This window comes from Lolium rigidum, chromosome 1, assembly GCF_022539505.1.
Source record: "Lolium rigidum isolate FL_2022 chromosome 1, APGP_CSIRO_Lrig_0.1, whole genome shotgun sequence".
In the NCBI taxonomy this organism is placed as follows: domain Eukaryota; kingdom Viridiplantae; phylum Streptophyta; class Magnoliopsida; order Poales; family Poaceae; genus Lolium; species Lolium rigidum.
The window spans coordinates 93,652,748-93,721,317 of NC_061508.1; the positions used below are offsets into that span (position 1 = coordinate 93,652,748).

The following is a 68,570-nucleotide window of genomic DNA, read 5'->3' on the forward strand; positions in this document are numbered from 1 at the left end:
GTTCCTCAACGTTTCAAACGTGGCATGAGATCGAAAGAAAAAGGCAAGTGAAAAAATATCAGGAGCCAAAAATAATTCAAGAAAAGAAAGTTTTATAGTACATAGAGGATGACATGCGGGTCCCATTTAGCAAGCAGCGGTATCACCGTTTGAGAGGCGGCAGGGATCGAAAGAAAAAGGCAAGTGAAAAAATATGAGGAGCCAAAAATAATTCAAGAAAAGAAAGTTTTATAGTACATAGAGGATGACATGCGGGTCCCATTTAGCAAGCAGCGGTATCACCGTTTGAGAGGCGGCAGGGATCAAAAGAAAAAGAAATTGCCAAAAATCGAGGGTGAAAAAAACCAAGAAAATGAACTTTTATAGTACATAGAGGATGACATGCGGGTCCCATGAGCCCGCAGGTTCCTCAACGTTTCAAACGTGGCATGAGATCGAAAGAAAAAGGTAAGTGACCAAATATGAGGTGCCAAAAATAATTCAAGAAAAGAAAGTTTTATAGTACATAGAGGATGACATGCGGGTCCCAGATAGCAAGCAGCGGTATCACCGTTTGAGAGGCGGCAGGGGATCGAAAGAAAAAGGCAAGTGACCAAATTTGAGGTGCCAAAAAAACTCCAAGAAAAGAAAGTTTTATAGTACATAGAGGATGACATGCGGGTCCCATTTAGCAAGCAGCGGTATCACCGTTTGAGAGGCGGCAGGGGATCGAAAGAAAAAGGTAAGTGACCAAATATGAGGTGCCAAAAATAATTCAAGAAAAGAAAGTTTTATAGTGCATAGAGGATGACATGCGGGTCCCGAGTAGCAAGCAGCGGTATCACCGTTTGAGAGGCGGCAGGGGATCGAAAGAAAAAGGCAAGTGACCAAATTTGAGGTGCCAAAAAAACTCCAAGAAAAGAAAGTTGATTGCACATAGAGGATGACATGCGGGTCCCATTTAGCAAGCAGCGGTCTCAACGTTTCCAAGGCGGCAAGGGATCAAAAGAAAAAGGAAGTAGCCGTAAATCGTGGGGTCAAAAAAATCCAAGAATAGAAAGAATTTTGGTTCATAGAGGATGACATGCGGGACCCATGATCCCGCATCGTAAACGGCTCGATCGGAGAACGTTGAACGAGATGGCGCGATCGAGAAAAAAACAATGCCGCAGAGGCTGCCATCCGGGCCCTACATCCCTCGGCGGTGCGGATTTGCGTTGACTCGGCCGGCGAACCCGAGATTTCGAGATGCACCACGTCCCGGCCACCATACGCGACGTTTTGGCCGCTTTCGTCGGGCTAGGTGGCCTCAAAAACGAGAAAAAAAAGTTTTGACATGCACCACGGAGGGACCAAAAATCGTCGGCCATGGTACACCAGCAACCACGGCGCGACTTCAACTTCGTCGGCCATGGCAACTTTTCTTGTAGTGTTAGCAATGATGCATCCAGCCACAAACTTGTCAGGTAAGACACACTTAAGACACGCTTAAGGAGTTCAAGCTCTTTCGCAATGCACTGTATCTCATGAGCTTGTTCGACTACAGAACGGTTGTTCACCATCCTGATGTCATGAAAACTCTCCATGATGTACAGTTCACTGCCTGCATCGGTTGCACCGAATTTAGCATTCAGTGCATCCCATAGCTCTTTACCATCTATTATGTGCACGTACATATCACACAGACGATCGGCAAGAATACTCAGAACGCATCCGACGAAGAGAGTATTGTCTTCCTTGAACTTGTTCAGATATAGTTCCTTCAGGTAAGCCATTACCACTACAAGAAATGGGACATTTGTTGACGAAAACCCTGGTGACAAAATGCATACCGTCATGGATGTGTCCTTATAGGTGACGAATTCATCTTTCGTCATGCATTTAAGGTAATGCTTGACGGTATGATTTTTCGTCAACAAAAAATCGTCACCCATTACCCAACCGGGAAGGGCTTCCATCGTGTCTGTTAATAGGTGACAAAATCAAAGATCGTGGTGTATGTAAACCGTGATTTTCATATACAATGGACCCACATAGCAGGTAAATAATACTAAGTTACTTTATTAAATGTTATTAGTTTTATATATCATGCGTGACCCACTTGTCAGGAACATATTTAATTAAGTAAAAATTGTGGTTTGGAAGAATCGAACCAGGGCTTTGACGTGACCGACACGGAGTGTTACCGCTAAGGTAGATATGGAGTTTTGATCTGGATCCGTAACTAGTCTATTCTACATATTTATTTCAATGGCGTGATGTAGATGTTACGACATAATAATTTCCTTATTAATATTTATGTCGGCCGCGGGTGCCTCGTTTAAGTCGTGCCGCTAGCAGACACGGCCTATCTAGGTGATCTTGCTAACAGTCGAATCGACTAGGGTTCTCGTCGAGGTGAGAAGAAATCCGTGAAGGCTCCATTATGGAGGCGGCGAGACGCATCATCGGTGAGTTCTCCTGATTGTTCGCTAGGTCTAGATTTTTAATCGGTTGTCAAGATCCGTTCGAAGAACGTTGGCATATTCTTAACCGAATTGTAGGCAATGGATCGAAGTTGGATAACCGATGGCACCTGTAAGTTCACAACAAAGTACATGGCAGGTGTTAGGGATTTCATCAAGTTTGCGCGAGAACACTTGGACAATACGAATGAACCAATCTTGTGCCCTTGCAAGGACCGCCTAAATCCGATACGTCGGGATATAAAAACGATCGAGGATCACCGCAATTGTTCGGGTATGTCCATGACGTATACAAGATGGACTAGACATGGGGAAGGTTTTAGTGATGACGAAGGGCGGGATAGAAACGATGATGGTGCGTATGATAGTGACAATGATGAAGAGGAAGACAATGGTGATTGTTATGATGATGATTCGTCTAGTATGATCGATGAAGCTACGAAGTCCGGAAATAAAGGTCCTAACCTTGCCAAATATGTATGCTAATCTAATTGAGTCAGCCAAAAAGAACTTCATGAGGGATGCACCACTTTCACTAGGTTGTCGTTCATTATTAAGCTCCTTCATGTCAAATCATACGGCCGGATAACAAACAGAGGATTTGATCTCTTACTTCGAGCTTTTACGTACAGCTTTGCCACGTGTGGACTTTCCCAAATCATATGCTGATGCTAAGAGTGTTCTTTTCCGATGTTGGGCTTGGTTATGAGACAATTCATGTATGCAAGTTTGATTGTTCTTTATTTTGGGGAGATCACAAGGACGATACGCACTGCCATGTTTGTGGATTATCAAGATATAGAGGCCCTACCGCAAAAAGAAAATCCCTCACAAGGTGTTAAGGTACTTTCCTATAATTAAAAGGTTGCGAGACTATTTGTTAAAAAGGAAATGTCGACACATACTAGATGGCACAAAGAGAAGAGGGTTGTTGAGCCCAATGTACCGAGGCACCTCGTCGATGGTGAGGCATGGAAGCACTTTGATGACAGGTTTCATTGGTTTGCTAAAGATCCTCGTAACATAAGACTAGGTTTTGCCACAGACGGCTTCAGTCCCTTTGGAAGTATGAGTAATCCTTACAGTATGTGGCCTGTTTTTGTCATTCCTTACAACTTCCCACCATGGATGTGCATGGATCAATCGAATTACATGATGGCATTGCTAATCCCCGGAAAGTATTCCCCGAGGAAAGATTTTCATGTATTTATGCAGCCACCGATAAAATATATGATGCAACTATGGAGTGGTGTGCGAGACATTTGATGCATGCACGAGAGGAATATTTCCCATTGCATGCTGCGTTTCTTTGGTCTATTCATGATTATCCTGGATATGCCACTATGTCGAGCCGAAGCACAAGAGGATTTCATGCGTGTGTGCATTGCGATGAGAATCCTTGCTATGAATCTTTGAAAAATAAAATTGGATATATTGGGCATCGGCGATTTCTTCATAAAGCTCACCCATACAGGAGAAGCAGACTTTTCAATGGTAAAACTGAGACTAGAGATCCACCAAGGAAGTACACACCCAAAGAGGTAGCTGAGAAGGTAGAAAGGGTTAAGGATTTTGAACATGGGAAAATCCAATAAGTAGAAAGCGGAAGCGTGCAAGCATGACCGGTGAACCAACATGGCACCCGAAAGTCAGCTTACATCATCTACCGTACTGGCGAACTTAAGTTAGCTCACAACTTAGATGTGATGCATATTGAGAAGAACATATGTGACAATATTGTTGGTACACTACTTGAACTTGAGGGCAGGAATAAGGACACCGTTAGTGCTAGAATTGATTTGATGAAATTCAAAATCCGGGAGAAGTATTGGTTGAAGAAAATTGTGAAGGATGATGATGATGCAACGATGAACTTATGCGAAGCCCCTACACCGTGGACGCTTTCGAAGGAACAGAAGAGACATTTGTGTAGGTATTTGGCAAACACTAGGTTCCCAGATGGTTATTGCGCAAACTGGGGAAGATGTGTGAATATTGATGGTTGTAAGGTTACCGGTATGAAGACGCATAATTGTCACATACTTCTGCAGGGAGTGTTGCCGGCTGGGCTCAAGGGAATTGCATCTAAGGAAATGTATGTGGCTATTGCAGAGCTAGGAAGATTTTTAGGGAGCCGTGTGCCAAAACCACGAAAGTTGATGTGCTGAATCGATTGAAGGTTGAAATTGTTGTGATCCTATGCAAACTTGAGAAGCTCTCCCCCCAGCTTTGTTTGATGTAATGGTGCACTTAGCTATTCATCTTCCTGACGAAGCTCTTTTGAGGGGTCCTGTTCATTATGGTTGGATGTATCCAGTTGAGAGAAGATTAGGTTATCTAAAGTCTACGGTCCGTAACAAAGCAAGGCCGAGAAGGTTACGTCATGAGAGGGCTACATTGTTGATGAGTGTTTGATTTTTTGCTCTAGATTTTTCAAGGATGGCACATAAACAAGATTTAACAAAGATGATAGGAACCAAGACATACGGAGAAAACCTGATCGTGACGAGATGGAAGTATTTTCAGTTGGAGCTAAAGGTCTTGGGAAATCCATTTTGAAACATTTTGACAAGGAATTTGACAAAATGGTTTGGTATGTGCTGAACAAGCGTGACGATGTAGAACGTTATATCAAGTAAGTAGTTAGCTTCACTTTAATAACTACTTCTCAATGTTGCGGAACATAATTGTCCCGTATTTCATATGTGTTTTTTCTATGTTTCGGTGAATTCCGACAAGAATTGGGAGGTAGGGGTGTGCGTGACATCGAGGAGACGGTTCGAGAGAGAGTTTGCGGAGTTGGTTTGCAAACCATGTGAGACAGATTGGACAATGCATCGGAAGATTTGAAGTCTCCGGCTCGCTGGGCCGGACCGGCGTGTAGTAGTATACGCTGGTTGCAACGTAAAGGGTGCGAGGTTTCGCACGCTTACTCGGGATAAAGACACCGAAGACTCAAAATTCGGGCGTAGCGACTAAGGGATCTTTTGGTGATGCGAGATGAGGCCGAGTTCTATGGTGTTCCGCAAGAAGTTCTTGAACTGCAAGTACGGGACTAACAAGCACGGTGTCGGGTCCGTGTACTTGTTTCGTTGCGACTCGGTTCGACCTTGCGGGCGGGGTTCCAAGATAAAAGATGATGGTTATTTTAAAAGCGTTAACACTTCTGTCCTATGGTTCAAGAATTCACCATTCATATTGGCCAATCAAGCTGAAACATGCTTCTATTTGGAGGATACAAAGTTTGGTGATCCGTGGAAAGTGGTGCAGAAGTTCAGCCATAGACACGTGTACGACGTTCCGGAATTAGAAGATGGTAACGATGATGCATTTGTACGGAATGAAGACGCATACCAGGAGGATGAAGGTTCGATCGACCATACATTTCATGATGTTGTCGACCTAGACGAGGAAGCAGAGGTGGAAGCAGAGGAGGATGATCATCATGCTGATGAAGTTGTACATATTCATGATGCTCGTACAATTCGTGAACTAGAGAATGGGGAAGATAGTCCCAATGTTGACATGGATATGAGCGAAGATGAACTAGAGAATGAGGAAGATAGTCTCATATTGGAAGAGAACATACATGATGACGAGGGAAAAACTTCAGAAGAAGATAGTGATGTAGATTGATAGAAACATGTAATGCATACAACTATTTGTTTTGTTCCAAACATTTGAAATGTTCTTATTTAGATGTTTACGATCTCGAACTTGTCATTGAATTATCTAGAAGGGTTTAAGAGCAAATTAATATAAGCTAAAATATGGACAGATATAAGAAAAGCCAACATGTCGGTAACATAACTTTGACAATGGTTTTAATTAATCGACACTTGACACGATTACAACCAGACAGCACGATATGACTAAATATTGTTTTAACACAAGCAAAATCGACAATCGCATAAAGAGTCTTACAACTTAATTTAAACCTAAAGGGGCTGCATAGTTGGACACACGGGCACCATGAATCACTGACTAGCTACTCCAGATCGATTTCGGGCACATGGGTAGCAAACAAGTAAACCCCGCATTTCCCGGGTAAAGCAAGAACAACATCTTGTCACCCATCCGAAGGTGCTTTTCCTTGTCCATGAACTCCTTCCACGCACCGACGCGAGACGACCATCGTCGAAGAAATTGCGTAGGACGCACGCACCAAAGTACTCGGGATGGCACACAATACTAATTGCACCATATTGTTCCATATCTTTAGGAACCAAACGGCTAGGGATTTTACTGTTCCAACAAGTAGAGACATAGTTTAGTTAACACTTGTACGTAATGTAGGTCGCAAAGTTAATGAAATGATATGATCTATCGCTTACCACGTGTTTGTTGTAATTTTCGTTGTTTGTCCAATTCGAGTATGCAACATTGGGACAACTAGTGCTCCTTGATCATAATCTCCAGCATTGTGGTACTGAACAAGGTAGTCCAAGTTGTCCACCTGAAGAATGACGGTATGCATCATCCTCCAATTTATCATTGTTCCATCAGTAGTACTGAGCGATTCAACAATGTCATGCTTCGTACGGGACAATGATGTCTACTGGTGCTTCTATTCTTGTAGACAGTGTTGGGCCTCCAAGAGCAGAGGTTTGTAGAACAGCAGCAAGTTTCCCTTAAGTGGATCACCCAAGGTTTATCGAACTTAGGGAGGAAGAGGTCAAAGATATCCCTCTCAAGCAACCTCCGCAATCACGATACAAGAAGTCTCTTGTGTCCCCAACACACCTAATACACTTGTCAGATGTATAGGTGCACGAGTTCGGCGAAGAGATGGTGAAATACAAGTAGTATGGATGTATATGAGTGGTAATAGCAATCTGAATAAAATATGGCAGCGAGTAAACATGCAAATGAACGATAAATAAACTGAGATTCGATGTTTGGAAACAAGGCCTAGGGATCATACTTTCACTAGTGGACACTCTCAACATTGATCACATAATAAAACCACTCTACACTCTTTTGTTGGATGATGAACACCACTAATTGCGTAGGGCTACAAGAGCACCTCAATGCCGGAGTTAACAAGCTCCACAACATTCAATGTTCATATTTAAATAACCTTAGAGTGCATGATAGATCATTGCAATTACACCAAGTACTAACATAGCATGCACACTGTCACCATCACACTATGAAGGAGGAATAGATCCCATCAATACTATCATAGCAATAATTAACTTCATAATCTACAAGAGATTACAATCATAACCTACGCCAAGTACTACACGATGCACACACTATCACCATTAAACCGTGGAGGAGGAATAGACTACTTTAATAACATCACCAGAGTAACACATAGATGAATAGTGATACAAAACTCATATGAATCTCAATCATGTAAGGCAGCTCATGAGATCATTGTATTGAAGTACATAGGAGAGAGATTAACCACATAGCTACCGGCACAGCCCCGAGCCTCGATGGAGAACTACTCCCTCCTCATAGGAGACAAGCAGCGGTGATGAAGATGGCGGTGGTGTCGATGGAGGAGCCTTCCGGGGCACTTCCCCGTCCCGGCGGCGTGCCGGAACGGAGACTCCTCGTCCCCCGCATCTTGGCTTCGCGATGGCGGCGGCTCCGGGAAGGTTTCTCGTACCGTGGCTTTTCCGTATCGAGGTTTTAGGTCGTGGACCTTTAAATAGGCGAAGAGGCGGAGTCGGAGGGCTGACGAGGCGATGACACAGTAGGGGGCGCGGCCCACCCCTCGGCCGCCCGGCCTCTATCATCCGGGGCCCATAGGGCCCTCCTCCGGTGGCTCTCGGGTGTTCTGGAAGCTTCGTGTGATTCTAAGATGCCGAGCGTTGATTTCGTCCAATTCGAGAATATTTCCTTACTCGGGATTTCGAAACCAAAAACAGCGAGAAAACAAAGAACCGGCCCTTCGGCATCTCATCAATAGGTTAGTTCCGGAAAATGCATCAAAACGATGTAAAGTGTGTATAAAACATGTAAGTATCATCATAAAAGTAGCATGGAACATAAGAAATTATAGATATGTTTGAGACGTATCAAGCATCCCCAAGCTTAGTTCCTACTCGCCCTCGAGTAGGTAAACGATAACAAGGATAATATCTGAAGTGACATGCTATCATAATCTTGATCAATACAATTGTAAAGCATATGAGATGAATGCAGCGATTCAAAGCAATGGTAAAGACAATGAGTAAACAATTGAACCATATAACAAAGACTTTTCATGAATAGTACTTTCAAGACAAGCATCAATAAGACTTGCATAAGAGTTAACTCATAAAGCAATAGATTCAAAGTAAAGGCATTGAAGCAACACAAAGGAAGATTAAGTTTCAGCAATTGCTTTCAACTTGTAACATGTATATCTCATGGATAGTTGTCAACACAAAGCAATATAACAAGTGCAATAAGTAAACATGTAAGAATCAATGCACACAGTTCACACAAGTGTTTGCTTCTAAGATAGAAAGAAGTAGGTAAACTGACTCAACATAAAAGTAGAAGATAGGCCCTTCGCAGAGGGAAGCAGGGATTAAATCATGTGCTAGAGCTTTTTAAGTTTTGCAATCATATAGAGAGCATAAAAGTAAAGTTTTGAGAGGTGTTTGTTGTTGTCAACGAATGGTAGTGGGCACTCTAACTACCTCATCAACCGGACTTTCAAGAGCGGCTCCCATGAAGGACGTTATCTCTACCAAAGCAAGGTAGATCATCCCTCTTCTCTTTTGTTTACACATGCATTTTAGTTTTATTTATGGTTGACACTCCTCCCAACCTTTTGCTTACACAAGCCATGGCTAACCGAATCGTCGGGTGCCTTCCAACAATCACATACCATGAAGGGGTGTCTATTTGCAAAATTAAGTTGCTTACTGATGAATCAGAGCAAAACATGTGAAGAGAATTATTAATGAAAGTTAATTAATTGGGGGCTGGGAACCCCGCGCCAGCTCTTTTTGCAAAATTATTGGATAAGCGGATGAAGCCACTAGTCCATTGGTGAAAGTCTGTCGGAAGTAAATGACAAGGTTGAAAGATAAACACCACATACTTCCTCATGAGCTATAAAACATTGACACAAATAAGAGATAATAGAGTTTTGAATTGTTTAAAGGTAGCACACGAAGTAATTTACTTTGGAATGGCAGAGAAATACCATGTGGTAGGTAGGTATGGTGGACACAAATGGCATGGTTATTGGCTCAAGGATTTGGATGCACGAGAAGAATTCCTCTCAATACAAGGCTAGGCTAGCAAGGTTGTTTGAAGCAAACTCAAGTATAAAACGGTGCAGCAAGACTCACATATGAACATATTGAAACATTATAAGACTTCACATCGTCTTCCTTGTTGTTCAAACACCTTAACCAGAAAATATCTAGACTCTAGAGATCAATCATGCAAACCAAATTTTAACAAGCTCTATGTAGTTCTTCATTAATGGGTACAAGGTACATGATGCAAGAGCTTAAACATGATCTATATGAGCACAACAATTGCCAAGTATCAATTATTCAAGACATTATACCAATTACCACATGCAGCATTTTCTGTTTCCAACCATATAACAATGAACGAAGCAGTTTCAACCTTCGCCATGAACATTAAGAGTAAAGCTAAGAACACATGTGTTCATATGCAACAGTGGAGCGTGTCTCTCTCCCACACAAGCATGGATTTATTCAGAGAATGAAAATAACAAAACGAAAATAAAAGCACACAGACGCTCCAAGTAAAGTACATAAGATGTGACCGAATAAAAATATAGTTTCAAGAGAAGAAACCTGATAATTTGTGGATGAAGAAGGGGATGCCTTGGGCATCCCCAAGCTTAGATGCTTGCGTCTTCTTGAAATATGCAGGGATGAACCACGAGGGCATCCCCAAGCTTAGACTTTTCACTCTTCTTGATCATATTGTATCATCCTCCTCTCTTGACCCTTGAAAACTTCCTCCACACCAAACTCGAAACAAACTCATTAGAGGGTTAGTGCATAATCAAAAATTCACATGTTCAGAGGTGACACAATCATTCTTAACACTTCTGGATATTGCACAAAGCTACTGGACGTTAATGGAACAAAGAAATCCATCCAACGCAGCAAAAGAGGCAATGCGAAATAAAAGGCAGAATCTGTCAAAACAGAATGATCCAGTAAAGATGAATTTTAAAGAGGCACCGGACTTCCTCGGATGAAAATGCCCAAATTGAATGAAAGTTGCGTACATATCTGAGGATCACTCACGTAAATTGGCAGATTTTTCTGAGTTACCTACAGAGAATCATACCCAAATTCGTGACAAAGAAGAAATCTGTTTCTGCGCAGTAATCCAAATCTAGTACTCCCTCCGATTCATATTAATTGACTTCAATATGGATGTATCTAGAACTAAAATGTGTCTAGTTACATCCATATTAAAGTCAATTAATATGAACCGGAGGGAGTATTGACTTTACTATCAAAGACTTTACTTGGCACAACAATGCAATAAAATAAAGATAAGGAGAGGTTGCTACAGTAGTAACAACTTCCAAGACTCAAATATAAAACAAAATTGTTGTAGTAAAATAAAAACATGGGTTATCTCCCAAGAAGTGCTTTCTTTATAGCCATTAAGATGGGCTCAGCAGTTTTAATGATGCATTCCCAACAAATAAGAGTTGAAGCAAAAGAGAGCATCAAGAAGCAAGTATGAAACAAATTTAAGTCTAACCCACTTCCTATGAAAAGGAATCTTGTAAATAAACAAATTCATGAAGCATAATGCAACAAGCATAGAAAGATAAAACAAGTGTAACTTCAAAAATTTCAGCATATAGAGAGGTGTTTTAGTAACATGAAAATTTCTATAACCATATTTTCCTCTCTCATAATAATATCCAGTAGCATCATGAGCAAACTCAACAATATAACTATCAAATGAAACATTCTTATCATGAGTCTCATGCATAAAATTATTACTACTCCCAACATAAGCATAATCAGTTTTATTAGTTGTAGTGGGAGCAAATTCAACAAAGTAGCTATCATTATTATTCTCATCAAGTGTAGGAGGCATAGTATAATCACAATAAAATTTACTCTCCATAGTAGGTGGCACCAAAAGACCACTATCATTATAATCATCATATATGGGAGGCATATCATAATCAACATAAACTTTCTCCTCAATACCCGAAGGGCTAAAGAGATCATTTTCATCAAAACCGACCTCCCCAAGCTTAGAATTTTCTATATCATTATCAACAATGGTGTTCAAAGCGTTCATAGTAATATTACTACTAGCATGCAAATAAGGTTCCATAGGTTTTTTAATTTTTGCATTAAACCATTCATGTCTTGACTCAGGAAATAGTACAAAAAGCTCACAGATGTTTTCCATTATGCCTTACTAGTGTTTAACAAGAAACAAAAAGATGCAATTGCAGGATCTAAAGGAAATAGCTTCGAGCACACACACCACGGCAACAGAAAAGTACTTAGTTACCTGGGACCGGAGTATGAGTGCCTTTTACCTTTCCTCCCCGGCAACGGCGCCGTAAAAGTGCTTGATGTCTACCGGTGCTTCTATTCTTGTAGACAAGTGTTGGGCCTCCAAGAGCGAGAGGTTTGTAGAACGGCAACAAGTTTCCCTTAAGTGGATCACCCAAGGTTTATCGAACTCAGTGGAGGAAGAGGTCAAAGATATCCCTCTCAAGCAACCCTGCAATCACGATACAAGAAGTCTCTTGTGTCCCCAACACACCTAATACACTTGTCAAATGTATAGGTGCACTAGTTCGGCGAAGAGATGGTGAAATACAAGTAGTATGGATGTATATGAGTGGTAATAACAATCTGAATAAAATATGGCAGCGAGTAAACATGCAACAGAACAGTAAATAAACAGAGATTCGATGTTTGGAAACAAGGCCTAGGGATCATACTTTCACTAGTGGACACTCTCAACATTGATCACACAATAAAACCACTCTACACTCTTTTGTTGGATGATGAATACCACTAATTGCGTAGGGATACAAGAGCACCTCAATGCCGGAGTTAACAAGCTCCACAACATTCAATGTTCATATTTAAATAACCTTAGAGTGCATGATAGATCATTGCAATTACACCAAGTACTAACATAGCATGCACACTGTCACCATCACACTATGAAGGAGGAATAGATCACATCAATACTATCATAGCAATAATTAACTTCATAATCTACAAGAGATTACAATCATAACCTACGCCAAGTACTACACGATGCACACACTGTCACCATTACACCGTGGAGGAGGAATAGACTACTTTAATAACATCACCAGAGTAACACATAGATGAATAGTGATACAAAACTCATATGAATCTCAATCATGTAAGGCAGCTCATGAGATCATTGTATTGAAGTACATAGGAGAGAGATTAACCACATAGCTACCGGTACAGCCCCGAGCCTCGATGAGGAACTACTCCCTCCTCATGGGAGACAGCAGCGGGTGATGAAGATGGCGGTGGTGTCGATGGAGGAGCCTTCGAGGGGCACTTCCCCGTCCCGGCGGCGTGCCGGAACGGAGACTCCTGTCCCCCGGATCTTGGCTTCGCGATGGCGGCGGCTCCGGAAGGTTTCTCGTACCGTGGCTTTTCCGTATCGAGGTTTTAGGTCGTGGACCTTTAAATAGGCGAAGAGGCGGAGTCGGAGGGCCGACGAGGCGACGACACAGCAGGGGCGCGGCCCACCCCGGCCGCGCCAGCCTATCATCTGGGGCCCATAGGGCCCTCCTCTGGTGGCTCTCGGGTGTTCTGGAAGCTTCGTGTGATTCTAAGATGCTGGGCGTTGATTTCGTCCAATTCCGAGAATATTTCCTTACTAGGATTTCTAAAACCAAAAACAGCAACTGGCCCTTCGGCATCTCGTCAATAGGTTAGTTCCGGAAAATGCATCAAAACGATGTAAAGTGTGTATAAAACATGTAAGTATCATCATAAAAGTAGCATGGAACATAAGAAATTATAGATACGTTTGAGACGTATCAGACAACTGGTAGTAAGCTGCATAATTAAAATAACTGACATAAGATGGAATAATTAATATGATCCAGATCCAACCATAGATAATTAGTTCACTAATATAAATAAGCACCAATTTAAACTGTTGTCACAAATTGTTCATGGGTAGTCCAATCATTATTTCAGTAATATAACTAAGCACCAATTTAAGAGAAAATGGTGATTATATATTTCATGGATCAGGGGATCAATCATTTGTTCCCCGAAGATGTACCGATTCATAAAACAATATGGATTCATGACGTCAATAAGCGGGAATTCAAGAAAAATTGTGGTCATAAATTACATGCATCCGATCATTCATTTGTTCCCTAAATAAAAATGATGTACACACTATGGTTTCATCGTATAAATAAGCACCGCGTTTAAGACAAATGGTGATTATAAAATCCATGGATCAGATCAATTAATAGTACCTACAATATAATTCTTGTAATCATAATCACTCTGGTATGATTCATATTCGGATGAATTTAAGTTTGAAATGCAGTGAGCATTACACTAAGCGCAGGTATGATTCATCACACACAAGGAATCATGACCTAATTAAGATAAGTGTCATCTACTAATTTGAAACATGCATGAATATTCATGGTACCATAAATCATTTGGTTGATACTTTGGTACAGTTGAATCAAGATGTGCATCAAATATTACAAATCTAGTAACTACAAACCATAAATTAGATGAGTAAGAACCCCGTAATCATCAATTTGTACAAGAAGTAGCAGTACGAAGTCAAATCAATCTACCCTATGAGCAAACCCTATGGTGAACAGTAAGATCAAGAAAAACAGGGGATCGATCGGAATAGTAGAGTACCTCACTGCAGTTGTCGGAGGCCTCCTCTTCGAACTCATCGCACTCTCTAGGGCCATATAGCTTGCGGTACTGCTTGGAGTCGCGATAGTACGGGTACTTCGGATCGAAGCCCTGGTCATCTGCTTGTGCCGCGGGAGCGAGGACGTCTCCCTTGGCCTCATCAGCGACGGCGACCGCGGCCGGTTGGGCGGAGCCCTCCACGGTCACGGCGCGGCGAAGAGCGGCTCTAGTTCCGGAAGAAGATCCCGCCTCCGCGGCATCGACTAGTACCGGAGCATCGCCTTCGCCTCTGTCGACGTTGACGACCGCACTCGCCTCCGGCTCGTCTCCGCGAACACGCTTCATCTTCGGGATCTTCGGTGGAAGGGGAAGTCGATGGTGCGCTGGTGGAGGTGCAAGCAGGGTTTTTCGCCAGAGATTGGGGAATATAAGTTGCGGGTGGGAGAGACGATGAGGCCGATGGATATACAGTAGGTGCTGCCGTTTGGGTTCCTCTGTGTGACGCGTGCGTGTGAAAACGTGGATTCGTGCATGTAGTCCACTTTCCCATTACTTTGATATGGGTCCCACGCATGACGGATGGGCAGGCACAAAATTTTCAGTATGGGTAGGCACATACGAAGAAAGTAAGAAAGAAATAAATAAAAAATGAATCGAGTTTGTAAATTCTTTCAAATTTCTAAGAATTTCATACCATGATTAGGGCTGGAATTTTGAGTGTTTGGTCAAACCTAGGTTGACCTCATTGTACTAAGAGGTTGTCAATCTTTTTTCAAAGTAAAACTTCTGTTCTAGGGTAATGTGGTGATGCCAAATCAGACCAACACGTGCTCCCAGTTTTTCCAATACCCTAAGATGTACATGGATCGACCCAACCAACATGAGGTTTCACAATTGTTTTTAGACAAAATCTCACATGTGTGAACAATAACATGTATATGTGGGATGTGTTCTCACATATACCTCACATGCAAAAGGTTTTACAACTTCCGGGGTCGACGATTCGACCGTTATGCCGAAAATGCCCTCACTTGTGTAAATTCACATCAAACTACACCAAACCTCATGAAAAATTTAAATTTGAATTTTCCACATGAATGTGACAACATTTACTCAGTCCCACTAGTTAATGATGATTTTACATTGAATTTAGCATTTATTATGAGTTTTACTCATTTTCTGTCATTTTTTAATTAAAAAAATAAACAAACACCTAAAATTATCAGAAAAATCTGAAACTCCTCAGGCACACATACCTACCCTTCATGACCACTCACAAATATTTGCAGCTCAATCTGAGTCTTTGAAGTGCAGCTTGCTTGAAAAAGAGCCCTTCACCGACATGATCGATGTGGGTCCACACATGGATCGACCCACAACCAACATGAGGTTTCACAAGTGTTTTCAGACAAAATCTCACATGTGTGAACAATAACATGTATATGTGGGATGTGTTCTCACATATACCTCACATGCAAAAGGTTTTACAACTTCCAGGGTCGACGATTCGACCGTTATGCCGAAAATGCCCTCACTTGTGTAAATTCACATCAAACTACACCAAACCTCATGAAAATTTTAAATTTGAATTTTCCACATGAATGTGACAACATTTACTCAGTCCCACTAGTTAATGATGATTTTACATTGAATTTAGCATTTATTATGAGTTTTACTCGTTTTCTGTCATTTTTTAATTAAAAAAATAAACAAACACCTAAAATTTTCAGAAAAATCTGAAACTCCTAAGGCACACATACCTACCCTTCATGACCACTCACAAAAATTTGCAGCTCAATCTGAGTCTTTGAAGTGCAGCTTGCTTGAAAAAGAGCCCTTCACCGACATGATCGATGTGGGTCCACACATGGATCGACCCACAACCAACATGAGGTTTCACAAGTGTTTTCAGACAAAATCTCACATGTGTGAACAATAACATGTATATGTGGGATGTGTTATCACATATACCTCACATGCAAAAGGTTTTACAACTTCCGGGGTCGATGATTCGACCGTTATGCCGAAAATGCCCTCACTTGTGTAAATTCACATCAAACTACACCAAACCTCATTAAAAATTTAAATTTCAATTTTCCACATGAATTGACAACATTTACTCAGTTCCACTAGTTAATGATGATTTTACATTGAATTTAGCATTTATTATGAGTTTTACTCATTTTCTGTCATTTTTTAATTAAAAAATAAACAAACACCTAAAATTGTCAGAAAAATCTGAAACTCCTCAGGCACACATACCTACCCTTCATGACCACTCACAAAAATTTGCAGTTCAATCTGAGTCTTTGAAGTGCAGCTTGTTTGAAAAAGAGACCTTCACCGACATGATCGATGTGGGTCCACACATGGATCGACCCACAACCAACATGAGGTTTCACAAGTGTTTTCAGACAAAATCTCACATGTGTGAACAATAACATGTATATGTGGGATGTGTTCTCACATATACCTCACATGCAAAAGGTTTTACAACTTCCGGGTCGACGATTCGACCGTTATGCCGAAAATGCCCTCACTTGTGTAAATTCACATCAAACTACACCAAACCTCATGAAAAATTTAAATTTGAATTTTCCACATGAATGTGACAACATTTACTCAGTCCCACTAGTTAATGATGATTTTACATTGAATTTAGCATTTATTATGAGTTTTACTCGTTTTCGGTCATTTTTTAATTAAAAAAATAAACAAACACCTAAAATTTTCAGAAAAATCTGAAACTCCTAAGGCACACATACCTACCCTTCATGACCACTCACAAAAATTTGCAGCTCAATCTGAATCTTTGAAGTGCAGCTTGCTTGAAAAAGAGCCCTTCACCAACATGATCGATGTGGGTCCACACATGGATCGACCCACAACCAACATGAGGTTTCACAAGTGTTTTCAGACAAAATCTCACATGTGTGAACAATAACATGTATATGTGGGATGTGTTATCACATATACCTCACATGCAAAAGGTTTTACAACTTCCGGGGTCGACGATTCGACCGTTATGCCGAAAATGCCCTCACTTGTGTAAATTCACATCAAACAACACCAAACCTCATGAAAAATTTAAATTTCAATTTTCCACATGAATGTGACAACATTTACTCAGTTCCACTAGTTAATGATGATTTTACATTGAATTTAGCATTTATTATGAGTTTTACTCATTTTCTGTCATTTTTTAATTAAAAAAATAAACAAACACCTAAAATTGTCAGAAAAATCTGAAACTCCTCAGGCACACATACCTACCCTTCATGACCACTCACAAAAATTTGCAGCTCAATCTGAGTCTTTGAAGTGCAGCTTGTTTGAAAAAGAGCCCTTCACCGACATGATCGATGTGGGTCCACACATGGATCGACCCACAACCAACATGAGGTTTCACAAGTGTTTTCAGACAAAATCTCACATGTGTGAACAATAACATGTATATGTGGGATGTGTTCTCACATATACCTCACATGCAAAACGTTTTACAACTTCCGGGGTCGACGATTCGACCGTTATGCCGAAAATGCCCTCACTTGTGTAAATTCACATCAAACTACACCAAACCTCATAAAAAATTTAAATTTGAATTTTCCACATGAATGTGACAACATTTACTCAGTCCCACTAGTTAATGATGATTTTACATTGAATTTAGCATTTATTATGAGTTTTACTCGTTTTTTCGTCATTTTTTAATTAAAAAAATAAACAAACACCTAAATTTGTCAGAAAAATCTGAAACTCGTCAGGCACACATACCTACCCTTCATGACCACTCACAAAAATTTGCAGCTCAATCTGAGTCTTTGAAGTGCAGCTTGCTTGAAAAAGAGCCCTTCACCGACATGATCGATGTGGGTCCACACATGGATCGACCCACAACCAACATGAGGTTTCACAAATGTTTTCAGACAAAATCTCACATGTGTGAACAATAACATGTATATGTGGGATGTGTTCTCACATATACCTCACATGCAAAAGGTTTTACAACTTCCGGGTCGACGATTCGACCAGTTATGCCGAAAATGCCCTCACTTGTGTAAATTCACATCAAACTACACCAAACCTCATGAAAAATTTAAATTTGAATTTTCCACATGAATGTCACAACATTTACTCAGTCCCACTAGTTAATGATGATTTTACATTAAATTTAGCATTTATTATGAGTTTTACTCGTTTTCTGTCATTTTTTAGTTAAAAAATATACAAACACCTAAAATTGTCAGAAAAATCTGAAACTCCTCACGCACACATACCTACCCTTCATGAACACTCACAAAAATTTGCAGCTCAATCTGAGTCTTTGAAGTGCAGCTTGCTTGAAAAAGAGCCCTTCACCGACATGATCGATGTGGGTCCACACATGGATCGACCCAACCAACATGAGGTTTCACAAGTGTTTTCAGACAAAATCTCACATGTGTGAATAATAACATGTATATGTGGGATGTGTTCTCAAATATACCTCACATGCAAAAGGTTTTACAACTTCCGGGGTCAACGATTCGACCGTTATGCCGAAAATGCCCTCACTTGTGTAAATTCACATCAAACTACACCAAACCTCATGAAAAATTTAAATTTGAATTTTCCACATGAATGTCACAACATTTACTCAGTCCCACTAGTTACCGATGATTTTACATTGAATTTAGCATTTATTATGAGTTTTACTCGTTTTCTGTCATTTTTTAATTAAAATATACATGTACAGTTCCATTTTCAGAGTAATATTTTTTCTTTCACGACAAAAACTTGTTCCCTCCAAATTGTAGTACGCCGGCTGCCAAAACGCCCAAATTTTTTGTTCTCTCCACTCCTCCCGCGCACCCCACCTATCAAATATTTCGCCCTCCCTTATATACTTCGTGCCTCTCCCCCATGATTTACGAGCATCTTAACTCCCCACCCCCCGACCTCATCCTCTCGTGCTCACCCCAATCCGGTGTCTTTGCCGGACGTTCTTCCATCTCGCATCTATCTCCCCGGCCGGTGGTCGCCATGGCTGGCAGTCGTCGAAACGTCGGGGGGAAGGAAAATCGCGCACACACGCCGAAGAAGGCGCCCAGCTCGAAGAAACCCCAAGGTAAATCTATCGGTGATCGGCTTGTTGTTGTGTTTTTCGGATGGTTCGATCGAGAGATCGGTTTTACATGTCTACCACGCCCGTTTGACCTATATCTAGATCTTGCATATTTGATAGATCCAATCCCGACATCATACGTATAGGGTTTATCGTTTTTATTCCAGAGACAATCATGCCGTGCTATACAATCTTTGCCATCCCGTCTTTGTACAATCTTTTGCATAGACAATTGTTTGCCGAAACACTTAACCGAACTAATTCCAGCCGTTGCCGAAAACAGTCCGACGAGCTACGATGAACAACGACATTGCTTCGGACTTTTATTCCTCGGCTTCGGAGGGAAGCGAGTTTGATCTAGACCAATTGTTTGCTCGTTTTCTATGGAACTAGTTAGTTTGCACGTGCAATGCACGTCTTAACAATATAATGAAGTTTTTTGAATCATGTACTTTGTTTCATCAGTCTATTTCTTTCCACAATTTTTGTTTATCTATGTCTTTCAAAAGTCAAAAATCAAATTTCAGCCTAAAAATGCCCATGTTTCCCAAATCAATTTCATTTCTTGTGAAATTTGTCTCATGTGTCAATTTTTTTTTGCGGGTAAAAAAGGAACTTTATTAGACAGGATGGGTTACATTGAGATCAGATTCCAACAACCTGTTCCAACACCAACAAATTCACCGTAACTATAAGACCCATCAATCGACGACTTAATCCATCCAGATCGGTGGCTTAGTCCAAGGCTTTAAAGATGGAGTCACACGTTGCGTCGGCACTCGGTGCCATACCCACTAGTGAAGTTGGCTGTTTTCCTTTAACTAGGTTCTCCGTAGGAATGGACTTCACATCCCCGATCAGCTTGATATATCCACTCGGAAATCGGTGAGACCCAATAATAGGGGGTAGAGGCTTATCATGAGTAACCTCATTACGTGCATACCAAGCCCGCCAAGCAACCGGAAGGGTAGTATCCACCATGTGAGGTGGTAGTTGTCCAATAACGGATTGAAACCAGCTATCAACAGACATGCATAATTCAGTGTCCGAGGGGAGTCTCATGTGTCAATTAACTCTACATCTAGGAGGTTGATCAGGTCCAAAGGCTATCAACCAAACTACCAAACAATTGAGCCATATCTAGGTGATCACAAAACATACTTCCTTTAAGTTCTTTTCTGATTCTAATTTTGTAACCTCAATGATGCTTTTGGTGCGCATGTGCGTAAGTAACTGAGATAAGAGATTAATCAGGTAGAAATGGTGCATCATGATTACGACTTCAAACAAAAGTAGAGGGACTTGGCTGCATCCCATTGAAAATTATTTGTTACGAGTAGATATCTAAAAGCACATGATGTCCCTTAGCCTGGCATATGCCCCCTCTTATGTTTTGTTCGCCGACATCATACGTAGACTCTTATGTTTTCAATCATTTGCTACTGTACAATATTTTGCAAAGACAATTATTTGCTGTTTTCTATGGAATTGGCCCCCTCTTATGTTTTTTTCACGCTCCGCTCTTCCGATTATTTCAGCGGAAGCAGAAAACCCCGTCAAGCCGGCATATGAGCTTGTCAAGGAGAAACAAATGCAAGAAAATATTGTACGCATGGAAAAAGTTTTGGCTGACAGATATGGACCTGGCCACAAAATTCACCAAGATTTCTCTGGTTTTGCACGTTCATTAGTGTATGGTGGGCGACAAATAGGAACTAGTAACAATCTAAAGGACACAGATCGCCAAGATAAGGAGGTCGAAGAGAACCCTTCGTACGAACCGAATCCGGAAGAGATATCTAATGCCGCCGATGATCTTCATTCGGATGAGGATCAGCCGCGACTATCGGCAAAACTTCAGCTCAGTGTCAGTGGAACTATGTCTGAACTATGATAGCAAATACGTACATGCTAAATGTTTCCTACTAATGTAGCCTCTACTTTGCTTGCAGATAGTTGCTTCTTCTGCAACAGTTGCACACAAGAAGCGATCCAGACCAGAAGTTGCACCATCCAACATTGCAACAAGATCAATGGCAACGACTGAACTCGAAGCCGGGTCATCCGATGAGCCGACGGCCACTGCTGGTCGAACACCGAAGGAGCACCCTCACCTAACCAGATCATGACATCTGGAGGCAGCAACTCATCTCCTGAGGATAATCAAATTGTAAACTTTCAGCAGCAAGGTATGAAAGTTTGTAAAAACTAAACACTGCACCGCATATTTTCATATAAAAGAGAATCATTTCATCTCTCTTATTTCAGAGACATTGACAACATCTGGCGGTACTAAGAGAAAGAGAGGTGTACGCAGACCTACCATGGGCCATGGACTACATGAGTACACAAGAAGAAATGGTGGCAATAAGATGCAAATTGACTTCACCGCTCGGTGTCGGAGACCCAAGGATTATATCCAGTCAGCAAAGCTGAGCGCAGTGAGGTTGGTATTCACATCCGTGCCAAAATGCCGCTTGCAACACACTGGACACAGTACAAGAAAGATGAAACTCTCAAGCATGTCATTCCTCATGCTATAAATACAGTAGCGGTGAGTCCTGTACAATCTTGGTTTAACCTAATTAGTATGCTACATGATCAACTATCTAATAATCTACTGATTAATGCATCACTATTTTGCAGGGAAAGTTTACTATGGACAAAAATGATGAGGTGGCTCAAGATGTGTGCACTGATATGCTGCAAGTTAGTATTTGGCAGTTCCAATATAGGCTTAAAAAGGAGTATTGGCCCAAAATTAAAAATCTCACAGTGGAGCAAGCATATCTGAAGAAGCCAGATCATGTAGAAGAGAAAAGCTGGAAAGAACTGGTGAAGAGATGGTTTGATGAGAAGTACCGTGTACATAAACGTTATTCCTTTCAATAACAACTATCGAATTCTTACATTTCCCCGATCTGGATAAATAAAATGCATGTACCGAACATAGGGAGTGTGTGTAAAAAATGGAAAGAACGAGAGAAGCTTTGAAACGAGCTTCCATACCACCGGATCTCGAAGCTATGTTGCTCACTGGGAACATGTAGTAAGTGTTCTGAATTTCTCCATACAGTTCATACTTCTGTCATACACAGTGTACAATGGTAATGTGCATTCTACATTTTTTCAAGCAGAAGGCTAAGCAGCAGGAAGAAGAAACCTCTCCAATTGAATTTTTTAGAATCACACACACTAACAAAGATAACATTATGAGTGTTGAAGCAAAAAGTGCATATGTAAGAAATATTTCATATTAGCACAATATAATATATTCCAGTTTTGTATGTTGTCCATGCAATGATTGTAATCTTTATGCAGGATAAAATGGTGGCAAAAAAAGCGGCGCCACGCAATGAAGATGAACCAGATTTGACTGATTTGCAAATTGTTCAGCTAGTTCTGAGCGAGAAAAGCCCATCCACCACCTGCAACAGCACATTCCTACCAAGATTGGGCATCGCAACAAGCTCCAGGAAGTCTTCTGTCTCAGCCTACACGCATCCGAGAGCTACAACAAAGACTGGCAGATCAAGAGCAGAACTCCATACAGGCAGCTGAAAGGAACCACAGTGAGATGCAGGCAAGACTGCAAGAACAAGATCAAAAATTTGAAGAGATCAGGAAGAAGTAGCAGGAAGAACTTGAAGATGTGAAGAAAGCCCAAGAAGAAAAGACTCTGGCTTATGAAAACAGGCAGAGAGAAATGGATGCCGTGCTTAATTTGCTCTTGAGGACATCCCAGCCACCATCCATGTCTGAATCCCAGGACAACTAATCTATTGCACCACCGTCCTACAACATTATTAATCATAGGTCTTTTAATTTCTTTGTGTTCCAATTGTAATTTTTCTTATGAATCTTTCGGTCTGTGAGAGACATATATACTTCTTGTGCCACCATTTATGTATGATATTTATTGTCTATTTTTATATATTTCGCCAGTTTTTTTTGTTTCCCAAATTTCGCAAATAATTCAAATGCTCTCAAATTTTGTCAAATTCAAAAGGTGACGGAAAATGTCACAACGTCACTATTAAATGAAACCACGTGGCACCAACTTCTGGTCCCACTTGTCAGAATTTGTGGGTCCCACCAGTCAGCATTATTGGGACCCATATGTCGGCAACAACCTGGTCCCACTTGTCTGAATTTTGTGGATCCCACCGGTCAGAATATTATGGGTCCACCTTGTCATAATATTTTGTGGGTCCCACCAGTCAGCACCATGGCGGTCCCACATGAAAGATATCCACGTCAGCGCCGTCGGACCCATGTTGTCAGAAGCCAAATGGGACCCATATGTAAGGCCACGTATGTTTTTTTTGGACCAATCAGAAACTTCCCAAGATTTAGATATTGACGAAAGTTGCAATTTTTTGTAACAAACCTGTCTGTCAACAATCAACCTTCGATGTTGACGAATTTGCGGTGTCGTCACCATCAAACATTTGACGTTGACGAAAAATGCATACCGTCACCCCCGATATTTTATGACGGAGCTTCCTTGACGAACCCCATGACGATCAAATTTCGTCACCGCGAAGTAATCCTTGACGAAAATTGGCCTTCACATGACGAAAGTGATTTGTCAAAAAAATGGTTTTCCTTTGTAGTGTACTAACTTAGAATACTTTCAGATATGTAAGCTAGAGCGTGGCCTTAATCTGCCACCTCTTAAGTGCACACTGGTAAACTTATCCGACCTCAGTGCATCAGCAAAACCAGCCATAGTTAACTCAGGAAATTGCCTACAATCAGGTTTTTGGATTGTTGGATAATTAGGCACAATTTTCATGATTAATTCCAGAATATTAAGCATGACGACAGTAACTACTAACATGTGAAACTCGAACATACTAGATGCATTGATCAACATGAACAGTAGCAGAGCAAACGGTACAACATCCATCGCTAAACAGATCGAGATATGCCGCACGTACCAATCTGGTGGAGGTGGTTCCGGAGGCCTGCTCTCCCATTCGCCGGTGCACGCCGGAGGGCGGGATGGAGTAGGCTACGATGGCGGCACAAGCGGAGAGAGGTGGAAACCCTAACTCGTGTATTAGATGTGTTTCTGCGGTAGCCGGGCAAGAGATTATATAGGCTCAGGAAACCCTAGGTGTAAGTCGAGTCGAGTCGAGCGAGCGAGGAGGAGGAGGAGCGCGCGTGAACCACTCCTATTCTTACTCACTTACTAGTGGTGGAACAACCCATCTTATAAGGTGGTCTAACTTCCTCCCAACTTTCCATGTGAGACTAAACTTTCCACCTTTTGTCACTCCCTAGTGAGCTGCCACCTACTTGGGCTCAAACTCACATGGACTGTCACAATGTGAGCTTTAAGATTAATCTAAAATCTAATGTGGAGCAGTAAAAATGGATCCAATATTTCAACACAAGTCAAGTAGGAATAGGAGCCTCTGCGGCTGGGAACTAGAGCTCGCCGCTGCTGGTCGCAAGCACAGGCCGAGGACGCGGTGCTGGACGAATTGGGGACGGGCCGGCGAGGGGTACATGGTGGCACAATCCGCCGATGCAACAAAGGTCGGATGAAGAAGAGATGCAAGGGGCCGAGGCCACTCCTGCTGTCCGCACGCACGTACCGCCGTGCTGGCGAGCCAATCAAGGAGTGATCTAAGGCGGAGCCTACTGATCGAACAGAAAGTCTGAAACTGCTCGTCCTCATCATACTCGCCACTGCTGCCGGTCGCCCGCTTCCACAACAGGCTGCCTGCCAGGAGTCTTCTTTGGAGACGCGCGGGACGACGAAATTGAGCCAGTCGAGTTGGAGGAGCCGTCTAGGGGTCGACGACGGCCCGCTGCCTCGCCGAAGCCGACAGCGGGGCAGCTGCGCGAGTCGGATATGCTGCGGGCGCTGCAGCGCGTGTGGTCGCGGAGGATGCGGGAGCTGCAGCTCAGGATACAGAAGCTCGTTCACTAGCTGAAACCGTAATTGACAATCCTTGGTGAAATCTTCTGTGGTTCATCATTAATCTATCTATTCATCCATTGTTGCTGGCCAAATAATCACGATTTCAATCCTGCAGCAACTTTGCTTTCACTCATACTGATGTCAGATTTTCAACTCAAACTGGTTATGTTAGCTGACGGTATGACAAGGCCAAGAACTGGCATGGAAGACTCAAACTGGCTGACTCTTTCGCTTTATAAACTCGATCTGCTCCATGGGATTCCTGGACTGATAGAATTTTTGCTCGATCTAACAATGTCTGCTGGAGTACTTAACATTGTGGCGTTCACGTTTTGTTCCCCAGTAAATTATCACAAAAGGACTGCTGCAGACTGTGATTATGTCTGGCGAACAAATGGAGGGAACCCGAGATTTTACAGTTAAACAGAGGAAGAAACTGAAAACCCCAAATCCTTCTAAACACAAAATAGTTGTTTCAAAAATACTTCATGAATTTAGATGGAAAATACGTTTCATCCTATTAACAAAAAATGATTTTTAGGAGTACGAAAACTCTGCAGGTAGACTATGATAGGTAAAGAAAAGATTATCTTCATCATGTGATTCCTCTTTGCACCGGAGAGGTTGTGCACCTCCAAAAGGGGAAGATCCGCGAAAGTTTGTAACACTTGGAGCAGGTTGAGGACAAGCACGACCTGCGATACGTAGAAGATATGCGGTAGCAAGTTTACTCTATCGTTTTCTCAAATTTCCCACCTAAGTAATTTTTCTATTCTGTTCTTTCAAAAAAATTGCGTGAATTTAGATGGAAAATATGTTTCGCCCCCATAACAAATAATGAATTTAAGGAGTACTAAAACTCAGCAGGTCTAGAAAATATTCAACAATATTTTTCACGACGCAACTTTTTTTTTATCCCGATGCAACGCACGGGCATTTTTCCTAGTAATATAAAAAAGGAAGTGAGGCTGGTGATCTAAGCGTATCATGACCATCGACCATCAGATCAACGATTGACTCCACAAACATTTTCCGTCAGTCCGCCTATCCATCCTCCCGCTAAACAAATGGAAAACGCTTGAAATCAGCCGACCGATCGCCCCTTCTGATCGGTCGTACCGACTCGCGCGCACTTAATTCCCCGCTTGCTGCCTTTCAACCCAGGTCCTACTCGTGCGCTGGTTTCTATTGTAGCTTTCTTTGCTCGCTACCTTTCCAGCCGGGTCCCACCCATGCGCATGCAAGTTTCTACATCTCTCAGTTCTCACATTTTCGTTGTGTGGATGAAACACGAAAGGACTACACGACTGCTTTTCCTTCCACTATACACGTACGGGCTATGGTGTAGGACGTCTAGTGGTGGTGTGTGAATCAAAGCCAGACTTCATCGCAGAATGGATGGAGCTGCAAAACACGGGACCCCCAGATTTGTCAAGAACTTGGACCATGAACTTCGACGGATCCAAGAGAGTAGAAGGAGCTGGCGCAGGAGTGATACTTATATCACCTGAAGGCGACAAGTTAAAATATGTCCTACGGATGACGTTCCCAAACGCATCCAACAATGAAGCAGAATACGAAGCCCTCATACACGGGATGAAGATGGCGAAAGCTTGCGGTGCAACTCGACTAAAAATCTTTGGCGACTCACAATTGGTGGCTCAGCAAGTTATGAACCAATGTGATGCAGTCAATGATAGCATACAAGGAGGTGTACAATGAGCTTGAGAAGCTGTTTGATGGATGCGAGGTAAATCACATCAGTAGATTGAGCAACGATGAAGCCGACGTCCTCGCAAACATCGGGTCGCAGTGCCTTGCAATCCCACCAGGCGTATTTTGGGAAGAAATAGCGAAGAGATCAACGAAGCCGAAGAAGATGCAGAAAAAAGCAAAAGCAGAAAAAACTTCGGCGTCTCTCAAAGAAACCGTGGAGGACGAAGAGGACCAAGAACTTGTGATGATGGTAGAAGTCCCTTGGATGCAAGCGTACATATCGTATATCCTCAGAAAAGAAATACCCGACGATCCAGCAAGGCGAGTTATTCGACGATCCAAAGCTTTCACAGTGGTCAAAGGGGAGTTATATAAGCGAAGTATTTCAGGCGTCTTGCAAAGGTGTGTCACACCCGAAGAAGGAAGAATAATCCTAAAGGATGTGCATGAAGGAATATGTGGTCACCACGCAAGCAGTCGAGCTATTGCAGCCAAGGTTTTTCGGGCAGGATTCTACTGGTTGACAGCAATCGAGGACGCAAAAGAGATAGTACGAACTTGCGACGCGTGCCAGAGATTTGCCGCAAAACCGCACTCTCCGGCGGCAGAACTAATGCCAATACCATTGTCGTGGCCCTTTGCCCAATGGGGACTCGACATGGTAGGCAAGTTTCACAAAGCTTCGCCAGGAGGATATGAGTACCTGTTGGTTGCTGTCGATAAATTCACCAAGTGGGTAGAAGCGAAGCCAATAAATTCACCAGATGCAGCATCAGCAATAAAGTTCGTGAAGGGCATCGTTTTTCGATTTGGAGTACCTCACAGCATCGTCACAGATAATGGCAACAACTTTACGTCGAAGGAGTTCAAGGCGTACTGTGCAGAAGTAGGCATCAAATTGCACTTCGCGTCAGTTGCACATCCCCAAACCAATGGTCAAGTCAAGAAAGCCAATGGTATCATCTGCAATGGCATTAAAAAACGTCTGCTAGGACCGCTTGAACAAAATTCAACTTTCACACCGTGGATCTACAACAGTTAATATTTTTTCAACAACCTGTGAGGATTAGTCCATGTAGCTAACGAACATTTTTTAATGAAACACTTGGACTCAGGCGACTCTGGCGTGTGTCTTGCCCAAATCCATTCGCATGCAGTAACCTACTTCATGTTTTCTGTGTTCGCTAAAAATGTTTATGATCATGGTGCTCCGATGACTTTTGGTGTCTGTTAAAATATGTTATGATCATGCACTAAATCAGGGGCTGCAGTATGGTCCGTCGAGCTCGGAAGCAAGCACCGGGAGCTCATGAGTAGCTAAGGAAGATGGCTTCACCCTGGTCGGTGATGCCGAATAAGCGAGATCTATGATGCCAAATTAGTGAGATCGGGGATGCCATGGACGATGTTGAATATGTGATTTCAAGTAAGAAACGTGTATGAGTTTTGTTGTAAAACCACTTGAGCAATGTATGCAAGGTTTCTGGATGTTTACAAGTTAGTGATTTCCTCGGATTTAATAATGTTGCATTCATGCTTCCAAATTGTAACAAACACGTATGAGTCTTGGTCCAAAAGAACAGATAAAATGTTGTAAGATTTTCTAGGTGTTTGCTACAAGTTCCTGTTTTCCTCAGGTTTTTTTACAGTGTATACGTGTTTTAAATTTGTAACAAACTCGTATGAGTTTTGTTGGGAATTAACAAGCGAGATGTTGCAATGTTTTCTAGGCGTTCGCCGCAAGTTGTTTATTCCTGAGATTTTTTTATATTGCCTAATTGATTTCAAAATGTGACAATGGTATATTAATTTTATTGTAACATCACACCATAGATGTTCCAAGGTCTTCCAGATGTTTGTTACAACTTGGTTTTTACCTTGAATTTTTGTTGTTTCTTATGTGTTTCTTAAATGTTGTAAACACGTGCTACTTTTTACCATAAGTGTAAATAAGTTATGTTGCAAACAAAACTACCCCAAATTTTGTTGTTCTTCAATCATTATGTTTAAAAAACATTTTCATAATTTTGTTGTAATATTATATATTTTTTATACATAGGGTCATGATTTTTTGTTGTAATACTCTCTGCTTGAGATAAACTAGAGTGTCATTTTTTCCTAAAGTTGTTCATGAACAAATCTTTTGTTATAGAAGCAACAAAATATTTGTTGTTTAACCACTTTTTGTTGCAAATTTTTTTTGCGCGATTACAACATCTTCATAAAAAATGTTGTGAGAAATTGTTGCATAACCACAGATTTGATGCATTACTATTTTGAATTGATGTGTAACTTTTTACTTTTTTCATAACATGTCATGAAAAATGTGATGAGGATTTGCTACATAACACGTGCCGAATCAGATCCACCCAATCGGACACCGAGGAGAACGGTTGATTTTATTTTGCCGATGGATCGAGCAACAACTAGCGATCGATTTTAAAGAATCATTACGAAAAAATCCATTACCCAAAAATATTGTATTCATAAAATGTTGTACGAAATTACAACTTTAACATCATCCCCACAAAATTCACGAAAATGTTGTACGAAATTAAAACTTAGTGCGTTGTGAAGAAATCGTACATGAAATTTAGTAATAACTAGTTAAATGCCCGTGCGTTGCTACGGGTTTTAAATTTTATCCAATGCACATGTAAACATAAGGCATGTCAATATTCATGGTGATGTGAAGCATAAGCCAACAAATAGAACATCTTAATTAGCAATTTTAAATGACAAGATAGTCCACAAGAGCATCCAGTTTCAGTTACTCGAACTGAACTCTGAAAGTCATACTCTTTATCTTTCACAATACATATTTTCTTGCAGAATAATTTATGTGCCAGATTGTACAAAGGGCACAGAATACGAAACAATTCTTGCACAAAGCCAACTGACAGTACGAACAACAAGATAGGCTGATTGTATTTCCTCCTGAAAGTTATTATATCTCCATTGTTGACCGTCGCCTATGAAATAGTAATAAATTATTTAGTCATGTATCATCTCATTTAAAATACACTAAATTGTGAAAAGCAAACACTCAATTCACACAATGAACAGTCAATTTTATTAGGGAAATATGTCACTAAATTGTCCAGTATGTAATGGAAATTGGGAGTGCAGTTTAAACACTAAAACAACATTCTGTGATCATTGGCTTATTCATGCTCTATCACATGCACTCGTGTAGTTTCAACCATAAAGAATTTCTGCCAAGTGTTACCGTATAGTTGCGGTGGTAAGTAAAATATAAGGAAGTAAATTGTAGCAAGATTTTCACTAAAATTCTTGTCAACAATCTTTTATAGACTATGCGTACGAAACAACTCAGTCCCAAAAGAACATTTACAATCTTTTAGAGAAGATTAACAACGTCCTTAAAGGTCTCCATGTGCATTATCTTTGCCTCAATCATCTGCTGCCATTGTCGTTCAGCATAAATCATTCTTGAGAATCACATGAGAGCTCTTAATCCCACCACCACCCAAAGGGGTGGAGGAGTACCAGGATGGGATGATGGAGGCGAGATATGGCGAGCTGAGCTCATATCCGATGGTTGAGTCTACGACAACCTGTGTTTCAGTTATAATAGAAGAATAATACTCCCTCTGTTTCTTGATATAAGCCATATAGTTTTTTGAGAAAAATTCTAACATATAATATATATTGCTTTGTATTACTTGTATGGAGATTTATTTTAGAATATTTTTTATGTTTACTTACCTAATGTGAACTCCTCTATTTTCTCACGGCAATTAGTTAGGAGTAATCTTGCCCAAATCTGCTCTAGCTTTACCTCGAAGTGCGTTCTCTAATATTCGTGCCAAAAATTATATGGTTTATATTTAGGATCGGAGGGAGTATGTTAATATCAAGTCATCTAGCAATTCGTATCACAACTTAATCGTAGCTGAATCATCACCTGGTAACAATGAAGATTTCATGCACTGAACTTCTTCATTTCTGGAAAAAATAATATCTTAAGGCAGATCATCTAGTACAATCAGTTCTCTCCAAAGGCACCTAAATTTAATTCTAAAATCACCTTCTTGCAATGGTAAAATTAATAGCCAACACAAAACCGCTGCGATTCTCCTAGTTAAAAAATATAGCTTGCATAACTAAATATGGTTTATTCGCATCTGCAAATGCTTTTGAAGACCTATACTAATATAGGTAATCTCAGGGTAACTCATCAACTTAACCAAATGATTCATCAATAAATATATGTTTTGGTCTTGTACACCAAGTAAGATATCTAAATGTTGCATTAAGTCAAGAAACATACATTACAAATTTATAAGAATACATACTGAATTCAAACATCTTAATAAAGAGATGTAAAATCTAATCAAAATTTACCTTGAAGAAGTTCACAAAGCTGCATTTCAACAAGAAAATATATAGCTGATGAAATATCCTCGGCATACTAAAATGGAGCTTAACTAACGTAAAATCCTAGTTTCTCCTTAAGCATCTCAATCTGTCCCTTCTAAGGTGTGACACGGAGGTCGAATGTGGCCCAGGTTTTTCTCCTCTTGTCTACCAAGGACTGCAATTACATCCTACTATAGTCTGCAACCAGATAATCAAATTTTATCATCTACGATAACTCCTCCTTGTATGCTCCAAGAGAATTTTGAACCATGGTAAATAACAAACTGTACAACGATATCTAGCAGAGAATAGTGCTCAAATAAAAAAAAATACTCATCATTTGATAATAATAGCATGAGTACACTGACCACTATTTTGTTTTGTAAATCAACGTTTAACCCACATAAGATAGGAACTCCACAAAAATAGGCTTTTTCTATATCTTGTGCTATTGTAAGGAATATAAGTCATGGTCAACGGAATCCAAGAAATTGTATTGTACATAGTACCTAGATGTCTTGACCAGCATCGACTTAGTGCAGCAATAGTGAGAGGGAGGGACATGAGGTGCTCAAAAGCATGAGAACTATGCAAGACAAGTATACCAAGACATATTAAATATTTGTTCCTAATGACAATATTGCAGCAGTTCTCACCTTCGAATCTGCCAGTCTCCTTTAAAACCGTTGATATTTTTATCATTTTAGGACTGCAGCAAATGAAAAGTATTATGAATACACCAATATAAATATTAATCAAATGCTTGTTTGAGCTAAATTTAAAAAATCATGAATAATTGTAAACATGAAATTGGTAAACTGTACTTTCGAGATAAACTTGTGAGTGCATTGCCTTGGATATGACTCACGCAATAGAGAAATCATCGCTTGCACATTGCATCCATTTTCTAAACTCCCTTTGCAAAAGACAGAAAGATAACTACTACTACATGTTCAGGATTTTAGTAAGGGAAGTATGCAAATTTGCACTTCGTGTAGGAACTTGAATGTCAACTAATCAGCTGCATGCTGTCCGCGTCCGTGTGAGCATACATCACCTCCCACTTGCACCACCGCCTACAGAGAAGACATAGGCACAACTGACTGCACGAACCGGAGTGCTCCAACACAAAGTATTTGTTTGGTCTCCTTTTTCAGAACCAATGCAGCTAATATTAAATGAAATGCACCATAAAACATATCACCTTTTGAACAATTCTCTGCCCCTTTAAGTTTGAGATAGGCAAAGAAAAATTACCCCCTGTTTATTTTCCCTGTCATTTCCTTTTCGCTCCTCTGTTGTCTTCATCCCCTCTCTGTCCTTTCTACACATGACAGCATTAACATAAATAAAAATTAGGACTTATCGCAGCACATTTCAGTAAACGATAGAAGTGCTTAAAATGATATACTTTGAGAATGAAGGATGCCAAAAATAAAATAAAAAGTTCTTGGTGGCGAGGTTGATCCAGAGTGGCAAAGCTCTTCTTCAAGCCCAGCATCTCCAAGTGCACGATGCCATGCCCTGCAATCATCCACTGGTTAAGAAGAGATTGCAATGTTAAGTGGGTCAAGTGCCGGATGATTTCATTGTGATTATAAGTTGAAAGTAGACCATACTTGGACATCTAATGTTCTGATGTTTCCCTTGTGTCCTTAAGGGCAACTTGACACCTTGCTTCAAAGAACAATACCTAAAGCATTTCAGAGAACAAGAGGTAAAGTATTTCAGCAAACACCTTGCAAGCATCTAAACATGATGCAGGCAAAGGAGGGAAGGCCAAACAAAACAAAGAAGAGCTAGAGCATTTTATTAGCATGTGCTCTCTCCGATGGTATTTAATTTCACGCCAAACACTGCCCAGGTGCATGTTCGCGTCGATTAAACACGACCGGAGGTAGTATAAGAATTGTGACCATCACACTAAGATATTGCCATGAAGCAAATCAGAATGAAGCAATAAAATGAGCCATACCGACAACCAAGGTAGTGTGTGGTCTGCAGCTTCGTTGGTGCGCTGCTCAAATGGCCAAACACTCCAAGATGCAGCTATCAGAACTCCGAAGTATTGACATGACTGACGCCACAAACGTAATACATAGGGATTGATCTCTCCCCGAGGATGGACGTGTAGTCCCTCGATATGTCTCCCGATGATCCTCCACACGGCCTCGCGACGTAGCCTTGCCGCACACCGACAGTCACCTCGCTTGTTCTCGAGCAAGTTGGAAGGAATCTTCCCGGTGACGACGGCGGCCACAAGCTCCTCATCCTCCTGTGGTAGGGCTATGTCGGCGCTACCGTACCGAGGATCCCGCGCGGCATCGACATCGGCGACGCGGAGGAGTAGAGAAGAGAGCGATGCAGCCAATTTCTCATGGAGCAGGCAAGCTCAAGGGGGCATGATTAATGGAATCACCTCGCTTGTTCTCGAGCAAGTTGGAAGGAATCTTCCCGGTGACGACGGCGGCCACAAGCTCCTCATCCTCCTGTGGTAGGGCTATGTCGGCGCTACCGTACCGAGGATCCCGCGCGGCATCGACATCGGCGACGCGGAGGAGTAGAGAAGAGAGCGATGCAGCCAATTTCTCATGGAGCAGGCAAGCACAAGGGGGCATGATTAATGGAACAAGGGGATCACATCCCGATTTTTCACGAAGAGCCGACTTAATGGAAACGATGGGATCTGGCCAATTTTATTTTCCATATCGGCTTTAACGGGAATACGTGGATTGTATGTCAAGCTGGGTTGGGTGGCACGACGTAGGACAAAAACAAGGCAAGAACTACTGATTTGATTTGATTGATCTCGCACTTATTAGCACTAATAATGACGAGAACAAATTAGACGTTGAGGGAATGTTGATAGGTGATTGGACGGCCAAAATAGAGGTGAGTGCAAAGTGCAAAGTAGATCGGACGGATGGATTTTAAGCGGAGGCTTTGATTTAGAATGAATGGACAAGATGCATCTAACGACGATCATCAAAGTGCGTTGAGTGTCAAACGACCAACTCCTATTTAATAGTAAAGATTTAATAGTAAAGATGTAAGTAATAGTATTTTTTTTTTGTAAAAGTTAACGTGTGTGAAGCTAGCAGTTGAGGTACTCTCCTTGTGAACGTCAAGGCACCTGATCTCTGTCCCGGCCATTGGTGGGTGGATTCCACCCACGTTCTCCACTCACGGAGGTAGTCAGGTAGACATGCAAAATGTCGACAGCGACGGGGCGACTTTTCCGCGGATGCATGCACGAATCGCGCGACGGGACGACAGCAGTTGCAGCGATAAGTCAGATCGAACAGCACTCATGCAACCGGTTTTTGCGCTCTGATCCTGCAGGTCCAATAATTAAAAGACACCTGTCCTGGCAGGCCCCACCTCTCTAATAACGTATTTTCGTTTTTTTCTTTTCTGAAACTTTTCTTATCCCCTCACTTTTGTTCTGACTGCTCGAGGAGATCCCCTGCACACATTGCTACACCGAGCTGAGATTCGTGAGAAGATGGCGACGGCGGCCTCGGCGATTGAGCTCGCGGCGGCGGCCTCGACGGAACTCGCGGCGGCGTCCTCGGCGATTGAGCTCGCGGCGGCGGCCTCGACGGAACTCGCGGCGGCGTCCTCGGCGATTGAGCTCGCGGCGGCGGCCTTGACGGAGCTCGCGACGGCGTCCTCGGCGATTGAGCTCGCGACGGCGTCCTCGGCGATTGAGCTCGCGACGGCGGCCTCGGCGATTGAGCTCGCGACGCGGCCTCGGCGATTGAGCTCGCGGCGCGGCCTCGACGGAGCTCGCTGCAGTGGCGGCGGCCTCGACGGAGCTTGCGGCTGCGGCCTCGGCGATTGAGCCCGCGCGGCAGCGTTGTCGATTGAGCTCCCGACCACGGCAAGTGCACTGTCGATTGAGCTTGTCACTGCGGCAAGGAGGCGCACAGGGAGAGGGGAAGCGGGAGCTAGCTACTGACTGCAGGAGCACGGAGCTCTGCTCGCCATCGACGTGAAAGGTGACCGATAGTTCATCACTTAATTAACCATGTACGCCTTACTCCCCTTGTAGCATATGGATTTATTTACTATATCACATCAAATGTTGTGGATCACTACAATGGGGAACACAAATTGCTGGAAGTTCCTTGTGGAAAATTTAATCTCCAAGACAACGTTTAACTTAGAACTAAACCATAGGAAATAAACTAGTGCATAACCAGTATTCTTACATATCGAGCTGTAATATGAATGGTAAGATCAAGTACTACATCTCAAGAACTTTAACATCGAGCCACTTAAAAAGGATTATCTTGTTATGGTCATCATAAGTTAAACTCTTTGTTTGTTCTTTTTTAATCTTGTCTACTCTGTATTCTAGACTATTGACACAAATAATGAATAGATTGCAGATTCAAGTTGTACCAGTACTACATACCTGTTGAAGAGGATGTAGGAGGAGCTTCTTCCATGCGAAAGAAGAACGTTGTTCTGGATTGTGATCCACGCAAAGGAAATTTCTCACGGGGTGCTGGAAGATCGCCTCCGGCAACTAGCCTGTGCGAGCGTGTCGGAAGATCGCTTCTAGCCACTAACTTGTTCTCAATTTCTTTGATCTTTAGGGCTGCAACTTCCGGCGAGATTTGTAGGAGAAACTAATCACGTGGGGAAGGAGATTCTGGGGTGGTATTGTTTGGCGGGTAGAAAAAAATCTGTTACCTAAGTTTATGGAGATTAACTGAATCAGAAATATACGCTGTGTTATTAGAGAGGTGGGGCCTACCAGGACATGTGTCTCTTATTTATTGGGCCTGCAGGATAGTGCGTGCAGGGCTCCCTGCAGGAGAGCCGAACCCCCGACCGACGCCTAGCGCGGGCCTAAACAAATCACGATACCGTAGCAGTTGATTCCGCGCTAACTAATCCTGCCGCCCGCACATCTCCCCTGGCTAGATCCTACATGATTCATTGCATGTCAGACTTTTTTCTTTATCTTCTTTTCTGAGGAAACGGTGGGCATTCTGAGAAACGAGGGCATTTCCAGCGGGCTGACTAAAATGTTTCTGGGATGACCGAAACGGTCCGCGCGTACAGACGAATAGACCGCGCACGATCATCGGAACGACGCAAACGGATCGACCCGCCGTGACCTATCGGCATCCTAAATTTGAGAAACCGATGCGTTGGCACGGCCGCTACGAGGATATCATAGGTGTCCGGCCGCGCGTGCGGCGGGCCCACTTGGAAGCGACCCGACAACAGAAGGCTGACTGGCGGCAACATTTGCCATCAAGGTTGTCGCTCAACTCCTGCTTCAACATTGAAGCCGATGACGCTGATGGCCAGTGGTACTTAAACCACGACCGCGCCCGCAACTTCTCCCCCACTTCCACCGCCGCCATCATTGCCACTCCTGCACGATCTTGCCCACGATGAAGTTGCCGAGGTGGATGAAGAAAACCGCCAATGACCACGAGGCTGGATCATCGTCCGGCCGGTGGCGCTGCTAGGATTCTCCGCCTCGGCGGTACCCTAGCGCGCTCGCCTCCTCCTTCCACCCCCGCAGCCGCTCCTGTTTGCCAGTCCATAGGCGGCGGTACAGGCTCTTCCTCCGTACCGATTGGGCCGCAACAGCGGCGATCGCCGCCGGCAGAGGCGCAGCGGCCGTGGGTGCAGGGCGATCCCTTCCGCCACCGCGACGTCTCCCTCCCACACGGGTGGCACCTGAACAGGGGAGGCTCCATGTTCCACCTCCTCCGATGGACCGACAAGCCTTGCGCCAGGACAACGAAGACGAGGTCTTCTACGGTGATGACTAGTAGAACGACAAGATGAAGGATGTTCCTTCAGCCGTTGTGAAGCTAGAGGCGGTCGTCCCTGACAACTACGACAAGGAGGTGGCCACTGCCGCCACCCTGGCCGCGTCAATGGCCGACGAGGACGCCAAGTGGTCCTTGCCAGGGCTGGAGGACGTCGTCCAACATTCGGCCATGGTGATGGAGCATGTAGCCTCTCTACCGCCGCCACCACCTGTTGTGGGTATACTTTATGGGTATATCAACGGCGTGGTCTCGATCCGGCAAGCCCGGGTGGCCCACAGATGGTGATGTGGCATGTGGCCCATCGGGCGGCCCAGTTGCTGTAGATCCTGAAGGATGAAGTCTAGCCCAGGAGCGAGGAGCCGGATCCCAACCGACCTACGAAGGGGGCCGGATCCGTAGAGGCCCATAAGGTATCCGGATCCTGCACGACATAGATGGAAGGTGGATCCTTGACGTACACGGCAAGACATTGTATCGTAGTTAGGCAACTTGTATTCCGGCTAGGACTCTTCGTGTAAACCCTAGATCCGTGCGCCTTTATAAGCCGGATCCCGGGAGCCCTAGAGGCACAACCACAACTCATTGTAACAACGCGAAAGCGCCCAGATAATTCCAGACAAGCAGCAGTAGTCCCTGTCTTCGAGCAGGTGTTCCGAAGCTGGGTAAATCGCGTACGACCGTCCCGAGGACTCTCCGCCCTATGGCCCCTACTTCTTCTCCCCCTCGTGAGGATCCCTCCTCCGAGGCATCGTCGATTAGGCAACGACAGTTGGCGCCCACCGTGGGGACAGCGGCGTCAGGAGGCCGGAACCGGGAGGGTTCCGCCATGGGAAGCTACGACGAATCCATCGCCGTGGGGCGTTGATACGTCTCCGACGTATCGATAATTTCTTATGTTCCATGCCACATTATTGATGATATCTACATGTTATATGCACATTTTATGTCATATTTATGCGTTTTCTGGAACTAACCTATTGACGAGATGCCGAAAGGCCAGTTGTCGTTTTCTGCCGTTTTTGGTTCCGGAAATCCTAGTAAGGAAATATTCTCGGAATCGGAAGAAATCAAGACCCGGGTTCCTATTTTTCCACGAAGCTTCCGGAACACCCGGAAGGACCGAGAGGGGGCCACAGGCCCACGGGACCATAGGCCGGCGCGGCCTGGGGGTGGCCCGCGCCACCCTATGGTGCCGCCGCCTCGTTGACCCTCTGACGCCGCCTCTTCGCCTATAAGAAGCCCCTCGACCTAAAACCTCGATACGAAAAAAGCCACGGTACGAGAAACCTTCCAGAGCCGCCGCCATCGCGAAGCCAAGATCTGGGGGACAGGAGTCTCTGTTCCGGCACGCCGCCGGGACGGGAAGTGCCCCGGAAGGCTCCTCCATCGACACCACCGCCATCTCCATCAACGCTGCTTGTCTCCCATGAGGAGGGAGTAGTTCTCCATCGAGGCTCGGGCGTACATGTCGGTAGCTATGTGGTTAATCTCTCTACTATGTGCTTCAATACAATAATCTCATGAGCTGCCTTACATGATTGAGATTCATATGATGATGCTTGTAATCTAGATGTCATTATGCTAGTCAAGTGGGTTTTACTTATGTGATCTCCGGAGACTCCTTGTCCCACGTGTGTAAAGGTGACTAGTGTGTGCACCGTGTGGGTCTCTTAGGCTATATTTCACAGAATACTTATTCACTGTTGAATGGCGTAGTGAAGTGCTTATTTATATCTCTTTATGATTGCAATGTGTTTTGTATCACAATTCATCTATGTGCTACTCTAGTGATGTTATTAAAGTAGTCTATTCCTCCTGCATGGTGTAAAGGTGACTAGTGTGTGCACCGTGTGGTTCTTGTCGTAGGCTATGATCATGATCTCTTGTAGATTGTGAAGTTAACTATTACTGTGACGGTATTGATGTGATCTATTTGGTTATGTTGATCTATCTTGCACTCTAAGGTTATTTAAATATGAACATTGAATTGTGGAGCTTGTTAACTCCGGCATTGAGGGTTCGTGTAATCCTACGCAATGGTGTTCATCATCCAACAAGAGTGTAGAGTATGCATTTATCTATTCTCGTTATGTGATCAATGTTGAGAGTGTCCACTAGTGAAAGTATGATCCCTAGGCCTTGTTCCTAAATATCGCTATCGTTGCTTGTTTACTATTTTACTGCGTTACTACCGCTGCGTTACTACTGCTTGTTTATCGTCCTGGGCAAAGCACTTTTCTGGTGCCGTTGCTACTGCTCGCACTTATTTATACCACCTGTATTTCACTATCTCTTCGCCGAACTAGTGCACCTATTAGGTGTGTTGGGGACACAAGAGACTTCTTGCTTTGTGGTTGCAGGGTTGCATGAGAGGGATATCTTTGACCTCTTCCTCCCTGAGTTCGATAAACCTTGGGTGATCCACTTAAGGGAAAACTGCCGCTGTTCTACAAACCTCTCGCTCTTGGAGGCCCAACACTTGTCTACAAGAATAGAAGCTCCCGTAGACATCAAGCTATTTTCCGGCGCCGTTGCCGGGGAGGAAAGGTAAAAGGTACTCACACTCCGGATCTCGGCTACTAAGCTATTTTCATTCGTTGTAAGTACTCGAAGCTATTTCCTTTAGATCCTGCAATTGCATCTTTTTGTTTCTTGTTTACACTAGTTTGGCATAATGGACGACAATGAGCTTCTTATTCTATTTCCTGATTTAAGACATGGATGGTTTGATGCGAAAATTAAAAAACTCATGGAACATATTAGCATGAATACTTTGAATACCATTGTTGCTAATGATATGGAAAATTTTAAGCTTGGGGAAGCTGGTTTTGATGAGCATGATATTTTTAGTCCCCCAAGCATTGAGGAGAAAATTTACTTTGATGATACTTTGCCTCCCATATATGATGATTATAATGATAGTAGTCTTTTGTTACCGCCTGTTATGGAGGATAAATTTGATTATGATTACAATATGCCTCCTGTATTTGATGATGAAAATAATAATGATAGCTACTTTGTTGAATTTGCTCCCACTACAACTAATAAAATTGATTATGCTTATGTGGAGAGTAATAATTTTATGCGTGAGACTCATGATAAGAATGCTTTATGTGATAGTTATATTGTTGAGTTTGCTCATGATGCTACTGAAAGTTATTATGAGAGAGGAAAATATGGTTGTAGAAATTTTCATGTTACTAAAATGCCTCTCTATGTGCTGAAATTTTTGAAGCTACACTTGTTTTATCTTCCTATGCTTGTTACTTTGCTCTTCATGAACTTGTTTATTTACAAGATTCCTATGCATAGGAAGCATGTTAGACTTAAATTTGTTTTGAATTTGCCTCTTGATGCTCTCTTTTGCTTCAACTACTATTTCTTGCGAGTGCATCATTAAAACTGCTCGAGCCCATCTTAATGGCTATAAAGAAAGAACTTCTTGGGAGATAACCCATGTGTTATTTTGCTACAGTACTTTGTTTTATTTTTGTGTCTTGGAAGTTGTTTACTACTGTAGCAACCTCTCCTTATCTTAGTTTTGTGTTTTGTTGTGCCAAGTAAAGTCTTTGATAGTAAAGTAAATACTAGATTTGGATTACTGCGCGTAAACAGATTTCTTTGTCGTCACGAATCTGGGTCTAATTCTCTGTAGGTATTTCAGAAAATTAAGCCAATTTACGTGAGTGATCCTCAGATATGTACGCAACTTTCATTCAATTTGGGCATTTTCATTTGAGCAAGTCTGGTGCCCTAATAAAATCCATCTTTATGGACTGTTCTGTTTTGACAGATTCTCGCCTTTTATTTCGCATTGCCTCTTTTGCTATGTTGGATGAATTTCTTTGATCCATTAATGTCCGAGTAGCTTTATGCAATGTACAGAAGTGTTAAGAATGATTGTGTCACCTCTGAACATGTTAATTTTTATTGTGCACTAACCCTCTAATGAGTTGTTTCGAGTTTGATGTGGAGGAAGTTTTCAAGGATCAAGAGAGGAGTATGATACAATATGATCAAGAAGAGTGAAAGCTCTAAGCTTGGGGATGCCCCGGTGGTTCACCCCTGCATATTTCAAGAAGACTCAAGCATCTAAGCTTGGGGATGCCCAAGGCATCCCCTTCTTCATCGACAACATTATCAGGTTCCTTCTCTTGAAACTATATTTTTATTCGGTCATGATACGTCCAAAACGTATCTACTTTCCCGAACACTTTTGCTATTGTTTTGCCTCTAATTTGTGTATTTTGGATGCAACTAACACGGACTAACGCTGTTTTCAGCAGAACTGTTCTGGTGTCTTGTTTTTGTGCAGAAATCCAACTTTCAGGAAAAACCTCGGGATTTTGACGGAAGGCCCTATTTTCCCAGAATACTAACGGAGCCAGAAGAACAAATCAAGTGGAGGCCCGAGGGCCCCACACCATAAGGCGGCGCGGCCTAGGAGGGGGCCCGCGCGGCCCTATGGTGTGGCCCCCTCGGCTGGCCTCCGACGCCCTCCTTCGGACTATTTATCGGCCTCGACCTAAAAACGCACGGGGAGAAGTCGAAGTCGCCGTAAACCCTCCGGAACGCCGCCACATCGCGAAACTCCGTCTCGGGAGCCGAAGTCTCCGTTCGGCACTCCGCCGGGACGGGGAATTGGAGGAGATCATCATCGCCATCACCGCCAACGCCTCTCCATCAACCAGCCCATGTTTCCCCCATCCATGTGTGAGTAATTCCCCCGCCGTAGGCCGAAGGGGATGGTAGGGATTGGATGAGATTGGTCATGTAATAGCATAAGATTGTTAGGGCATAGTGCCTAGTGTCCGTAGATGTTACTTTTATGATATTGTTGCAACTTGTTATGCTTAATGCTTGTCACTAGGGCCCGAGTGCCATGATCTCGGATCTCGAACATGTTATTGATTCATGAAGATATTCGTTGTTTATGATCTTACCCGCAAGTTGTATACACATGTCGCTGTCCGGAACCAATGGCCCCGAAGTGACGAAATCGGGACAACCGGAGGGAATGGTAGCGACGTGAGGATCACATGTGTTCACGGAGTGTTAATGCTTTGCTCCGGTACTCTATTAAAAGGAGTACCTTAATATCCAGTAGTTTCCTTGAGGCCCGGCTGCCACCGTGCTGGTAGGACAAAAGATGTTGTGCAAGTTTCTCATTGCGAGCACGTACGACTATAATTGGAACACATGCCTATTGATTGATTAGTACTTGGACACCGTTTTATTATTATCTCGCAAATGCCCCTGCTATGATTGTTACATGAGTTTCTCTCATCCATGCAACGCCCGTCATCCGTCCCCGTGCCTACAGTATTTTAATCCTGCTGTTTACTAAAATTACTACTGCTGTCTTTGTTACTCTGCTGCTGTTATTTCACTACTGCTACTACTATAAAACTGTTACTACTGATAAACTCTTGCGAGCAAGTCTGTTTCCAGGTGCAGCTGAATTGACAACTCCGCTGTTAAGGCTTTCAAGTATTCTTTGTCTCCCCTCGTGTCGAATCAATAAATTGGGTTTTACTTCCCTCGAAGACTGTTGCGATCCCCTATACTTGTGGGTCATCAGTGTCACATCTTATGTACTTTACTTGGAGCGTCTGTATGTTTCTTGTTTTTGTTTTTGTTTCAATAAATGCTTGTGTGGGAGAGAGACATGCTCCGCTGGTTCGTATGAACACATGTGTTCTTAGCTTTTAATGTTCATGGCGAAGGTTGAAACTGCTTCGTTAATTGTTATATGGTTGGAAACGGAAAATGCTACATGTAGTAATTGGTATGATGTCTTGAATAACTTGATATTTGGCAATTGTGGTGCTCTTGTTTAAGCTCTTGCATCATATACTTTGCACTTATTAGTGAAGAAATACATAGAGCTTGTTAAAATTTGGTTTGCATGAGTGGTTTCTCTAGAGTCTAGATATTTTCTAGTGAGGTGTTTGAACAACAAGGAAGACGATGTATAGTCTTATAATGCTTGTAATATGTCTTTTATGTGAGTTTTTCTGTACTAGTTCATACTTGTGTTTGTTTCAAACAACCTTGCTAGCCTAAACCTTGTATCGAGAGGGAATACTTCTCATGCATCCAAAATACTTGAGCCAAACACTATGCCATTTGTGTCCACCATACCTACCTACTACATGGAATTTTTCCGCCATTCCAAAGTAAATTGCTTGAGTGCTACCTTTAAACAATTCAAAATTTATCATCTCTGATTTGTGTCAATGTTTTATAGCTCATGAGGAAGTATGTGGTGTTTATCTTTCAATCTTGTTGGGCAACTTTCACCAATGGACTAGTGGCTTCATCCGCTTATCCAATAATTTTGCAAAAAGAGCTGGCAATGGGATTCCCAGTCCCAAATTAATTAACAAAAAAATAGACACTCCTTCATGGTATGAGATTGTTGGCGGGCACCCGAAGGATTCGGTTAGCCATGGCTTGTGTAAGCAAAGGTTGGGAGGAGTGTCATCATAATAAAACTAAAATAAAAAGGCACTCCTTCATGGTATGAGATTGTTGGCGGGCACCCGAGGATTCGGTTAGCCATGGTTTGTGAAAGAAAGGTTGGAAGGAGTGCCACCCAAAAATAAAATAAAATGGGAGCCGCTCTTTGAAGGTTTGTCTGGCAAGGGGGTAAGAGTACCCGCTACCATTCTTGACAACAACACACACCTCTCAAAACTTTATTTTTATGCTCTCTTTATGTTTTCAAAATAAAATCTCTAGCACAAATATAGCAATCGATGCTTTCCTCTTTGAAGGACCTTTCCTTTACTTTTATGTTGAGTCAGTTCACCTATCTCTCTCCACCTCAAAAGCAAACACTTGTGTGAACTGTGCATTGATTCCTACATACTTGCATATTGCACTTGTTATATTACTCTATGTTGACAATTATCCATGAGATATACATGTTATAAGTTGAAAGCAACCGCTGAAACTTAATCTTCTTTTGTGTTGTTTCAATACCTTTACTTTGATTTATTGCTTTATGAGTTAACTCTTATGCAAGACTTATTGATGCCTCGTCTTGAAAGTGCTATTCATGAAAAGTCATTGCTTTATGATTCAGCTTGTTTACTCATGTCATTACCACTGTTTTGATCGCTGCATTCATTACATATGTTTACAATATGATCAAGTTTATGATGGCATGTCACTCCGTAAATTATCTTTGTTTATCGTTTACCTGCTCGGGACGAGCGTAAACTAAGCTTGGGGATGCCGATACGTCTCCGACGTATCGATAATTTCTTATGTTCCATGCCACATTATTGATGATATCTACATGTTATATGCACATTTTATGTCATATTTATGCGTTTTCCGGAACTAACCTATTGACGAGATGCCGAAAGGCCGCTCCTCGTTTTCTGCTGTTTTTGGTTCCGTAAATCCTAGTAAGGAAATATTCTCGAATCGGACGAAATCAAGACCCAGGTTCCTATTTTTCCACGAAGCTTCCGAACACCCGGAAGGACCGGAGGGGGCCACGGCCCACGGGACCATAGGCCGGCGCGGCCCGGGGTGGCCCGCGCCACCCTATGGTGCCGCCGCCTCGTTGACCCTCTCGACGCCGCCTCTTCGCCTATAAGAAGCCCCTCGACCTAAAACCTCGATACGAAAAAAGCCACGGTACGAGAAACCTTCCGCAGCCGCCGCCATCGCGAAGCCAAGATCCGGGGGACAGGAGTCTCCGTTCCGGCACGCCGCCGGACGGGGAAGTGCCCCCGAAAGGCTCCTCCATCGACACCACCGTCATCTCCATCAACGCCGCTCGTCTCCCATGAGGAGGGAGTAGTTCTCCATCGAGGCTCTGGGGCTGTACCGGTAGCTATGTGGTTAATCTCTCTCCTATGTGCTTCAATACAATAATCTCATGAGCTGCCTTACATGATTGAGATTCATATGATGATGCTTGTAATCTAGATGTCATTATGCTAGTCAAGTGGGTTTTACTTATGTGATCTCCTGGAGACTCCTTGTCCCACGTGTGTAAAGGTGACTAGTGTGTGCACCGTGTGGGTCTCTTAGGCTATATTTCACGTAATACTTATTCACCGTTGAATGGCGTAGTGAAGTGCTTATTTATATCTCTTTATGATTGCAATGTGTTTTGTATCACAATTCATCTATGTGCTACTCTAGTGATGTTATTAAAGTAGTCTATTCCTCCCGCATGGTGTAAAGGTGACTAGTGTGTGCACCGTGTGGTTCTTGTCGTAGGCTATGATCATGATCTCTTGTAGATTGTGAAGTTAACTATTACTGTGACGGTATTGATGTGATCTATTTGGTTATGTTGATCTATCTTGCACTCTAAGGTTATTTAAATATGAACATTGAATTGTGGAGCTTGTTAACTCCGGCATTGAGGGTTCGTGTAATCCTACGCAATGGTGTTCATCATCCAACAAGAGTGTAGAGTATGCATTTATCTATTCTCGTTATGTGATCAATGTTGAGAGTGTCCACTAGTGAAAGTATGATCCCTAGGCCTTGTTCCTAAATACTACTATCGCCGCTTGTTTACCTGTTTTTATCGCGTTACTACCGCCGCGTTACTACCGCTTGTTTACCGTCCCGGGCAAAGCAGTTTTCCGGTGCCGTTGCTACCGCTCGCACTTATTTATACCACCTCGTATTTCACTATCTCTTCGCCGAACTAGTGCACCTATTAGGTGTGTTGGGGACACAAGAGACTTCTTGCTTTGTGGTTGCAGTGGTTGCATGAGAGGGATATCTTTGACCTCTTCCTCCCTGAGTTCGATAAACCTTGGGTGATCCACTTAAGGGAAAACTGCTGCTGTTCTACAAACCTCTGCTCTTGGAGGCCCAACACTGTCTACAAGAATAGAAGCTCCCGTAGACATCAGGCGTGTTCTTTACGCCGGGAACTTTCCCACCGCCCCGCAGGACCAGTGCTGGATTCCGGCTAGGACCAACCCCATCAAGCTCTCCATCGTCCCGATTGGCGGCATACACGTCTTCATCGGCGAAACCGTCGATTCTGACGGAAACGCCCTGGTAAGTAACGCTGACGCGACCGCCGCTGAGCAGGACGTAGTCGCGAAGATCCGATCTGAGATGCTGGAGCTTCCTATGGAAGATTCCGCCTTAGATCTGGAAAATTTAAAACCCACCCAATCCACCCCTGAGCAGGAAACAACGGTGGAAGACCAATCAGATCCGCCTGGGTCTCCCAGGTGTTAGAGAAGCAAAGGTGTCACTTCGTGCACTTCCTCGCACATACCGCTGGAACCGCTCCTCCTCCGGAAGATGCATGACCCATGCAGGTTGAGGCTGCCGGAACCGGCGACGCCCCGGAACAGCAGGAGGCTGCGGGAGATAGCAGCGCACCGGATCAGCAAGAGGATGCCGCAAACGTAGAAGAATCAATCCTGGGCAACCTAAGTCCAACTTCCGACGATGCTTCGTCCATGAACACGGAGGAATTCAACCAGGCTTTGAAGGAGTTAGAGGGTGAAGAGGAAGCTGAGGCGGAATCTGCCCCACCTAAGCAGGCCCTAGCGACCATAACAGGGTTAGGCGAGGACGCTGACGAAGAAGAGACTCCCACCGGCGTAGCACTCCCGAAAGCGTCCACTTCGGATACTCCGCCATCGTGTCCCCGTCGCCCTGCCGCATCGGAATCCGGAGAAGACAACTTTTCTGGGGACAAGGATTACCTGACCCCAGAAGAACTCGTGGAGCAAGCAGGCATAGGAGCCCTAGTTCACACAGAAGTCCTCAACAAGCCTATAACTCCGGAGGAAGCCGCAGATCTGATAGCTCTAGAAGCTACAACAAAGGAGATGCTGGCTACCGCCAAGAAAGTTTTCACCACCACAGCGGCGATGCTCGAAGAAAGGCAAGAAGCTCAACAAGTAATGGATGGTTTCCTCCAAAGAGAGCGTGAAGCTGTTGACTCTTTGCAGAAGGCCAAAAAACTTCGAGGGCATTGAGAGTCCATGATAAAGGACGCCCGCAAGGAAGCAGACAAGATCCTGCGGGAGGCCATTAACCCCCGCAAGATCACCTTCACAACTCCCTCTAATCAGCAGTCGCTCACAACTCCAAAGGAGAACATGCAGAGGGTGATGCGTGTAGTTGATACGTCCGTTGGGAACCCCAAGAGGAAGGTGTGATGCGCACAGTAGCAAGTTTCCCTCAGTAAGAAACCAAGGTTTAATCGAACCAGTAGGAGTCAAGAAGCACGTTGAAGGTTGATGGCGGAGGAGTGTAGTGCGGCGCAACACCAGGGATTCCGGCGCCAACGTGGAACCCGCACAACACAATCACAGAACTTTGCCCCAACGTAACAGTGGAGGTTGTCAATCTCACCGGCTTGCTCGTAAACAAAGGATTAGATGTATAGTGTGGATGATGATGGTTGTTTGCGAAGAACAGTAAAGGACAATTGCAGTAGATTGTATTTCAGATGTAAAGAATAGGACCGGGGTCCACAGTTCACTAGCGGTGTCTCTCCCATCAGATAGCAGATGTTGGGTGAACAAATTACAATTGGGCAATTGACAAATAAAGAAGGCATAACAATGCACATACATATATCATGATGAGTACTATGAGATTTAATCGTGGCATTACGACAAAGTACATAGACCGCTATCCAAAGCATGCATCTATGCCTAAAAAGTCCACCTTCAGAGTTATCATCCGAACCCCTCCGAGTATTAAGTTGCAAACAACGAGACAATTGCATTAAATATGGTGTGTAATGTAATCAACACAAATATCCTTAGACAAAGCATTGATGTTTTATCCCTAGTGGCAACAAGACATCCACAACCTTAGAACTTTCTCATCACCGTCCCAGCATTCAATGGAGGCATGAACCCACTATCGAGCATAAATACTCCCTCTTGGAGTTACAAGTATCAACTTGGCCGAGCCTCTACTAGCAACGGAGAGCATGCAAGAACATAAACAACATATATGATAGATTGATAATCAACTTGACATAGTATTCCATATTCATCGGATCCCAACAAACACAACATGTAGCATTACAAATAGATGATCTTGATCATGATAGGCAGCTCACAAGATCTAACATGATAGCACAATGAGGAGAAGACAACCATCTAGCTACTCGCTATGGACCCATAGTCCAGGGGTGAACTACTCACACATCGATCCGGAGGCGATCATGGTGATGAAGAGACCTCCGGGAGATGATTCCCCTCTCCGGCAGGGTGCCGGAGGCGATCTCCCGAATCCCCGAGATAGGATTGGCGGCGGCGGCTCGGAAGGTTTTCCGTATCGTGGCTCTCGTATCGGGGTTTTCGCGACGAAGACTTTAAGTAGGCGGAAGGGCGGAGTCGGAGGGCTGACGGGGGCCCCACACCATAGAGCGGCGCGGGGCCCACCCTGGCCGCGCGGCCCTGTGGTGTCGGCGCCCCGTCGCCCCACTTCGTTTCCCTTTCGGTCTTCTGGAAGCTTCGTGGAAAAATAAGACCCTGGGCGTTGATTTCGTCCAATTCCGAGAATATTTCCTTTATAGGATTTCCGAAACCAAAAACGCAGTAAAATGACAGAACTGGCTCTTCGGCATCTCGTCAATAGGTTAGTGCCGGAAAATGCATAATAATGACATAAAGTGTGTATAAAACATGTGAGTATCATCATAAAAGTAGCATGGAACATAGGAAATTATAGATACGTTTGGGACGTATCAATCCTCCTCCGCCGCTTCGCCACTGACAGGGACTCGGAGTATGGTGCGGAAATCTTCCTCCGCCAAAGTATCGAGCTGGAAAAGGAATTGAGAGTAAGTTAGAACACATCGAAAATACGAGAAGTTAAGAATGACAAAGGTACTAGCGCTTACCGGAGGACACTGGTCGTTCGTCTTGATATCCTTTATGAACTCCGGGACCGGTTGGTCCCGGCCAATCTTCACAAGTGTTTTGATTCTCCTCTTGAGAGAATCCGCAGGAAGGTCATGGCGGGTTACTCGAATTAGGTCATCCGCCCCGGTGTATTCGCAGATCAAGCGCGCATTATACCGCAGCAGCTGGATCCACCGAGAAAACCAGCTTAAGGTGAGCTGAGTTCCGGTTAGCCCAACTTTTTCCAATATCGGAAATTGGGCAAGTGTGGGGACGAAGCTCCAGCTGTCACGTTCTTCCGGAGGCTTGTTGATGAATTTGGGCAGCCCATCGTGGACACCCGGAACTGCGATATTCTTCACGTAGAACCATTCGGCGTTCCAGTACCGGACGGACTCGTGGGAGTCGTCTGGTGGATACATACGACCAGGTCGGAGCATGAAGGTCATGCTCCCGCAGTTCACCATGGCCTTGTCCTTCGTTTCTTTCTTCACCCGGAAGAAAAATTGCCATAGTCGGACGTCTGGGTGAATTCCGAGATGCCCTTCGCAAAGCGTCACGAAGTTCGAGAGGAGTAGATATGAGTTCGGACAGATATTGTGAGGTTGAAGTCCATATGTGGAAAGGATGGAGAGAAATAATTCCGAACAGGGGAGCGACAGACCACGCTCAACTCAGGCTTTCGTCAGGACTCTTTCGTCCGCGTCTGGCTTGGGGACGTCGGATTCACGCATGAAACTCCAATACGAGGAAATCATGCCCTCATTTTGGAGGTCCCTTAATTCCGCATCCTTGGTTTCGTAGGGCCACCACTGTCCCTTCTCGCCTTCTCGAATCCGGGCCTTGGAAGCCTTCTTCGCTTCCGCCTCCTGCACCTTAGCAGCCATCCTAGCTTGTCCCTCAAGTTCTTCTTGGATTTCTTTGAGGGTGGGGATCCGGCCTAGTGCAGTGCTGGAAGAGGCGGAGAATGGTTGAGCTAATTTGATGTCGGAAACATATGGTGGCAAGAATGCAAGGGGCTCCAGACAGCTTGGTTCTAATGAGCTAGGTTCCGGACTATTCGGAGAACTACCAGTGCATTTGGGCGAAGTAGGCAACATGCTTTCGGCTGCACCCATGCAGACTAGTTTGAGTAGTCGGAATCTACACTAAGCTACTTCTTCTTCTACTAGACCGGCGCACTTACCGTTAATGGCGCGGTGGTTCTTCGAAACGCTGGTGAGGATGGGGTTGCCGGACTTGAAGCGTTGAGCTTCCGATGACCACAGATCGGCGGCGGAGACGTTTTCCCGATCAACCGTGGGAATCTCAGGTCGAGGAAGACCTTGGAGTGGCGGCGGGCGAAGCTCTCCGTGCGGAAGATCGCCGAAGATCAGATCTAGCGAGCGGCGCTGCGGGAGGAAGAAGATGAAGTGGGGATTGCGGTGAAAGAATGGGAAAGTTACCGCGCGCGGGGGTATTTATAGACCTCGCGCGGAGATTCGTGATTCGGATCCAACGGTGGAAACGGAACGGTCACACCGTTGGATGGCTGACACGTCTCTTAGGTAAAAAACGGTAAAATGACATGGAGGTAACTTAACTGTGCGCTTCCGAAATTTCCGGTTAAAGATTTGTATCTCCGAAAATTTAGCGCGGGAAAAGAGAAAGTTGTGCGTGGGATAAGTGGAAACTCGGCTACATTGCCGTTACTGAAGAACAGATGATTTCCGAGAAGACGACGTCGTAAACAAGTAAATTTTGGAAGCTCTTGAAGATTCTATTTGGATCTGAGTTAAATGAAGTCGGAAGAATGATGAATCTCGGAGAACTTCGGGGGCTACTGTTGTGGGTATACTTTATGGGTATATCAACGGCGTGGTCTCGATCCGGCAAGCCCGGGTGGCCCACAGATGGTGATGTGGCATGTGGCCCATCGGGCGGCCCAGTTGCTGTAGATCCTGAAGGATGAAGTCCAGCCCAGGAGCGAGGAGCCGGATCCCAACCGACCTACGAAGGGGGCCGGATCCGTAGAGACCCATAAGGTATCCAAATCCTGCACGACATAGATGGAAGGCGGATCCTTGACGTACACGGCAAGACATTGTACCGTAGTTAGATAACTTGTATTTCGGCTAGGACTCTTCGTGTAAACCCTAGATCCGTGCGCCTTTATAAGCCGGATCCCGGGAGCCCTAGAGGCACAACCACAACTCATTGTAACAACGCGAAAGCGTCCCGTATAATCTTCGGACAAGCGAGAGTAGGCCCCGTCTTCGGAGCGTGTGTTCCGAGCGGGGTCAATCGTGTACCACCGTCCCGAGTACTCTCCGCCCTATGGCCCCTACTTCTTCTCCCCCTCGTGAGGATCCCTCCTCCGAGGCACCGTCGATTAGGCAACGACACCACCGCTACCTCCGCACGCGCCACCACATGCAGCATGGGACAGCCAAAAGGTTCCACCTCCACCGTCAGCGATGCCAGCGGAGGTCCCTGCTTGGCCTCAGCAGCTCTAGATGCCACCGCCCTTTGTCGACCTTGTCTCCGACGACAAAGAAGATGGGAATTAGTTTAGATTTTAGTTTTAAACTACTTCCTCCGATTCATATTATTTCACTCTAGTTTTAAACTACCGCGCACATGAGTATGTAAATTATGTTTGAATCAATGAAACCTAACAAATTTTCTCTTTTTTTCAATTTCATGCCATTTTATTTGTCTTCCGTGCGCGAGCCAAGTAGCCAGCTAACCGAATGAATCGCGCCGCCGCGTGCACTGTTCGGACCGGCAGGACCGTGAGACGCATCGGTGCCGTCTTTTGGGCGATTCAGCCGCCGAACGACGGGCTGTGAGGTAGCAACGGCCCATTCGCTGATCCCACCGACCACGTATAGATATAGAATTCTAAAAAGAACTTGAGAATTCGAAATTCGAAATCTGAAAAAGGCAACCGTTGGAGCGCCCCCCCCATCAAACGGCTCTCTCGCGTACAAATCTCCCCCACGATCTCCCCAAATCAATCACAAACCCTAGCCCCACCACGCCTCCACCCCCAAATCCACCATCCACGCACAACAACAGCAGCGGACGAGACAGACAGCCAGCGAGGGAGCGGCGGATCTGCGCGATGGCGACCATCCAGCACCAGGGAGCGCCGCCCATGGCGACGACGGGGGGCGACGAGATGCGCGCCATGGACCTGTACGAGAAGCTGGAGAAGGTCGGGGAGGGCACGTACGGCAAGGTCTACAAGGCCCGGGAGAAGGCCACGGGCCGGATCGTGGCGCTCAAGAAGACGCGCCTCCCGGAGGACGACGAGGGCGTCCCGCCCACGGCGCTCAGGGAGGTCTCCCTGCTGCGGATGCTGTCCGAGGACCCGCACGTCGTGCGCCTGCTCGACCTCAAGCAGGGCCAGAACAAGGAGGGACAGACCATCCTCTACCTCGTCTTCGAGTACATGGACACCGACCTCAAGAAGTTCATCCGCGGACACCGCCAGAACCACGAGAAGATCCCCGCACACACAGTCAAGGTATGTATTACCACTCCGTACCCCCACCGATCTCGGTTTCTTGTCGTTCGTTTCCCAGATCTCGCACGCAAGGTGTTTGTCTGAATGTTCCCGACAGTTTCTGATCGATTGACGCTGCGCGTGCAGATCCTCATGTACCAGCTCTGCAAGGGCGTGGCCTTCTGCCACGGGCGAGGCGTCCTGCACCGCGACCTCAAGCCGCACAACCTGCTCATGGACCGCAAGACCATGGCGCTCAAGATCGCCGACCTCGGGCTCAGCCGTGCCTTCACGGTTCCCCTCAAGAAGTACACACACGAGGTCCGCTTCCAAGTTCCTTTACCAGCAGCCTTAGAACCTGACTGACGATTGATAGTTGTTATTTCTTCACGATTGTCGTTCCTGGATCTGCTGTTCCTGACGCAGTCTGAATCCCTTTGCAGATCCTGACTCTGTGGTACAGGGCTCCTGAGGTCCTTCTTGGCGCCACACACTACTCCACGCCTGTTGATATGTGGTCCGTCGGCTGCATATTTGGTAAGATGAGCTCGATTCTATATGGCTGTTGTACATAAGCGCTTGTTCAGAATTCAACTCAGCTACATACATATATGCTGAACTCCTTGTAAAACTGGCAGCTGAATTGATCACCACCTCTGCCCTGTTCCCTGGAGACTCTGAGGTGCAGCAGCTCCTGCACATTTTCAAGTACAGTACCGCACCTTGTCCACTGTTATTTTATTTCTCGCTGACATTAGTAGGATACATCTTTCAGATGCTGATGGTGTATCTTGTTTTTGAATGAATGATAGGTTGCTGGGCACTCCAAATGAGGAGGTCTGGCCAGGAGTGGGCAAGCTCCCCAACTGGCACGAGTACCCTCAGTGGAATGTCTCACCCTTGTCTAAAGTAATTCCCAGTCTCGATGCTGATGGTATTGATCTGCTTGAGGTTAGTCAGTCATCTACCATGTGCATTTGTATTAGCCTGCTGTTCGGGATAACTGTTAAAGCAAACATAAAAGAGGAGGTGCTCTTTTTTGGAATGGTGTCCTAACCTGGTTCACTCTTGCAGAAAATGCTGCAGTATGAGCCGGCAAAGAGGATCTCTGCAAAGAAGGCAATGGAGCACCCCTACTTCGATGACGTAGACAAGGAGCTGTACTGAAGACTAGCATGAACCCGATTTCTTGCGACTTGTGCTTGCCCGGAAGCATCTCTTTTGCTTCCACGGCATACTTTTTACCACTGTTTTTCCACCTGCTGTTTAGTGTGCGTCATTCACTGGTATCTGTGATGGATAATGATTATGTAGCGTCCTGCATAATTAAACTGTCTTGCTGAATGTCTTATGAAACAGTACTGCTTCAAGGACCTCTTTTTTACTAGCTGCTATGCCATTCGTTGCCGTTTGTGATGGATAACTAATATAGTCTTTTCACAAAAAAAAAAACTAAAATCAGCTTGATGAATGTAAAATACTGTGCCATTCATTCACTGATATTTGTGATGGATAGTGACTATGGTGTTCTGCAATTAAACTGTCTTTACCTTTCGATTCAGTGTGGTGTTTGTGATTTACAATTAAAATCGTCTTGATAAATGTAATGTCCTGAGCTACTATACTCTTTCGATAGGGAGAGTATATCATTTCTGTCTGGCACAACTTAGTTTGTGGTCTGACTAGGCCAGTGAACATATTCATTTGTGTGCAAGTTCATGTTGAACTCTCAGTTTTGGAGTATCAGTCTTTTGATGCCACTCATGTCTACTTACTTTTATTTCCTGTAGAGCCTTTCTCTCTGGTATAATCTTGTGATTCAGATTTTAAGATAATTGCTGGTTACTTTTACTAGCTTATCCTCATGTGGTTAGCCTTCCTTGAGAGATATGAGCTTCTTGTTAATATATTATTTCCTAGTATAGAGATATGTATGTTATACATTGAGATCTAGTTAAAAATGGTCTCATATTAAATTATCTTTTGATGCAATGGCTAGAATTGTTATTTCTTTGGCATTGGATAAACAAATGTGATTACTGTTAGTGTTAGCATGTAACATGTTGTGTTCTGTGGCGAGGATATAATATAGTCACATGCTATCAATGGTTTCTCCTTATGCCCCTGGCTGTAATTTATATTGATTATAGTGTGTGTGAGAATTTTGTTTATCTCACTAGATTGTATGAGGAATGCCATAGAGTATTTGCTGATCTTTTATGAGACGATTTTCGTAGTTACTTCATACATGTTGTGTTGCAGTGTACTATATGATGTGTATGGAACTTTATAGCCTGATTAAAATGAAGAAACCATCTTAGCCTGATTAATTGAGTGGGTTAAGATGACTGCTACAAGTGTTGATGTATGGAGCCTGATCGATTTGATGTGGCAAACCTTAGTCGTTGTCAGTCTAAAACAAAGTTATGGTTGAATGTCTTGAACTGTTTGGTTGATCAGATTACCCTAATCGCTTCCATTGGAATGTGAGAACTTTGCGTCAGTGGGAGGATGCAAACAAGTCAGCCATATGTTGTTTCCTTGTTGCGTTATCTGAACACTGTTTGATTCCATGTTGCAAGTACACCACAACTAGAGAATTGTCAGAGTAGCTGAGAAAAGTATTCAGCTACGAACTATGACAATGAGTCCTTTTTGGTTGAGAAGTACATTAGCTTCAAGATGGCGTTGTCCTAGTGAGTGGCTGCTCATATACTGCTCAACCAAGAAGGGCTCATTGCCATAGTCAGTGATTGGATACCTTTTCTCCAACTCCTCCCAATGCTCTCTAGCTATGTTGTTAGTTCTGTTACAATCAAACACTGTGTTAGATAACACAACAAACAAATGACCAATAGACGATGTGTTCGGATGCACTTAACGAGGCACAACATGCTCACAAAGAAGAAAACACATAATTATCATAGGCAAAGAAAGATTTCTATACTAAACAATACATCAACATGAGCTTCTAGCTCTCAGGATGGCTAAAGACATGACCATATGTTAGAAAAATTAGCAACAATTGCCTTTCTATCCAAATCAGAAGACCATACCACAGAAAAGAAGATATACTTCAATTAAAACTAAGTTGAAATGATTAGCATTAAAAGACTAATACTCCAAGAAGAGAGCTTAACATGAACTCTCTCTCGCATAAGCTAGTAAAATTATCATACAATTACCTTTCTATCTGAAGACCATACCACCACTGCACTTTTCCCTGGAGATCTGGGGTGCAGCAGCTCATGCACACTTTCAAGTACCGTACCACACATTGTTCACTCTTATTTATTCCCCGCTGACATTAGTACTAGGGTTTATCAGATGTCGATGATGATGGTCCATCTTGGTTTCTGAATGCTAGGATGCTGGGCACTCCAAATGAGGAGGTCTGGCCAGGAGTAGGCAAGCTCCTGAACTGGTATGAGTATCGTCAGTTCAACGTCCCAAAGTTGTTTTCGGTAGTTCCCAGTCTTGACGCAAATGGTATTGATCTGCTTGAGATTAGTCATCCATCATGTGCATTTGTACAATCTTGATCCTTGCATGCCTGGTGTTGGCAAGTATGATCTCAAACATAAAAGAAGAGGCCCGCTTTTCAGAATGTTGTCTTAACCTGTATCACTGTTATTCTTGCAGAAAATGCTGCACTATGAGCCAGCAAAGCGGATCTCTGCAAAGAAGGCCATAGAGCACCCGTAACTCAATGATGTAGACAAGGCGCTATACTGAAGTTGTCTTCGTGACTAACATGAAGCTGATTTCTCGCGTCTCGTGCTTGCTTGGAGCCTCTCTTTTGCTTACAGGGCATGCTATTTTACCTCTGTTTGTTCCAGCTGCTGTTTAGTGTGTGTGTCATTCACTGATATTTGTGATGGTCATGACTATGTAGTCCTGCATAATTGAACTGTCTTGCCGAGTGCCTTGTGAAGCAGTACTTCTGCTACTCACAAGAAGTAAAACTACAAGCTCACCCTTGGAGAAACATGTGCCTCGCTGAAACATCGTCCATCTTCCTCCACCGTCACCATGGTAGCGCCGGAAAAAGAGGCGAACAACCGCCACACCTAGATCTGGGAGAGCACCATCGCATTCAATGATGCTTTTTGAGCCGATGAACCAGGTCGTCGTAGAGGACGAGCCCGAGACATTGTGGCATGTCGACCGGGGATCTTCCCCGTGGTCACCAGATCTCAGCGCCGCCATCTTCCCCAGTTGAAGAAGACGAACGCCACCGCCTGCCATCATCCTCACACCCAACTGCAAGATGCCACACATAACTGCAGCAACCAACGCAACCGTCACCCGCGAGAGTGCCGAACGCCAACCACCAGACACGAGTCTCACCAGATCCAAAGACCGGCGAGAAGACCAAGCCATCTGCCCCCCGACGCCACCGGTTAGAGCAACACCGAGATGGAGAAAAAATAGAGACAAATTATTCCGACGCGGCGCAGTCTTCTCCATAGAACAACGTCCCAAGAAAACACTTCGTCAATCCTATCTACTGGTCGGAGCCGATACTCCAGGGCCCCCACCCTCTCCCGCCGTCGGAGCGGCCGACAGAGGAGGCAGGGACCGGCGGCTGGCCGCTGTAGTTCGGCGGCAGAGATCGCCCCGGATCTTCTTTTCTCTGGGAGTGGTTGTGTTTTGAGAACATATATACTCCTCATGCAGTCATCTTGCTCTTTTGAGGTTGCACTAACATCTCGCTCAAATAGATTTAGCAGTGGACGTTCTAACCACCTCTATTTTTTATTTGATTTGGTGATGCTCCTTTTCTTTTTGAAGGATATATATGGTCATGCCTTTTTTTTTTTGAGGATATAATGATGATGCCCTAGTTTTTTTTTTTTTGAGAATCCTGACGATGCCCTAGTTGCACGGAAAATATTAGAGGAAGAAAAAGGCCTTGTAGTGAACAAGCTGCTCCACATACCACAGCCCACAGGCCCATCCAGCCGCCGAAACTCTATTTATACTACTTCCTCCGTCTATAAAAGGATGTCTTGACTTTGAATATATTTGGATGTATACAGATATTAAAATAGGTCTAGATACATCCAAATTTTGACAAAGTTGAGACATCCTTTTATGGACGGAGGTAGTAGAATTGTACGCCACAAAACCAATCTGAAGGGGAAGCCGCCGCCGGCCGCTGCGCCGCCCACCCCACCCCACCTCATCCCACCCCACGTCTCCCTCTTATTCGAACGGAAAAGAGGCCGACATCGCTGCCGGGCGCACTGACCACGGTGATGTGACACGGCTGTGGCACCGCGGGGCTTTACTGGAAACTAGAAGGTGAGTCGCTTTGTTGTTCGTACCGTGGTTTTCAAAAGCCACGCGATCCTCCTATCTAACTTTTTTTTCAAGACAACCTCTCAAATATTTTTAAAACCTCTCGTTGCTAAAATCCCATGAAACCATCCTCAACGAGATCGACCTAGTTTCCTTTTTTTGTGATTTTTTCGTATTTACTGCAGATGTATTCATATTTATTGCAAATATTTAGGATGGGAAAAGAGGGAAAAGAAACGTGTTGCCTTGATTTTATCGTGTCAAGGATTTTTGTCCCGCATATCATATTCTATAAATAGAAACACAGCCTTGTGAAAAAGAATTATGCAGCTTCGAGAAGGAAAAAGTGGATCTAAGGATGGCAATGGAGCGGGTTTGGACGGATATAGAAAAACCAGATCCATGCCAAAATCCATCAGCCTCGCTCTGCCCCGCCAACGAAAGTATCCATGGGCATGGATGTCGCCCCAAATCCAAATCCAATGGATACCTGGATATCTATGGATATCCATGCCATAAAATTTGAGTACCATTTCAGCAATATTTCACTTGCATTTCATCAATAATAAGCTAACATGAATATTTTTGCGGCATTTCGACATTATTTCAGTAGCATTTCAGTCGTAATTATGTCGATAATTTATAGGAATATCAAAGCAACAGTATATCACCTTACCGAGGAGGCGGAGCAATCAACGAAGATCCACAGTCAATGCGGCCGGTGGAAGCCCTACCAGCACAAGGCGGTTCCGTGATTATTTAGATATAAAATCATTAAGGCTTAAATTAAGGGTTTGGTGATTTGGGCCTAAAAAGGATAGCCAATCGTAGGTAAAATCGCATGTGTCACTGACATGTGGGTCCCACATGTCAGTTGGATATCCATCGAATATCCGTGGAGCAAAAGCTCTGCCCGTGCCCGCTCCATAAATTATCGGATATCCGCCCCATGAAATCCGTGGACACAACCAACCCTCCATATCCGTGCCCGGTGGGTCGAATATCCGTGGATACCCGGATCCGTGGATAAAATTGCCATCATGAAGTGGATCCATGGAGTCCATATCTGCTGCGGTGCCGAAACATTGACGGCTGGTCTGAGTTCGGCGGATTGCTGGTTGTATCGCCCGCATTTTGCAATGGCGGCAACGGGCTATCTCTTATAGGTTATAAGTAGATCGTCCCCTAATAAAAAAATACCCATACACAATCATATAGCCAATCATATAGCCGGGTGCACTCAGGTGAAGTGTTTCGGTGACCTCTTTTGAAGCTGCTGAGATGTTCCTCTCCAATCCTCAATCTGCCGCTCATACTGCTGTGACCGGCAATATCCTTATGTGGTTAACCTTCTTTGAGAGGCACGAGCTTCTTGTTAATGCATTTTTGTATAGAAATATTTTTGTGCTTATGGATAATTAATCATGCATGTATGTTGTTGTTTGAGATATAGTTAAAGATGGTCTCATATTAACTTATCTTTTGATGTAATGGCTAAATTGTTATTTTTTTGACATTGGATAATTAACTGTGATTATTGTTTGTGTTAGCATGTAACATGTTTTTTTTTCCGTGGTGATGTATAATCATGGATAGTCACATGCTATCAATGATTTTCTCCTTATACTCTCTGGTTGTAGTTTATATTGATTATAGTGTTTGTGAGCATTTCGTATATGTCACTAGATTGTACAAGGACTGCCTTCGAGTTTGTTGATATTTTGTGAGAAGATTTTCGTAGTTACTTCATACAAAATATCAGCAACGACTCGAATGTATTATTTGTAGTAACATAAATGAAATGCTCACAAACACTAGATGTAATCAGTACAAATTATAACGAGAGGGCACAAGGAGAAATGTTTGATAACCATATATACTTTACATGATTATAGAATCATGGCTAAACACAAGATTCTACATTCTAAACAAACAGTAACCACACATAATTATCCAATGTCACAGAAATAACAACTCTAGCCATGACACCAAAGGATAAGTGAACAACAGGCTATCTTTAACAAGGTAACCAAGAAGGAACAAACATGATTATCATAAGCAAAGAAATATGTTTATAGTAAACAATACATCAACCTGGGCTTGTGTCTCACAGGAAGGCTGAAGACACGAGTATTATTATTATTACATATATCAAAGTTGACCCCTTTTGCTGGAAGGAGACCGATTTTGCTACTGTTCCATCATGGTTTTGTCTAATCAGGCCTTGCCACGTACATGACTCTTCCTGTAGACGCGCGGTGAGTTTCTATAGATGCGCACGGTTCCTTCATTTTTCTTCTTTTTTTCCTTTGTATAAATTGCAGTTACCGGAAGGCAGCCGGTAGACCCATTTTTTCTGGCCGATTACCTTCTTTCTCTTATTATCTTTATCCTTCTAGCACCTCTAATCTCCGGTGGTTACGGTTCTAGGAGATCGTGGCTCGTTTTCTTTTTCCTGGCTAGGTGATTCGGTCAAAGCGGCCAAGCGGTGCCCCCACCATCGAACGCTTCGTTTGCCCCCCACCTCTCTTATTCTCTCTTCCGTCCTGCTGCCGCCGCCCAGGCCCCGTGCATCTTGCCGACGTGCGTATCGGTGTGTGGCGCCTTCCTCTCTCTATCAATGTGGACGACGGCGGGGATGAGGAGCTCCAGGCTCTCCTCTCCTTCCCAACGCGGCTGCCGGTGTGATGGAGGACCTCGGTGCCCTGCCCTCATCTCCTTCTGAGGCGTTTTGCGGCTATGGGACGAGCCGACGCGGCCATCCCCATGTCCAGTCCTTTCTCAAGCCGGTGAAGTATCTGGATTGGGATGCTAACCATGCCCCGCTGTAGTGGTTCTCTCCTCCTCTCTGAACTGCTGCCTCTCCTTGCCAATCGGGGGATGTTGTTCCCCACCACGCCAGGTGCGGCAGGAGGAGCCAGCGGCGAGCGTGTCCTTGCTCGACGGCGGCAGATCCTGGGGGATGGTGGTGACGGGCACGGGAGAGGACCCGGTGCGAATGGAGAGGCAGAGCTGATGGGCACCCGCAGCACACCGTCGCTGGTAAGTTGGCTCTCAAGACGTGGTGCTTCTTTTTTTGTTTGTTATATGATCGAGCCTTATGACGTCGACCCTGTACGTTTAATTTGGTTTGGTGTAGCGACGACGAGGCATGTAAGATCCTGGCATTCTTTAGTGGGGTTCTGCAAATTTCGTTCAGCGTTTTGTACCCTGTGAGGGATTTCGACCAGATTTTGTACTATCGGATTTGGTGTTCTCCCGGAGGGTTTTGGTCCTACTGCAGCCGGGCCTCTTGCAAGGCGAGTGAATTTGGTTTCTTGGTTGTATTTAAGGCACCCATACTGGTTTAAATCTTTGTCACAATCCTGCATCTATTTTAGGGTTTTTTGTTTTTGTTTTATGTGAGGTAGTATGATATGCGTGATTGATAATTGTAGTGTTCTGAAGTAGATGTCTCCCAGTTTCTGGGTGGTTGATAACGTGTTTTTGATTTTCCTACTGCTATTTTCTTTGTTGCTACCAGTTGTTGTGTTCCTGAAGAAGAAAATGCATTTGGGCCTCATGTGCAGGTTGATTTGAATAGGGTACACAAGTTTGTGCAAGATGTATCATGTATGCCTGATGACTGATACCAGGTCTCAATTATGTAGATGATCTTGGACTAACATCCGTCTATTTGCTATATTATTTCAGGGGATAACTTCTATGAGTTGTAGCTAAATATCCTATGTGTCTTTTTAATTTCGTAATATTGTTAGTAAGCACCCAGTGTTGATTTTGTAACAGCAATGGCATCTTCTTTTCCTAATGAAGTAACCAATATTAGTTTCTTTCTATGGATTCCATCTTCTCTATTTCTCTATTTCTATTGTTTGTAAGCATTAGAACTCATCTCATCTCTTAACTCTTTGGGACACTTACTTTATCCAATTATATGTACTGCTATTTTTTTTTAATATTGCAGAAGAGGTGACTGCTTTGGATTTTAAGCACTGCATACCGCCCGTACGAACTGGTATGATGATCCCCACAATATTGGTACCCTTTATGGGTGCCAATACTGCCATACTTTCATTCTTATTTTTTAGTGGTTGTTGCATATACATGTCATATCCGTCTCTGACCCATTTTCGTCGCCCCCGCCTGTCGACGGAGCTCTTCCTACTCCACTCCACATCTCTTTCACAGCGGAAGAAGTGCGTCTCCATGAGCACGGCAGAGACCCAAGTAGGTGAGTCATGTTCATCATCTGTCTTTGTTGAGTCTCTATGAGTTGTAGCTAAATATCCTAATGAAGTAACCAATATTAGTTTCTTTCTGTGGATTCCATCTTCTCTATTTCTCTATTTCTATTGTTTGTAAGCATTAGAACTCATCTCATCTCTTAACTCTTTGGGGCACTTTATCCAATTATATGTACTGCTATTTTTTTGTAAATATTGCAGAAGAGGCGACTGCTTTGGATTTTAAGCACTGCATACCGCCCGTACGAACTGGTATGATGATCCCCACAATATTGGTACCCTTTATGGGTGCCAATACTGCCATACTTTCCTTCTTATTTTTTAGTGGTTGTTGCATATACATGTCATATCTGTCTCTGACCCATTTTCGTCGCCCCCGCCTGCCGACGGAGCTCTTCCTACTCCACAGCACATCTCTTTCACAGCCGAAGAAGTGCGTCTCCATGAGCACGGCAGAGACCCAAGTAGGTGAGTCATGTTCATCATTTGTCTTTGTTGAGTCTCTCTTGATTGTAGCTTTCTTAATTTGCTCTATTTACTGGCCTATTTGTTGATTTAGATTGTTTGTTCTCGCGGTATTTCAGATTTCTTCTTCTATTTACTTTATACATGCACTTCTTTCTTAATTTGAATTTGTCTGGTGGCTTATGCGTAGGTTTAGGTTGGTTACTCTAAGGTGTCGATTCTTCACTCTCGCCAGACTGCAATTTCTACCAGTGTTCACGGCTATCGGTAATGTTTAAGGATATTATGTTTCACAGCGGAAGAAGTGCGTCTCCATGAGCACGGCAGAGACCCAAGTAGGTGAGTCATGTTCATCATCTGTCTTTGTTGAGTCTCTCTTGATTGTAGCTTTCTTAATTTTGTCTATTTACTGGCCTATTTGTTGATTTAGGTTGTTTGTTCTCGTGGTATTTCAGATTTCTTCTTCTGTTTACTTTATACATGCACTTCTTTCTTAATTTGAATTTGTCTGGTGGCTTATGCGTAGGTTTAGGTTGGTTACTCTAAGGTGTCGATTCTTCACTCTCGCCAGACTGCAATTTCTACCAGTGTTCACGGCTATCGGTAATTGTTGTGGGTATACTTCAGGGGTGTACCATCGACAGTGCCTAGATCCGGCAAGCCCGGGTGGCCCACAGACGGTGATGAGGCATGTGGCCCATCGGGCGGCCCAGTTGCTGTTGATCATGAAGGAAGAAGTCCGGCCCGGGATCGATGAGCCGGATCCATACCGACATTAGGAGTAACCCGGATCCATGGAGGCCCATGAGGAACCAGGATCCAAGTACGACGTATATGGAAGGCGGATCCGTGACGTGCACGGCAAGATATTGTACCGTAGTTAGGCTATCTCGTAATCCGGCTAGGACTCTCCATGTAAACCCTAGATCCGTGCGCCTTTATAAGCCGGATCCCGGGAGCCCTAGAGGCACAACCACAACTCATTGTAACAACGCGAAAGCGCCCGGATAATTCCGGACAAGCAGCGAGTAGGCCTCGTCATCGTGCGGGTGTTCCGAAGCTGGGTAACTCGCGTACCACCGTCCCGTGTGCACTCCGCCCTATGGCCCCTACTTCTTCTCCCCTCGTGAGGATCCCTCCTCCGAGGTACCGTCGATTAGGCAACGACGGTTGGCGCCCACCATGGGGCTCGCGGCGTCTGGAGGCCGGAACCGGGAGGGTTCCGTCATGGGAAGCTACGACGACACCATCGCTGTGGGGCGTGTCCTTTACGCCGGAAGTCTGCCGATCGTCCCTCCGGATGAATGTTGGATTCCGGCTAAAACCGACCCCGTCAAGCTCTCCATCGTCCCAGTTGGCGGCATACACATCTTCATCGGGGAAACCGTCGATTCCGACGGAAACCCACCGGTAAGTAGCGCCGACGCGACCGCCGCCGAGCGGGACGCAGCAGCGAAGATCCGATCCGAGACGCGGAACTTCCTAGCGAAGATTCCGCCTTAGATCTGAAAAAATCAAAACCCACCCAATCCGCCCCTGAGCAGGAAATAACGGTGGAAGACCAATGCAGATCCGCCTGGGTCTCCCAGGTGTTAGAGAAGCAAAGGTGTCACTTTGTACACTTCTTCGCCCATACCGCCGAAACCGCCCCTCAAGAAGCCGGAGCTGGTCCCGAGCAGGTCGAGGCCCCGGAAAACAACGCTGTTCCGGATCAGCAAGAGGCTGTCGGAGAAAGCGGAACTCCGGCTGAAGAGTCAATTTTGGGAAACCTAAGCCCAATTTCCGGAGACACTCAATCCATGAACACTGAAGAGTTCGATCGCAAGGTGACGGAACTCGGATACGGTGAACAGCCTGAAGTTGATTCCGTCCAGCCAAAGCAGGTACTTGCAACTGTAGCGGCGCTGGGAGAGAACGGATCAGAAGAGGCAGGCACCCAATCCGATCCCCATCCATCCCGTCACGGATCTCCAATGTCGCGGGAGCGGCCCCGTAAGGATTCTTCCTCGGAGAGCCTCCTGTCACCTGAAGAGATGGTCGCACAAGCAGGCATGGATGCGGTTTATCGCTCGGATATTCTTAATAAACCCATCACTCCCGAAGACGTAGAAGCTTTCGAAGCTAAAAGAGTGGAGCTGCTAGCCACAGCCAAGAAGTTTAAGGACACCGCAGCCGCCATGCTGGAGGAAAGGAAGCACGCCGCAGTTTTTGTGGAAGACTTCATCCAGCGTGAGCAGGAGGTGGACGAAGGACTGGCGAAGGTCAAGGAACTCCGAAAGCACTGGGAGGACAAGATCTTTGAAGCTGATCGAGTTGATAGCTCCCCGCAGGATCACCTTCGCAACCCCAACGGATCAGCAGCCGTTCGCAACCCCAAAGGACAATATGACGAAAGCTGCAGAAATCCTGAAGAAAAGTGACGAGGAGATTGACATCAACTACTTACGTACACTCGTCGCTTCAGCGGTCAAACAGCAGAGCAAGGCAGACACTTCGCGCAAGTTAGAATCTAACCCGGAGCATTGCGTCTCCACTGCGCAGAAGGACGCCTACGACAATCGCCATCGAGACGACGAATCGCGAACCGGATCCTCAGAACGCAGAAGGAAAGCCAGGGAACACCCAAATCCGATCCCCGTACCATCAAAGACGCCACCGTCAGATCCGAGAAAGGGAAAGGATCCAATGTACTTCGGAGCGAGATAAGTACCGCAACGCCTCTCCTCCGCCTAATGGTTACCCGCGTCCCCCTCGCCGCCGTAGTCCAGGCTCGGAAACACCGGGCCTCGGGGGCATGGTGGAATTGTTATCCGCGACAACGTGCTGCCCTCCGGAAACCGGAACGGGGAGCGCACGCCGGAACCTCCGCCGGAATCGGAACAACGATCGTGAGCCCGAGCCCAGGAGGAGCCGCAATGAGGAGCGCGACCGGAACCCCACCGGAGCCGGACCGACCGGGGCAGCCAGCGCCACGGCGAAGGCAGCCCAGGAGCCGGAGCCGGCACCGGGAGGGCCGGGGAGAATCCGGAGGCGGAAGCAAGAGGTCAGATCGGCCCCCTCGCAGGTCTCCCTCACCACCACCTAGCGGTGGCGGCGGAGGTGGAGGCGGAGGCGGTGGCCGGAGATCTCGCTCTCGCTCACAATCCCCCCGTCACGGCTCGCGCGACGCACGGGAACGCCTCAACGAATACAGAACCGACTACATCGGACCAAAGTGCTTTGGCAGGATGATTCGAGAAGAACCAAAGCCACGGAGCTCCCTCAAGCTACCCGGAAACCTGAAGCATTATGATGGCACCGAAAGGCCGGATACCTGGTGACATGGGCATACCCTTCGGATACCCATTATTGGTATACCTGGATCGGCTCGGCCCAATATGGAGAAGGCCCAACAAGGCAACCCGAAGAAGTAGTCAACTAGCACTAGTGGAAAACGGGGCAATAGGCCCGGTCCATTTGGGCCTTTAGACCCGGTTCCCGAACCGGGACCAACTAGGCGGGACTAAAGGGGGTACCCTTTAGTCCCGGTTCAAAGATAAACCGGGCCTAAAGGCCTCAACACGTGGTGCGACCGGGGAGCTCCCGGCTGGAAGGGCTTTGGTCCCGGTTCGTGGTACGAACCGTGCCTATGTTTCTCTCGCCGCGGCGAGAATTGCTATTTCTGCCGCGGCACGGATTTGGGCTAGTACCAGCGTTTCTGCGCGGCGCAGAAACGATCAGTTTCCTTGCCGCGGCAGAGTTTCGAGCAATGCATATCTATATCATTCAAGAAACCACAAAAAATCGTCATGAATATATATAGACATCGTCAACAAGTAGACGACATAGTCAACACAAGTACACGTAATGCATGCATATTTACAATACAACTTTTCCTGAACGAATATCCTCCGCCGTCACGATCTTCCGATAGTGCTCTCCACCTGGGGTAAGGACCTCGGTAATAAAGAATCCCGCGATTTCCTCTTGAATTGCTTTTATTTGATCCGCTGTTATGAGAGTGTCCCGCAGGCGTGTCATCTATATTTAAAAAAGGAGATCAATATATGAATGGAACTCAATACAATAGATGGTACTAATTAAGATTAATTGTGAAAATTTGTTATCGTACACGAGTGTGGTGTATTTGGGGATCCCCACCCTTGGGACAGCCATGTCACGCATGAAGGTGCGGACGTAGTATCCACATAAGTTATTCCCTTGTTCCTGCCTCATACACTTTACGAAAAAATAGTTCGATCAAACTAATAATCAAGCATCGTATTGAAAGTAAATATCATATATAAAGTTTCACGGACATAGCTATATATATAGTACTACTTACAGGGTAATCTCTAAATGTAAGCTCCGGTTTCCACCATTCACCCGGAACAGATATTGATGAACCGTTTCCAAGCCCTGCCCGGCAAAAAATAATGAGTAAATGAGTAATTGATTAGTTGATGATATCTTCGAATTAGAGCGAGATGAAGATGCCAATACGAAATTGATTGAAACTACCTCCGGAGGATGGCAGCCATGTCCGCCCATTCCGCATATTCGTACGTTTCGAGTCCATGACGTTTACGACTCCAAGGTGAAGATCAATGATTAGGAGAATAAAATGGAAACTGCACAAGCATAGCTCAATGATTACGAGAATAAAGTGGAAGATGCACAAGCATAATGTATGTTATATATAACACTCACTTGAAGTTGTAGGGAAAGAATATATCCTCTTTGTACTGCTTGCTTCTCTAAAAACATTACGATGTTGTCCTCGTGTCCTTGGCGAAGTCTCGAACCGTAACTTCATGAACTGTGTTTGGGTCTATGAACCCCAGCGGTAGGAGCTTGCCTCTTTTGTATTCCAGCTTCTTCATTCCGCATAATTAAATGTATAGCGTACACAAAGAATATAATGAGGATAATTGTTAGTGCAAATGAATGAGCTACAAACTTAATTACACAAATAAATCACTTACGAAGGCGGTAGCAACCGATGACAGCTTTGTCGAGGGCGTCTTGATTGAATAACCGAAACAGCTTCGCATAACTCAAGGTTTATCTCGTCTTCCCCCGGAAGTAATGCTCATCTCTAAGATACACCGTGAGGTAGGTTTCACATCTTCGACGAGGCTTTCAGGTACCAGTCATGCAACCTTCGCATCCGAGTCCCTAGACGCGCGAGCTGCGCCAGGTTTGACGAGATCTTTTCCGTATCTATACGTGTTTACCACTTGAGCCGTTGGATAGTAATCTTCGTACTCAATCGATGCTCCCTGAGCTCTAGCCGCCCGTTCGATCATCGATGCCGTCTCCGGATCATGATATGGCTCCACGATGAAGTGGGGTACGGCCCGAATGTCCGCTGTCCAAGCTGGGCGACTTTTTGCTTCTTTGCTCGCTCTAGAGGACTCGTCCAAGAGAGCGGTCATAATCAGCTCTCAGCTCAGGTCTCTTCATTCTCGTCTCGGCAAAGTGCTTCACCGTCTACGCGGTCGAATAAACACCTTCTTCTGCGCAAGAAACGCCTTTTGCTCTTCGGTCTCGCTCATGTGGTAACAACTGCGGAGTCCGTGCCCTCATTGGAGTTGATGATCTCTTCGGAGCTGTAGGAGGTGCCGCGGACAGCTTCCTCTTTTGCTTAAGTGGAGGCGGCGGAGTCTCCGACGAGGAGGAGGAGGAGGCGCGAGTATTTTCACGCGGAGCGTGGCTGGTCATGGATAGGGGAATCATCATCGCGCACAGGAGAATCATCACGCGGAGGAGACTCGGGTGGCGGAGGAGGCGGAGGTGGCATGCTTGTTGGCTTCTCACCTCGGAAACACAATGTTCTCCTTCCGCCATTGCACGGTGGTTCTACGGGCTTCTCCCAGTTCTTTGATTTCCCCATCTTCACTGCGAGGTGCTCAAGCACCAACCCCTCATAAGCGCTCATCACTTCATCCACCAT

General features: G+C 44.5%; 1 protein-coding gene and 2 long non-coding RNA genes across 3 annotated transcripts; 2 read left to right on the plus strand and 1 right to left on the minus strand.

The window, feature by feature from the left end:
* Nucleotides 1–32,885: 32,885 nt before the first annotated feature.
* Nucleotides 32,886–33,537, minus strand: LOC124677906. The gene is made up of 3 exons (XR_006994270.1): nt 33,434–33,537; nt 33,078–33,151; nt 32,886–32,982 (listed from the first exon to the last, which is right to left on the minus strand). It is a non-coding gene; the product is annotated as an uncharacterized LOC124677906 (long non-coding RNA).
* Nucleotides 33,538–35,271: 1,734 nt separating this feature from the next.
* Nucleotides 35,272–36,207, plus strand: LOC124677914. Its single transcript, XR_006994272.1, has 2 exons — nt 35,272–35,459; nt 35,846–36,207. It is a non-coding gene; the product is annotated as an uncharacterized LOC124677914 (long non-coding RNA).
* A 16,031-nt stretch (nt 36,208–52,238) lies between these two features.
* LOC124677921 (cyclin-dependent kinase B2-1-like) lies at nt 52,239–54,093 on the plus strand. Its single transcript, XM_047213864.1, has 6 exons — nt 52,239–52,643; nt 52,770–52,943; nt 53,066–53,159; nt 53,261–53,330; nt 53,435–53,573; nt 53,697–54,093. The coding sequence occupies exons 1-6, from the start codon at nt 52,239–52,241 to the stop codon at nt 53,787–53,789; spliced, it is 975 nt and encodes a 324-aa protein (XP_047069820.1). The 3' UTR covers nt 53,790–54,093.
* The last annotated feature ends 14,477 nt before the right edge of the window (nt 54,094–68,570 follow it).

Bases quoted from the DNA above. Each gene is read 5' to 3' on its own strand.
- LOC124677921 (XM_047213864.1), top strand. From the start codon at position 52,239: ATGGCGACCATCCAGCACCAGGGAGCGCCGCCCATGGCGACGACGGGG. The intron at 52,944-53,065 runs GTCCGCTTCCAA...ATCCCTTTGCAG, and splicing joins TCAAGAAGTACACACACGAG to ATCCTGACTCTGTGGTACAG. The intron at 53,331-53,434 runs GTACAGTACCGC...AATGAATGATAG, and splicing joins CAGCTCCTGCACATTTTCAA to GTTGCTGGGCACTCCAAATG.